This window comes from Candoia aspera, chromosome 3, assembly GCF_035149785.1.
Source record: "Candoia aspera isolate rCanAsp1 chromosome 3, rCanAsp1.hap2, whole genome shotgun sequence".
Taxonomy (NCBI): domain Eukaryota; kingdom Metazoa; phylum Chordata; class Lepidosauria; order Squamata; family Boidae; genus Candoia; species Candoia aspera.
In genome coordinates, this window is record NC_086155.1 from 60120339 (window position 1) to 60182662 (window position 62324).

The window sequence follows — 62324 nt, forward strand, 5'->3', positions numbered from 1 at the left end:
TGCAACAAGACCAACAACAAGTAGATCTCCAGATCAACACATTACAAGCAGCCCTGCTACAGCAGTTACAACAACCAGCTCCGATTAACCCACAACCAGTGCCAACAGCAGCAGCAGCAGCAGCAGCTCCTCCAGTAGTCTTGAGATCCCAGGGCAGTCTACCAGAGAAGTTTGGAGGAGAAGGAGGAGACTTGAGAACCTTTGTCACACAGTGCACAATGTTTTTCGACAGCAGACTGGCAGAGTTTCTGAACCAGAGTCACCTTCATTTTAAGTCTGCTAAAGGGCCCAGCAGCCAAATGGGCTATTCCCATGGTGGAGAACAACGACCCAATTCTCAACGACTACCAGAATTTTCTGGCAGGGTTCCGAGCACACTTTGATGACCCGATCAGAGAGGTCACTGCCAGCTGGGAAATTCGGAAGCTCAAGCAAGGCAGCAAGAGGGTGGGAATTTACATTGCTGATTTCAAGCTGTTAGCAGGAGATCTGGACTGGAATGAGAGTGCCTTGAAAGACCAATTCAAACAGGGGCTGGATGAGGAAATTAAAAATGAATTAGTGTGCCAGGGAACACCAGCTACCCTAGAAGGTTTATATCAGCTATCTGTGGTCATAGACGCCAGGCTAGAAGAGCTCAGACAGATGCAGCCGGGGAGAGGCAGGGGCCTCAGAGCGCTTCCAGGATTTCCAGCTCTCTCTGCAGCATCTCTCTACTCAGGACCAGAGGAGCCAATGCAGATCGGGGTGAGCAGGAGGCTTACTTCTGAGGCTGAGAGACAGAGAAGGAGAGAGAGAGCCCTCTGTTTCTACTGCAGAGTCCTGGGGCATATGGTGAGAGCTTGCCCAGCGAGAAGCCAAGCAAATTCCGTAAGAGCCCCAGGGCAAGCAGCAGAACCAAGAGCCACCTCCACCTTGACTTCCAACCAGGGAAACTCCGTCGGTCTCCCTCCACAAAGCTCAGCAGGGAGACCATCAATCAATTAAGAAGGGCTCATTCCGAGGATTCCAGGCAATCCTTTTACTACTTACCAGTCATAATGCACATAAACCCAGAGCACCAGGTCAAGCTAGAGGCCCTCGTGGATTCCGGAGCTTCCGCCAATTTTATTGATGTACAGACTGTACAAGACCTGAACATCCCAACCATGGAATTTGTCCTAACAGCCAGGAACCACACTGAGACAAGGTGTCATGAGTAAGGATGGCGAGCAGGGGGCTCCCATCCAGACTGTTAAGCACATGCGTAGCACTGAGGAATTAGGTAGCCATTCAAAGAGACACAGATCGGGACCGCCTTAACCTTTGGGTTTATATGTCTGGGTTTTTCCCACGCTTCTTCAGTTTGTTAGGATTCCTGTTATGTAGAAGCAATAAAACATTAGAGACCAGTTCCTTGTCTCAGCGTGTTTCCTGGCAGTTAGGACATCAATCCTAACAAACTCCTACTCCCATCGAAAGAGGGAGGAACAAGAAATTAAGGAGAGACATTTGGAAATGTCTTCAGAAAACCAAGAAATGAGGCTCGCCATCCAACAATTGGCAGCAGCCCAGCAACACCACCAACAAGTAGATCTCCAGATCAACACAGTACAAGCTGCCATGCTACAGCAGTTACAACAACCAGTTCCGATTAACCCACAACCGGCACCAGCAGCAGCAGCAGCAGCTCCGCTAGTAGTCTTGAGATCCCAGGGCAGTCTACCAGAGAAGTTTGGAGGAGAAGCAGGACAGTTGAGAACATTTCTCACACAGTGCAGTATGTTTTTCGACAGCAGACTGGCAGAGTTTCCCACAGATAGAACCAGAGTCACCTTCATCCTAAGCCTGCTAAAGGGACCAGCAGCCAAATGGGCTATTCCCATTGTGGAGAACAATGACCTGATTCTCAACGACTACCAGAACTTTTTGGCAGGGTTCCAAGCACACTTTGACGACCCGATCAGAGAGGCCACGGCCAGCCGGGAAATTCGGAAGCTCAAGCAAGGTAACAAGAGGGTGGGAATCTACATTGTTGATTTCAAGTTGTTAGCAGGAGATCTGGACTGGAATGAGAGTGCATTAAAAGACCAATTCAAACAGGGGCTGGATGAGGAAATTAAGAATGAATTAGTGCGCCAGGGAACACCAGCTATGCTAGAAGCCTTATATCAGCTATCGGTGGTCATAGATGCCAGACTAGAAGAGCTCAGGCAGATGCAGCCGGGGAGAAACAGGACCCTCAGAGTGTTTCCAGGATTTCCAGCTCTCTCCGTAGCATCCACTCACTCAGCACAAGAGGAGCCAATGCAGATTGGGGCAAGCAGGAGACTGATTTCCGAGGCTGAGAGGCAGAGAAGGAGAGAGAGAGCCCTTTGTTTCTACTGCGGAGCCCAGGGGCACATGGTGAGAGCTTGCCCAGCGAGAGGCCAAGCAACTTCAGTAAGACCCCCAAGGCAAGCAGCTGAAACAGGAACCATCTCCACCTCTGCTTCCAACCAGGGAAACTCCATCGGTCTCCCTCCACAGAGCTCAGCAGGGAGACCATCAATCAATTAAGGAGGGCTCATTCCGAGGATTCCAGGCAAGCCTTTTACTACTTACCCGTAATCATGCACATCAGCCCAGAGCACCAGGTCAAGCTAGAGGCCATCATGGATTCCGGAGCTTCAACAAATTTTATTGATGTGCAGACCATACAAGACTTCAACATCCCGACCAGAGAATTGCCATGCCCCATAGAAGTGGAGACCATTGACGGCCAGCCCCTCAAGGCAGGGCCGATTAGAAGACTCACAGAACCTTTGCAACTAACAACGGGAGACCACACTGAGTGGATCCAGCTTTATGTTACTGCATCGCTTAATGTGCCTATAGTCCTGGGCACACCTTGGCTGAAAATCCACAACCCATTGTTGGACTGGACTACGGGAGCAGTCTCCTTCCCAGCTAAGGAATGCCAGCACCACAAGATTCAAGCCGCTCCATGCTCTCCAGCAACCAACGCAGTCACGGAAGCGGGGGGGGGGGTGTCCAGTTGCCAGCCAAGTATGCAGATTTCACAGACGTTTTCAGCGAACAAGAGGCCACAGCACTACCCCCCCCATAGGGACTGTGATTGCACCATTGAGTTGATACCAGGAGCCAGGGTTCCAGCAAGGAAACAATATCCCATGTCCCCCAAGGAACTAGCCACCTTAAAAGATTACTTGGATTCTAATCTCCAAAAGGGTTTCATCCGACCATCTACTTCCCCAGCATCTGCTCCTACATTCTTTGTACCAAAGAAGCCTGACCCTTTGGCACCGGCAGCTCAGGAGGCACCCATGAGAGTGGTGCATGATTTCAGCTCCCTCAATAAGGTCACAGTCAAAGACAATTACCCACTCCCCTTAATATCTGATCTGCTGGATTGCTTACAGAAAGCACGCATTTTTACTAGGTTGGACCTCAGGAATGCGTACAATCTGATCCGGATGAAAGAGGGGCATGAATATCTGACTGCCTTCAATACCAGGTTTGGTAAATTTGAGTACCTTGTTTTGCCCTTTGGCTTGACTAACGCAGGAGCCATATTTTCCCAATTTATGAATCAAATTTTATCTGATTTACTAGATAAGTATCTGGTCATTTATCTAGATGACATATTAATATTCTCTGAGGATGCTACAACTCATGTAACCCATGTACGTAATGTCTTACAAAGACAGAGAGAGAACAAGCTGTTCACCAAGCTAGAGAAGTGTGCCTTCGATTTAACTGAATTACATTTCCTGGGCTATAGAATATCAACAGAAGGCATATCCATGGATCCTTCAAAGGTCCAGGCAATTCTCTCTTGGCAACCCCCCTGAAATGTGAAAGATGTACAAAAATTTCTAGGATTCTCCAATTTTTATCGTCAATTTATAAATAAATTTAGTGACAGGGCTAAACCCCTCACACAGCTTTTGAAGAAAGGATCAAAATTCATTTGGGGGGAGAGGGAGCAAGCAGCCTTCCAAGAATTTAAGCAGAAACTGTTAGGAGCACCTGGGATTGTGAACTTGGGAAGATTCTATGGGGGGGGAGGGATTTCATTTGCACCAGGGTTTTTAGTTTGCATTTGGCGCGCTTTTATCATTCTCAGCTTTCTCTGTGATCCTGCATACTATTCTTTAATAAATCAGATATCTTTGAATTCCTGCTCATGAGTCTGATAGTGTTTTAGAATAGGCAACCATTACAGCAAGGGCCTCCCATCTGCGCAAGCCACAGCGCAGTTGTTTATGGACCATGTTTTTAGGTATAGAGGCATGATAAATCACTTGGTGAGTGACAGAGGCCCTCAGTTCACTTCCAGGTTCTGGAGGGCCCTTTTCCAGTCATTAGGGGTCCAGATCCACCTATCATCATCGCATCATCCTGCTAGTAACAGGCAAGCTGAGAAAATTAACCAATGGTTACAGCAGTATCTCAGGTGTTACACCACTTATCAGCAAGACAATTGGCCAGCCCTGCTCCCCATGGCAGAATTTACTTATAACAACTCTGTGCAATCCTCTACCAAGATGTCTCCTTTCCAAGCACTCTACGGGGTTAACCCTCGGGTGTTGCCCACCTCCTCCCAGCAGGGAACTGTTCCAGCCGCGGCTGATTTTCTTAAAGAGCAACAAGCTGCACAGGAGGTGTTAAAGGAGCAGCTGAACAGGGCAACGGGTGCTTACAAGAGAGCTGCAGATGCTCACAGACAAGAGGGGCCAGCAACTGCAGTAGGAGACAAAGTGTGGCTCTCTACCAAGTTTTTGACCTCTACCAGGCCTTCCAAGAAGTTGGACTCTAAGTTTGTGGGCCCTTTCACTGTGGTACAGCAGATAAATCCAGTGGCTTATCGTTTAAAGCTACCAGCATCCATGAAAGTCCATCCAGTGCTTCACAGAGCCTTGCTAGCCAAAGACCCTCCCCCAAGTACCTTACGATCACAAATGCCCCCCCCACCTCCAGTAATTGTGGAGGGGGAGGAGGAATACGAAGTTGAGGAAATTCTGGGCTCTAGAAGGAGGGGAAGGGGCATCCAATATTTAATACACTGGAAAGGGTACCCTGAGGAAGAGCGCACATGGGAAAATGCCAGAGATGTGCATGCACCAGCACTGGTTCAACGATTCCATCAGCTTTTCCCTCACAAACCCAAGCCTCCCACTCTACCAGAGATTCCTCACTTGACTGAGCAAGCAGAGGAATCCCAAGCAGAGGAGTTCGTAAGTTGGCAACCTCCACCCCTGCCAGAGGCTCTGAGGCCAGAGCGAGAGGAGGAGGGGGAGCCGCAGCCCTCCACCTCCAGCTTGCATTTCCCAAGGGGGAGGGGGAAAGAATCTTCTAATTATCTAGCTATTTTCCAGCAGCAGCCACCTGGGCCAGAAGCGTTATCAGACTGGGAGAGCAGCACTGACTTGTCCTTGGAGGAGTTTTCCTTTGAAGAATTTCCATCGTTGCTCAGTTCCCATGGGAGCTTGGAGGGGGAGATGGACTATCATGAGACTTTGGAGGGAGGAAGGAACTCTAGAGAGGAGGGAGCTGAAATGGAATGTAAATCTGGAGGGGAAGGTGATGTCATGAGCACTGATGGTGAGCAGGAGGGGGCCCCTATCCAGGGGGGAAAATGCATGCGTAGTAATGAGGAGTTGAGCAGCCATTCAAAGAGACACAGAACAGACCCGCCTTGACTTTTGGGGTTTATCTGTCTGGGTTTTCCCATGCTTCTTCAGTTCGTTAGGATTTTCTGTCTAATGTAGCCGTAATAAAACACTAGAGACCTATTGCTCGTCTCAGCGTGGTTCCTGACTGTTAGGACAGATCTTTATTATAGTAGACAGGGATGTATAGAATAGTAGTAGGAAGGAAATAATTAAATAAATGTTATCTTTGGGGGGAAGTTGATTAGGAGGTTTATCTTTTTTCTTTTCTTTTAATATAAGGGGAGGGAGCAACTGTATTTGGTATTTTTATAACGATGCTGGAATCAGAATCGTGTAGGCAATGGTTTTCCCTGTGACACTCTGTGAAAGTGAAAGTTGGAATTTGAAGAAGCAGGATAGAAAGTGTATTGACACTTGAACTTTGTTGTTAGAGAAGACTCCTCAGAATACCATGGAGAGCCACCCCACCTCACCCCCACCCTTCAAAAGACACAAGCAAATGGACCATTGAACAAATCAACAGAGTTCTCTCTCAAAGCACAAATGACCAGACTCAAATGATCATACTCTGGATATATTATGTGAAGATCTAGCTCTCTGGAGAAGTCTACAGTGCTGAGAATGGTGGAAGGAAAGAGAAAAGGATGACCAGCAACAATGTGGATTGACTCAATTACAGCAGCGACAGGCACATTGTTGGAAAACCTGAAGACCAGGTTGGGAACAGACTGTCATGGAGAAAATCTATCTATGTGATTTATTATTATTATTATTATTATTATTATTATTATTATTATTATTATGTAGTATCTTAATATCCATATGCATGATCAAATACTAAAAGTGATAAATCAATAACTGTAGTAGTGCTTGCTTATGTTGTCTAAAATGTCAGCTTTTTCTCATCCTTACAATTAAAGCTACTCTAAAATAAGATTGAAGAAGAAATTGTAGTGTTTTAGGACCACTGGTTTTCACATATGGACACTTAATTCTGTGAGTTTTATCAATCTTATTAAGGTTTTTAATATGCCTAACTGTAAATTTTTTCAGCCTATTTTTCCATTGGAAAATGTATTTCTCAGGGGGAAAAGGCACAAAAAATTGACATGCATTTTAAATCAGATTTCTCCACATTTTTGTACCTTCCTTTCATGAGTGTACTTTTTGCAAGCAATTTTCCCTTATAAAATGTTTTCGTATATTTTCCCTTAATATGTGCATTGTTTTGCTAGCCATAACACAAATTCTGAAGCAGTGGATGTTCCAGAACACAGGCATATGGCGTGAACTGATGAGTCTATAAACATTTGCATCAAGGTCATTCCTGCCCCATCTCCAGCCACCATAGTTTAATTCTTGAGTCATATAGGTGTTAACATACAGCTGGCTGTGCCTAGCACTAACATTTTATTTTTTTGTTTTGGAGAAAGTACAAGGTTTAGAATATCATAACCCAGTTATAATCTTAGAGGGTTAGCTAAACTGTTTGATCTGGATGTCTTGGATGAGGAACTTCCTACAGAACTGTACTTCCTACAGTTCAAACAGTCTGTTTAATGTTTAATTCTTCAAGTCCATCTAAATGTGAACAACTATCATGCACTTTTAAGGGAAAAAAATTATCTAAACCAAGCTCAAAGCCTTTAATCCAATAAACAATGTAATTGGCATAGAAAACAAAATAATTTTAGAAGAAGAACTCTGCTGCAGTATGGAAGAGTAGTAAGTATAATTTAGCATTTATACCATCATAATATGATACAATGTCCTAGTTATTATGGGAAGATTCTGTGCTTTCTAACTGCTGATCTAATTAGACCTCATATCCCTGAAGTCTTTTGTCTACATATTTACTGAGCTCACTAACTACCAGGAACAGATATAATGGGCTGCTAAATCCATTTACAGTTTAAAAAGAAAAAAAAATGCCTCTAAAATAAAACCTGTAGGCAACATTAAAGCTCTATTTTTTCCATTTTCATTAGGTTCAGATTGTATTTTTTTGCTGATTACTAACAGCATATTATATAGTTTTATTTCCTGTAAAAGAAAAAAAATACATATCTTAAAGGGCCAGCAAGATACAGTGGTTAAGATGTTTGGCTAGTACAGATCTTTACTTTGTTTGCTTGCTTTTGTCTGGCAGTTCCTACTGGGAGAACAGAAAAGCCACCAAACTCTGTGAAGTCCTGTGAAGACCAGAGATCAGGAGGCGAGAATTGCTGGAGATGAAGAATGGATTGCTACACTGTCACACCATTTCAAAGAAATTCTAGTTCTACAATGGTTTCCAACGTACTTCAGCTGAGACAGAAATAAATCAGCTCAGCTTTCAGAGATAGCTGATATCATGGGATCACAGAAACCCAGAGCTGCGTTCAGACTGGTACAGCATCCTTATGTGGATGTTCACATAAACTGATTACCCAGTATGGCACAGATCAGTGTACAAAGAAATATGTGGGTTAGAGCAAGGGCTTTCACAGTTTTTCAGGCTGTGGAACTTGTCAGTTAAAAAAAATAAAACAAAATCCCCATTATTATTTATCTAATAATGAGACTTGCACAACTCACAACTGAGAGTTGCACAACTCACAATGTTTGTAAGTTTTGTTGTCTAGCATCAAGGCTTCAGCAGGGGATCCATAGGAAGATTTAAGATGGATTGTTATATATCCTTATTCAATGTTACCAATTTTTACTTCTTTTTCCTTTTTATTTTATTTGCTGGCTGAAGGCCTAATAAATAAAAGTGACTGACTGAGACTCAAACCATATTCTTAATGAACCTATCTGATAAAGTGAACTTGGTCCCATGTATTTGTGTCTGTTTCTGTGTGCACTTGTGTGCCTTCAAGTCAGTGCTGACTCCTGGCGACTGCCTGGACTAGTCCCTGTAGTTTTCGTGGTGAGGTTTTTTGGAAGTGGTTTGCCATTGCCTCCTTCCTAGGGCTGAGGGAAGTGATTGGCCCAGAGTCACCCAGCCAGCTTTGTGCCTAAGGCAGGACTAGAACTCACAGTCTCCTGGTTTCTAGCCTGTGCCTTAACCACTAGACCAAACTGGGTCTCCCAAGTATTTCAAAACACCACAAAATTGGCACTAAAGAAGAGAAATTAAACTTGTACTTGATTACATCCAATTGACAAAAGGGCTGGGTGGAGGAGAGACTGTAGAGGACATTTGGGGACAAATGTAAACAGGAAAAAATAATGAAAATACCAAATGCCTTAGTATTTTATTTATTTGTAGAAGTTGTTTTCTCTGTGATGTTTAACATCTTTGTTTGAAGACAATATGAACCTATATCTTTTTCATGCCATAGATAAGTATGGTCAGCCCACAATCCTTGCAATTTCAAATTAAACTTTCATAGGAAGAAAAACGAGAAGGCAACATAAATTATAAATACTGATGTATAAAGTAAGAGAGTCTTGACTAAATCTAGTCAAGGAAAGCCAGCTATCCATAAATGAAGCTCGGATCACTTTATATATTTAAAGGAAGTAAAACCACTATATTTGTTTCAGAACAAGAGAGTAGAAACCAACCAAAGCCAAAGGAAAACAGGAGTTGAAAATTATGGAAAGGTCCTGGCTTAGATTCAATCTTGGACATTCCAAGACTTGAAAGACTTGTCTGGGTTACAGCCTGTGGTTTGCCAACATTGAGAGGACAGGGCTAAATGGACCATTGATCTGACTTCCCAGCTCAATTTTTAATAGAATCTTAATGGCTTACACCAAAGAAATACACTAGAAATTATTAAACAAAACATATGTATGTTTCATGACCCTTAGATGCATTCTGTTAAGAAACTATTGATAGTTTTCTGGTGCTTATTATCTTGCTGAGCTTGGTATCCCCATTGGTGGCACTTGTATTTCCCCAGCGTGGCTTGACTCACTGACCTGAGTAACCTAAAATGAAGTGCTATGCTGGTGATTTTACTGGAATGCATCTCCTCTTTTTTTCAATATATACTAGATGTCAGAGGTCAATATATGCAAGGCAGTTCAAGTTAGGGGAAAACTGGACCAGACAGATGCTTAATGCTTCCTTGTTTATTTCACTTATTTCCTATTCACTTGTATCTTACCAGGAAAAATGTTTTTCCAATCAAATAATCTCAGTGGTATAATATTTTGCAAAATATATCTGCCTTTCTAAATAAAACCATTTTTAGTTATTTATATAGAAAGATTTATTCACATTTTTGAAGGAAGAAGGATCATCCATGTTTCCTTGAAGTACAAGATAGAGTTACTGACAAATCTTTTGTTCTTTGACAGACAGTGTTGGATGGTGACATTCTTCTGCTTGGAATATTTTCCTCACATGTCTTCCAGCCACTGTAGATTAACTCTCTGCAGATTAGCAGCTTCAGGAGGATGAAAGCAAAATAGAACAATATAGATAGCAAGAGTCACTGGGGCACAGAGTGAGAGAAAGGCAAATAAAATTACTGAAGTCCAGACGAATTCTTTTCAAATGTATTGGAAGCTTACTCCAAGCCCCAAGGTTCATCACATTCTTAGCAGTTGTCTATTTGGAGCATCATCAACACGTCTTGTCCATATAAATGTTGATCTTGCAACATTGTCTAAATCATCTTTAGTGGCAAATCCTTTCTGTCATTTCCTTCTGCAAGAAAAGAATGAATGAATGAATGAATGAATGAATGAATGAATGAATTCCATTTATTTGAAAGAATCCTGAGTCAACATAATCTTTAGGAAAATAGCCTCAAGAATGCAAACACTACATGGTGGTTAGTTTACATAAAGGAACAATTTATTTATTTATTCACATTTCTATTACCGCCCAATAATAGAATAATGCAAGCTTTCAGTTGTCAGCTATGGATGAAGTCTTCCATACATTAAATTAGTTGCACAGCCATTCCTTGAACAAACTACATCCAAATTTTAACATCTGTTATGTCATAAACATCTGCAAACTTAAATTTTCCAACATTCACAGTGTATTATGATTTCTTTATCACCAGCTTTTTCTTTGACATTAACAAGACATAGGACTTGTTTCAATTCCACTTTGACAAACCACTATAATTCCCATTCAAGTCTCTAAAATACGACTCCCAGCATTCTCTCACTTCACTTTTGTCTTAAATCACCTCATCACTCTTATTCTGAATTCCATTTGCTCTGCTGGAGCTCCTTGTTTACTCTTTTCTCACCTTTCAAAGCATAAACTGAAGGCAAAATTTCATACAGGCAAAAATTATTTGCATTCTTATCTGATAACCAGCTGAAATATTGGAACCCTCTGCTAATTTTGTCACGCAAAATCCAATCACTTACAAAACTTTAAGAAACAGTAAGAAATGAAGAGCCACCCAAATAACCATACTGCCTGTTGAAAATGTCTTGGAACTTGAAACAAGAATTTTGTAAACTTCAGTTGGTTCACGATAAATACTGTCTTTAGGGATGCTGTATTTCCAATGGCCAGATTGTCTTGTAGATATCAAAGCTAAAGTTCCCAGACCTGAAGGGCAGTCTTTTAATAAAGTAATAACATAAGAGGAACCTGCTTAATCAGACCAATGGACCATTTAGTGCAGTATTTTACATCGTAATCACAAAGCAGATTCATTCATTGAATAATAATAATAATAATAATTATTATTATATTTTTATCCTTTTTTTAATTTGGTCAACTCAAGGCAGCAAACATACCTCCATCTCCTCTTTTCCCCACAACAACAACCCTGTGAGGTGGGTTGGGCTGGACCAAAGTCACCCAGCCAGCTTTAAAGCCCAAGGGAGAGTTGCAATAAAGCAATAGCTTTCTTCCAATTTTGCTCTTCAGCAGCTGGTATTTAAGACACACTGCCTTTGACTCAGGAGTTAATCAACAGCTAAGGCTAATAGCCATTGGCCTTTCAACTCATAATAAATTCGCCCAATCCCGTTTTGTGTTTCTAAATGGGTGGCTTTCAGCATCTAATGGCAGTAAAGTCACTACATGCTGTATAAAGTTCTATCTTTTATCAATCCTGAATTTTCTCCCACTTAGTTTTAATGTGTCTCTCTGAATGCTAACCACTCTGTGTGTGAGAGAAAAAAGTCCTCTTGATCCATAATTTCCCAAACTGTACATGATTTCAAAACATTTATTTCCATAAAGATCATTCTACATTTGCTTTGCCACTTCTAATTTTAATTTTTCCTTGCTCTCTTTTGCATTCTTTGCAGCTATCTTCTTTCTGTACACATTATATAATATTTTTCTCTCATCCTGATTCTTTTGCAGCAAATCATTCTGTAATAAGCATGTTTTCCCTCTTCCATAGCCTCTGTCACGTCATTTCACCAATTATCCCTTTTCATACTATCCACGCAGGATAACTGCATTTAGTTCTATTGTACTTTGTAACATTGTTTTTCACTCTGTGAAACCAGTTTCCATGTCATCTTTCCTTACATCCATTCATTCGATTGGGAGATTAATTTATTTTCTAATACTTTTTCATACAGGACTTGTATTTCCTGTAGTCATTCTACTTTCACTCCTGTTTATTTCAATTCTTTCCTTCCATGTTCATTTTTCCTTAAGATTCATTCTTGGCCCTAAAAAACATAGATTGTCCCACCTTCAGAACTAATCATCATCTTTCTATCCTTCATTAATTCTCTCAGTCTTTCATCATAAACAATTGAATCAATCAAGCTTCTCAATTTATATTCCTTTGCAATGTATACAGCTGTTTTATTGTAAACCTTATTGGTAAAGTTAGATGGTAGGTAGGTTTAAGCTTTTATAATTGTATAGTATTATTTCATTGTGACTGTAAATATATTATGGTATATATTTATTTCATTCCTTGTATGTAATTTTTGTTAATATGTTTTCTACTACAGATTAAGGTTACTATGGTAACTAATGATGGGTGAAGAGGTTGAATTTAATTGTCCTCTTTTCAGATGTTAATTGTTGCACTGAGGGAGAAGAACTTGCCTGGACTTGTTTTAGTTTCAGTTTCCCTTCTGTGTAGGCTTGCAGAGAATATGCAGCTGAGAAATCTCTCCTCTCAGCAAAAAGCCTTTAAATATGTTTACTTTCTGTAAATAAAATTATTTTTATAAAAATGCCTGGTGTGTGACTTTTCTGATCTCTCCTGGGCCAAAGGCTTTCTAGCACTCTGCCAACAGGTTATGGGCCCAGAAAGCAGCCCAGTAAACCCAGTAAAACCCAGAGAAAATAGAGAGATCAGCTCCACACCTCATGCACAATTTAAAGGCAGGTAGCAAAGACCTGTGAAGATTTTCTTTGGAGCCACCTGGAAATTTTCCAGCAACTGCCGGTCAATAGGACAAAGAAGCCAGCTGAGGTGACTTGCAAAAGAAGGAAGAAGCCATGGCTATCTCCCAGCCCTCAGCGATGCCTCTGGAGCACCTATCAGAGACCAACTATTTGAATTGGGCCCTGAAGATGGAGATGTATCTTCGCAGAGAGAATCTTTGGCTGCCAATTGGTGAGCAAACCCCCCAAAATCCCAGTGCTGAATGGCTTAGACAGGATGAGCGGGCTAGAGCCACCATTATCCTGGGAGTTGAGGACAATCTGCTAGTCCACGTGCGAGGTATGCAGTCTGCAAAGCAACTTTGGGACACTTTGAGAGACTTGTATGTAAAGGCAACAGCAGGGAGTAAAGTTACCCTGACAAAAAAGCTGTACAAAGCCTACCTTGCAGAAGGAGATAGCCTTCCTGAGCACCTGCATCATATTCAGCAGCTGTTTGTTGAGTTGCAGGAGAGAGGAATGGAATGTACACCTCTCACAAAATCCTATATCCTCCTGTCCTCACTGAATGAAACGTGGGACACGCTGATTTGTACCCTGGAGGCTATTCCTGAAGCAGACCTCACCCCATCGTATGTTACACAGTGCTTACTCGCTGAATGGGAGAAGAGAGAGGAAAGATCCCCCCCATCTCTTCTGGAAAGCTGCAGTACCAGAAAACAAGGGAAAAGAAGGGAAAGGAAGCTGAGGCCACAGCACTAGCCAGCTAGCGATGCTTCACTTGTGGTTCAGCTGGACATTTGCAGAAAGACTGTGCCTTGAGACCCAAGAGTAGAAAGACAGGAAAGAAGAACACAAGGGCAACACAGAAGAAGGCTCTTCAGACAACCCAAATTGCACAGGTTGCTGAGAAGGGTAATTCTGATGTATGGGTGTTAGATTCTGGGGCCAATTGTCATTTATGTAATTGTAAAAGCTCTTTTGTGTCACTGTCTAAAACTGAAAGACAAAGTGTATCTTTGGCTGATGGGTCTGTGACCAAAATTATGGGACAAGGTGACTTGTATTTATCCTGCTTGGGAGGAACTGTAAAAGGTGTGTTGTATGTGCCAAATTTACAATCAAACCTTTTATCTGTGGCACAATTGGCTGCAACAGGGTATGTCATAACATTTAAGAAAAATGGTTGTGAGATACGTAAAAATGGACAATTGTGTGCTACTGGTATATTAAATGACTCCTTGTACATTGTGTAAAATGCAAGGAAGCCAAGCTGCAAGGCTGTAGTTGGCAACACTCCATATCATGACCAATGTGTACACCTGATGCACAGGAGATTTGGTCATGCTAATTTCAAGTATATAGCACAAATGCCACAGCTGTGTGCTGACCTAAAGATAAAACCCTGTGATAAATACTTAGACTGTGTAGTTTGCAAAGAATGCAAAACACTAAAAGCTCCTGTGAGTAAGCACAGTGACAGAGTTACAACTAGACCTTTGGAAATTGTACACTCTGACATTATTGGTCCTTTTGCTCCAAGTCTTGGACAAGCAAGGTATGCAATGACCATCATTGATGATTTCTCAAGATACACATTTATCTACATCTTAAAACATAAAGATGAGGCATTTGAGAAATTTAAAAGTTTTGTGACATGGGCAAATGGAAAATTCCCTAGGCCTGTATCTGCACTCCAATGTGATAGAGGAGGAGAGTACCTTTCTCACAAATTCAAAAGGTTCCTAGCAGAAAAGGGAATAGAACAAATTCTTTCTAACCCTTACACCCCTCAGCAAAATGGTGTTGCTGAAAGAAAGGGCAGAACCTTGCAAAATGCGATGGAATGCATGCTTAAAGATTCCCATTTATCTTTTAAGTATTGGGGAGAGGCAATATCTACTGCCTATTATGTACAAAACAGATTGTATAACTCTGTGATTCAGGACACTCCATTCCATTTGTTTTATGGTGTGAAACCAAAGGTAAACCATCCTAGAGTGTTTGGTAGCACTGCTTGGGTTCATATTCCAAAACAACAGAGAAGGAAAGGAGGCCCCACAACAAAGAAGCCATCTTTGTTGGCTATGAACAAAGCCAAAGGAGCTACAGGTTCATAATGGAAGAGAAATTAATAATTAGCAAAAGTGCTTCTTTTGCTGAACAAAACTGGGGTAGATTAAATTCTAGCTCTCCAGTTGATCTGACCACCACAAGAGAACAGCAAGAACTTGCTGATAGTGATCTTTTGCCTGATGAGGACATTAAACCAGAAAAGCAAACTGAAGATCTGTCTGATGAGACAGATGCTTCTCAGGAAAGTGATAGGAGTCAAAATTTAAGCCCTGTATTACCTCGCAGATCTCAGAGGAGTAATAAAGGCGTTCCTCCGTCACGTTTTCAGGCTGAAACAGTAAAGGCTTTTCACATATTCACAGAACCTGAGTCTTTAGAACAAGTGAATGCTTTACCACCTGAGATTGCACAAAATTGGCATTCTGCCATGCAACAGGAGTTAGCATCCTTGAAAGAAAATAAAACAGGGAAACTGGTAAATCTACCTCCCAATGAACGCTGTCTAGGTTGCAGGTGGGTTTTCAAACTGAAAAGGGATGCTGATGGCAAAATCCAAAAATATAAAGCAAGGTTAGTTGCAAAAGGGTTCACTCAAAGATTAGACTTTGACAAGACTTTTGCACCAGTTACTAAAGGTGAATCAATTAGATTACTGTTAAAAATTGCTGCACTGAAAGGAATGTCAGTTCACCACTATGACATTCAAACTGCATTTCTCTATGGTGATTTAGACCACAAATTATACATGCAGCAACTCCCTGGCTATGAAAAAGGGGAGAATCTAATTTGTGAACTGCAGAAGTCAATCTATCGGTTAAAACAAGCTGCTAGATCCTGGAACCAAAAATTAGATGAAAAACTGCAGAATTTTGGTTTTGAAAAAGGAAAAGCAGATCCATGTATATATATGAAGAAAGACAAACAAGGCTGTATGTTGTGTGCATTTATGTTGATGATTTGCTGCTGTTCACACCAACAGAAAAACAAAGGCTTGATTTTGAAGCCGGCATGAAAAGCTGTTTCACATTAAAAAGCCTTGGAACTGTAACAAATTACCTAGGTTTGGAAATGCACAGGAAGAAGGATGGTAGCTTTCTGTTAAACCAAAGGGGAGATAATGTTAAAATAATGTGAATGGAAAGACATACAGAGTTGTCAAAGAAAATTGGTTTGCATCTTACTCTGTAGTATAAAAAGGGGAGTGTTAATATGTTTTCTACTACAGATTAAGGTTACTATGGTAACTAATGATTTTGGCTGGGTGAAGAGGTTGAATTTAATTGTCCTCTTTTCAGATGTTAATTGTTGCACTGAGGGAGAAGAACTTGCCTGGACTTGTTTTAGTTTCAGTTTCCCTTCTGCGTAGGCTTGCAGAGAATACGCAGCTGAGAAATTTCTCCTCTCAGCAAAAAGCCTTTAAATATGTTTATTTTCTGTAAATAAAATTATTTTTATAGAAATGCCTGGTGTGTGACTTTTCTGATCTCTCCTGGGCCAAAGGCTTTCTAGCACTCTGCCAACCATTTTAACTGTTTAGTTTTTATTTAACCTGTTATTGTGGTTGAATCACACCCGGGGCGGGGGTAGATTATCAATAACATTTTTGTTTGTTTCTATGCATGAACACACTTATGCCTAAATCACATTTTTGAAACAGTTCTTTTTTTAAGCAGATGTTCACCAATTCCTGGACCTCCAATGGCTCAAACACTTTTCTGGATTTTTTTTTCTCATTCCCATACATCTATTTATGCCACCTAACAATAACTCTTCTCCCAGATCATATTCAGAATATTGTTCAGTTTTTCCAAAGATCATCTTTGGTTCTTTCATCTTCACCATTCATAAAATGTGAAAAGCAATTATCACCAATCTATTATTTCCTACTTTCATATGAACCCACCTTTTCATATTTTCTGACATACGTACATTTAACTCATTCATAATTAAATTTATTTCACTTTCATTTTTATTCACTTTTCCTTTTCACTGTCCTATATATTCAACCATTTTACTCCACAAGATCAGAGCACCTTCTTCAGATCTACTGCATCCTTCCCATTTCAATTAGTTCTCCAGGCACACAACATATATATCATTCATTAATTTGTGTTTGTTATTACTGATTTTTCTTATATTCCAAATCACAATCTTCCATATGCCATGATCATCACAAGATGTGCCCATAGATACTGACCTCTGCTACCCATCATGGTTTGATCAATTAAGGCTTTCATACAGTGCTTTTTAGTAACATAAGAAAGGAATAAACTAGGCTCCTAGCCTTAGGTATTACTCATGCCACCTGCTGGTCAGTTCTGTACATTTTTGCCAATATATCCCAAGTACAACTGAAGCCCAGCTTTATCGCAAACACAATTATGCTCTTCAATGCAAGCTGGGATCTCTAATGTAGATTATTCTGCAGACCAACATCCTGTTGCCCATGTTCTGTCAACTAAAAGATACTCTAGTGTTTTGGAATATCCACAGCATATTTTATTATGCTTTTATCAACATTATCAACATATTTTCATAACCAAAACTACCCCCCCAAAATTAAGTTAGAACCAGTGGGTAGATTCCAAGGTTCCCTTCTTCTAATAATCTTTCTCTAAGGAAAGATTCTTTTGGTGATAGAAAAATCTCTGCCTCCCACCCCCTCCAACCACAGCGTTAATATCTAGCCCAATATTTTCATCATCATATTGAAGGGCGGGAGGCTGAAGCAAAGTGATCTGCTCTCAGTCACCTAAATAAGTTCATTATTGTTGTGAGATTTGAGCCAAGGCTATCTGGCTCCCAAATTTTCTTCCACCAATTAAAATCAGCTTGATCAAAATTCAGCTGAATATATCAGTTTATACCTGGTAGAAAAATAATCCAAAACTATTGGTAAGTGCATTGTTACTTTAAAAAAATAGATTCATTGATAAATTGCTGGTCATTTGTAAGGCATTTGAATCAGTTATTATTTCCTTGATAAATATCATTAATTTCTAGATTGATTTCAGCTTAAACTAACCTAAAGACCTTTCAGATGAAAGGACTAAAATGCTGGCATGAGACATGGGCAGTAAAAATAGGAAAGATTTGCAATGACTCTTTGAGTTGCCGTGGTGATAACCAAAAGGCTCAAAAAAAGCTTGTCTTGTGTTTAAAAATCCAATTTCTACTTTTTTACTCTTTTCTTTTGCTATCACAAAGAAACAGAGACGTAAGAGAGAATATATGTAAGGGAAAGGAGGATAAAATCAACATTCTATCAAATTTCACTGTGACAGCAAGAAAGGACATAGCTGCCAGAAACAGCAAGTAAAGTTTCCATCACAGATGAATGATTATGGCAAAAGCCCTTTCATGACATTCAAATAGCATAAAGAATATACGGTTTGAAGAGGGAAACTTGTATAATGAACTTTATCATCTAATAGCTGGCATGCAAAGAAGTCATGTGAAACTACTTCAAATAAGTAAAAAGTTTTGGAGTTGCCATTATGATTGCATTATGGAGCCTGTACCTACCTGAATAAAAGTCAGCCCTCAATTCTTTATCATACAATTGTACAACACTGTAGTAGAATCTAAAGGGAGCCTCAGCAGTAGAAGAGAGAGGGCAATTTAGCAATGTATTGGTTTGATGCTCAATAGTCAGGAAATATAGAGAGCCATATAGGCATCCCCAACATATGGTGTCCTTATCTCCGGTGTCAAGGATGCCACAAATGGATGTCGTAGCATCTGCAGGGTTGTTGTTGGTGTGGGTTGTTGTTGGGGTTTGTTGTTTTTGTTTGTTTAACATTCAAAATTTATTTATTTATTCTATTAAACAAATTTATATGGCTGCCCAACTCACACACAGTGACTCTGGGCAACTTACAGAATTAAAATCGGTAAAAACACACACCCCATGGCGGCAACAAACACACTCAAATTAATCACTTGATCGGCTCCGTAGTGATCAAGTGGTCGTTTTTATGCATAAAAGCACACAAACCCAATAATTCTAGTTACTGGGCTCATTGTGTAGGTAGGAACAGCTGACTACAGTTCAAATGTTTGGGGCCATCTGCATGTTCTAATCAGTAAAACCATGCCAGAATATGGAATGCAGTTTCTGCCTTTCCCGGCAAGATTTCTCAAAGCTTATATTGAAATAACTGAAACACACTGGCCCTCTGTCTTTCCATACATACATTAAAATGATAAATAAGAGAAAGGGAGAATGAAATTATCTCTTGCTATTTTTTAAAATGCCTTTTGGTTATCACCACGGCAACTGAAAGAGTCATTGCAAATCTTTCCTATTTTTACTGCCCATGTCTCATGTCAGCATTTTAATCCTTTCATCTGAAAGGTCTTTAGGTTAGTTTAAGCTGAAATCAATCAATTGCATAAATGTGTGTGGGCAAGCATATGTGTGAGAAAACTAAAGTAACAGATTGGTGATGAAGAAACTCCTGAGTTCAGGAACACTTAAGGCCTGTTCAGTAAATTAGCTCCTTAAATGCTGTCAATTTTGTACTGTGTCTTGCATTCAGCCAGCATGGATTATTATACCTGCCATCTGTAGATGTCAGAAGTATCACACACATCAAGATTATTCCAAAGTGAAGGCAAATGTCAGAGCTAACTGCTATTTGGGGAGGGATGTTAAAGCTCAAATCTTTTTAGGCTTTCTAGTCAGACTTCATGCAATCATGCAGCCCACAGTCACAAACTCCACACAACTGTCCCAGAAGTTACAGTACACAGAAGATCACTTGCTTGGACATGTTGGTCCTATAAAGCATAGGGGAAAAATCACAAACAGCTGGAGGTGGAGCCCAGAGTAAGTGGAATTTACAGCACTGTATAGCCCTCTTGCTCTTTCTTTCTGAGCCATGTCACATGAAATTAGGCTGAGAGCTGCATGCAGTCATCAATACGAAGTCTAAAAATGCTTGAGCTTGGCAACTTCATAGAAAACAACTCCTAGAGATTACATTTTCCCATAATGAAGGCTTAAATCCACCAAGGGCTTCTCTTAACAATGTTTATGCAGAATGCTTAGATCTACAAACACAAAGAGGCATATTCTTTATGAAAAACCTTCTCATACAGGTTGATTAAGTGGGGTTCAAAATTCAGTTGGAACGAATACATGCTATTTAAGAATATTTCTATCTCACTTGAATCAGCTACTACAGGAAAAAACAAAGGTGTTTGGATGGGGAGTATGTTTAGAATTTTGATAGTATCTTGTGCATTGGATCTCATGCAGCCATCCAGATGTCACCCAGAGGCATAATTAAAGGATGATGTTGGCCCTTTGCTTAACCATGTGTATTATTATTATTATTATTATTATTATTAAAAAGAATCTAAACAAAATCAAAGTTCATCCTGGATGGGTGCTAATGAAGGTATATATCAGTGTTTTTCAAACTTGGCAACTTTAAGATGTGTGGCCTTCAGTTCCCAGAATTCCCCAGCCGGTCCACATTCACAATTGTATATGGTGTCATCTGCCTCTCCTGTACCATCCTTGTGGATTTCCATGCCTCCAATTCATTCTTGCTATCTTTCCATATGGACTTCCTGCCAAACTGACGGCAAGGATACTATCAAGTTTCCATGAAAGCCTACAAAAGGAAAGGCACTCTCACAAGATTGGCTGATTCTCTTCTCATTCCTTTCATCTCCACTCGTTTTAGGGAATATTTAAGTGCATTTCCCCTCTTATACTTTTTTTAATGCTCATCTATTTTTTCTTCAACAGGTCTGAAGTGATCCATGCTGCTACAACTAAGCAACTGAACCTTTAACTTGGTTTATTAAATTGGGGAAAGAGTACTCATGTATTTAAAGAGTAGATGTGGAAATTCAGATATAGATGAGCCTGGGAATTCAGCTACTTCTGAGAACGATATTATGCTCATGTCAAAAATCCTATTTATAGTCATAAATAGAATTCCAATTTCCCTTCCTTCTCCCTCTCTCTCTCTCTTGGTAGCCTCTGGATATCCCTTCCATATCACATTGGGTTATTTTATTCAGTGTGTCTTCTTGACACAAACAGTGACACATCTCTGTGTCAGACAACTCTGATTATGGGGGGAACAGCCCCACAGCAACCTCTGTATTTCCCGGATTGCTGTATTTGTTGGCATTCTGATTGCAACGAAAATCTGTTTTATCCCAGTAAAACAAATGATTGCTTTCCTAGGAGGTGCATCTCTAAAATTAGTCCTAGACAGAGAGGATTATGTCATTTGTTTTATCCTGACAAGGGCAAAGAGGGAAATTTCTGAGCAGCTGAGGAGTGAGCAAGAGGTCTGGAAGGATTCAGTAAAATATCACAAAGCTGCAAACGCAAAAGGCAAGGAAAATCAAGCACTTCTGCAAAGATACAGACTTTTGCGTGGTGCTGGCAGGTGTTTTGGATAAAGTGCCGTATCTTATTTCAGGTATGGAATAAACACCTTTGGCACATCTGCAGATGTTTGAGGAGGCTTCTGTGTCTCAGTCCTACTTTTCCCATCTATAAAATAGAGCATATATTTAGGTTATTGAGTTTCATCTGCTTGATGTGCAAAAACAGAAGGGGAAAGTATATGTGTTGTTGCAAATCACCAGCCTGCATTCACAATACTGCAACTTCCCTGCCAGTCTAAATGCTGGTCTTCATTTGCATTTTGATCAACATTCAGAGGGAGAGGTGATTTTTCTAACATATTCACAAATGCAGATTCTCCAAACCATCCCTTTTCACTAGATTTAGATTTAAATCTTTTAAAGAGAGATGGAAAACTCCAAGGAAATGGAAAAAGGCATTGTTGTGCCTGCGGTGGGATATCCTTTGCACCTCTGATAAATGACGGGTATTGCACTAATAGTCAGAGGATGTCCAGGATAAAAAACAAAGGACCTTGCTTTGGGATTGAGTTATCTCTAAGAAAAACGTAAAATTATAGAAAGATGTTGAGCTAGGCTTTACATTAAGCTTTATTTTCTCTTATTCCTATTTTTCTGAGCAAGTAACAAGCCTCCAGCTACAGCATCATCTGATATGTGAAAAGAGAGGTCATCACTGATCTGCATGCCTTCCTGGAAGTGCTATGACACTGGCCACAATGTAGCTGATGCTCTTTATTCTACATAAGCTCCATGATGGAAACTACTAGAATCAGAGAAGAATCTACTCTTCTTTCTAAAGTACTATTCAGACCTGAAACCAAGTTCCCAAAGGAAAGATTTATAGCACAATTCTATGTTTACTTGGAAGTAAGTCCAGTGTGTCCAAGATGTTTCCTTCCTAATAATTAATTTAGTACAAAATTAGGACTGCAACCTAATTCTTCCAATTATGGGTGCAAGAAAATAGGTGAAGAGGGGGTGGCTAGAGAGAATGGGCAGATGCAGAAGATAACTGGGCTTCAGCGGGCAGGTAACGGCGTTCCATTTAGTCATGTCGGCCACATGACCACGGAAGTGTCTATGGACAAACGCCGGCTCTTCAGCTTTGAAACGGAGATGAGCACCGCCCCCTAGAGTCGGACACGACTGGACTTAATGTCAAGGAAAACCTTTACCTTTACTTAATAGAATAGCTATACATAAGCTATACCCATTATGCAGACCTGAAATCTTCTTCCCATCCTCCTTCTCTTATGCAGGATGGATTTCTTTTCCTGCTCTTTCAAACATGTAAAGCAGAGATGCTATTTAGGAACTATTTTTTCCACTGTTTTCTCTTTCATAATAAGACAATATCAACTTGTACAGAGTTTTGAGTGGAGGATACAGATTCTTCCCTGTTTTAGAGATTTATGTCAGCAGTTAGAATTAATTTGGTGACAATATTTGAATTTACTTTATTTCTTGCTCATCTTTATAGAAGGATATTTGTCAAAGCATTTAAGCCAATATTAACTACAGACATTTCAGTAACCTTGCACCCCATAATTTTAGAGAAGGAATGAGCTTTGTAACTGCAGTATGAAAGTTGTGCAGTTGTCAGTTTTACAGCGGATATGCTCATCAGCATCTGCAGGAGGGGGGCAAATGTCAACCTATTCAGATAAGCCAGGCCAGGAAACAGACTATCCAAAGATTACATGAATGCTACTTAATTCATGTAGGGTATACTAACAGAAAGCCTGCCAGACTTCCTCTGTGCCTTTGATTGATACCAATCAAACTCAAGGCCGGATTATTTTGAGTTTCTTTCTCACACCTTCCCCTTTCCCAGGACTGAATTCTCTTTCATTTCACCTTTGCCATTCCTGCATAACTTCATCATGGTTATATAAGCATTCCTCTACATCAAGTAATACAATGTGCATCACATGGCACACTGTCACAAGGCAGACTGTGTTCCTTGCATTCTTGTGTGTGATCACATTGCAACTACAAAAGGGCCAAGCTTCTGCCATGATAGCTTGACACACGTTTCATCAGGTTGGCATCCCTGTGCTTAGGAATGGGTGCCGATGGAGGTGTTAAAGAACATTTGTTAATGACATGTCACTTTGAATCTGACAACAGGAGGAGTAAAGCCATACAGCTGTGCGTATCCTAGCACTAAAAAGACAAATTCGTATTTTTAAAGAATTGTTCAAGATCAATTGATTGAACAATATGGTAGAAAGAACAAAGAAACTAAATTCCCAGTTGGAAACACAGCCAGCCAACAATACTGAGCACAAGTTACTGCCACTTTGCAAGGATATTTGTGGAGAAACTTCCTCTTATTATGCCTTAAGGGAAGCAGCAGGAAGGAGGGAAGTAGATTATTACAGGGTTTTTTTCCTTCTTCCCACCTTTATTGGCTTCCTGTGTTTTAATTGCCTTTTTAGGATCAACAGAAGTATAGTTGTTCTGATGTATGTGAAGCACTGCACACATATTCTCATCTAAGTTAGAAAACTGCTACCCAAACAGCAAATGCCTCTTCGGAAAAAATGGATTTCAGGTGAAGCAATCCATTTTGATGCAGCTGGGCTCACATATCTTGCTAATCCAAAGCCTAACAAATCACATTACAGCTTAGTGCAAGAAGTGACCACAGCAATTGTGGTTCATAAGATGTGGCTTTTGGCTTTCGTACTGTGTGAAGCCAACCAACTGTGGTTTGGTCAACAAACTATGTTTTAAAAAGCATGATTAAGCATACCCATGGGAAGTTGCTGGGTGGCCTTGGATGCCACTCCCTCTCAAACCAATCTATTTCACAGTTTTGCTGTTGTGGGGTTAAAATTAAGGGAGATCCCTATGTAAGCTACCTTGAGATTTTGGCAGAAAGACAGCATATAAATCTAATAATAAACAAATAATAAGTGAAGCCAGTCTGCACTGGAACCTTCATGGGGATGAATTTTGTACTCCTGGAATATCACACATGTATTACTTAAGGCATCTAGGTAATACACAACTGGAAGTTTTAGTGCAGCTCTTGAATTACCTCTATATACTTCTAAAGTGAAGAGAAATATATCGAGTTCCTGTTCATGACTCCAAAAAATATGGGAATACCAATGTCTTGGTGGTGCTCAAGAATTACAGTTGCAGGTTGTTGTTGTGTAGGTGCAGATTTCTGCTTTGCCCATCTCTTTGTCCTCCTCTGGATAAGTTGGTCTGGTTCAAAAGGTGCGTTCTTATCCCTCCAAAAGAAACCACGCCCCAAAGTCCCCTTAATTCACAGTGTGCCTTCCTTTCTGTGCAACATAAAAACCATGTGCCTGTGCAGATTGTGTGTGGCTTAATTGCTAGGAACATGGAAAGCAATAATGCTCACTTTGGTATCCCAAAGGACCCCTGTGTTATTTCTGCACAACTGCTCTCTCCAGCACTCTTTCATCCAAAGGAAACCCTTTCTGTTTACAAGGGAGAAGCATGACAGGATGTCTGCATTTCTTACCAGAGGCTCTAATTCCCTTTGGTCAACCAAACTGAATTCACTGATGAAGTAGTAAAAGTGTTTGTAGCAAGTGTTGACATGCGCTTCAGCACCCATGCTGATGATGCTGTCAAAGTGGTGGATATAAACATGGACAAAAACCCTGAAGAGGCGTGTGAGGATCTTTGTGCAGACCTGCTGGAAATTCTTGGGGAAAGGAACACCTGCAGGACAGAAGAAAAAGAACAGAGTCTTGTAGCATCTCAAAATCTATCTATCTATCTATCTATCTATCTATCTATCTATCTATCTATCTATCTATCTATCTATCTATCTATCAGGTTTGTCACCGCCCATCTCCTCCCACCAGAGGGACTCTGGGCGGTTTACAACAATAGTCAATAAAATAATATATATATAATAAAAATACAATATATAAAAATATAATATATAAAAATACAGTTACAAATACAATAATTATAGATAAAAATAGAATCCAAATGGTGGATGATAACTCAGACCGTGTATGCAACTATCCTCCCTCAAGCTCCAAATTGTCTTATGCTACAAAAGCCTAAATCAGAATTTAGTCAAATACAATTGACTATTAAAAGATAAAACTCTGTCAGGAAGGAATATAGCTAGCAAATCAATAAATCTCAAAAAGGGTACTCTTGTTATCAATGTCACTATGAACAAATCAACATTTTAATTAACTAGAAAGGATCATTCTTAATTATATCTATACATGTCTAAATCTTAAAACATGGAATTAAACCAGGAAAGACAGACATATCATGGTTACAGAAATCAAAATCAAACAAATGTGTTCGGGTATAAGCTTGGTGAACTACCAGTTACGGCATTCTGTTTGTACCTCCTTCACAATCAAAGTGCTAAAGTTTTAGCATCATCAGTAGCAAAGTGGATGCCTTGAGAAAGGTCTGCTTCTATTGTAGCAATTGTTTGGGTTATCAGAACAGATCTGTTCCACATGCACCTTGATATCATAAATCTTACTACTGTCATAATTTTGTAACCATAGGAAGTTGATATATAGATGAGTCTGCCTGTCCATTGGACAGTTGCCTCCCAACTCTTCAAAAATATGTGAAGCTGTCCTTATATGCAATCAAACCATTTGCCCATATAGCCTCATGATGGCCAACAGTGGTTATGGTCTCATACAGAAGAATTTTACACTCCTAGAACCTGGAGATCACAGGGACTGGAGCTTGCACTTCAGCTATCATCCTGTCTATTTCTTTTACTGTAACTGTAAAATGTATGAACTGTAGGGATTAAAAATAATTTACTTAGAGTGATTCATCTAGCACCAGAGAACTATTCTGAAGACAGCAGGGATGTTTTGTTTTGTTGTTTTCACAATACAGAGTACATTTTTACACCTGCAGAATATGCTAGAAGATACCTTTAGCATTTTATGGACTTTGATGATATAATTAATCAATGAAATAGGCAAACACATGCTTTCAAAATAGAGCTATCAAGCACAAGATGTCCACCACATGGCAGTACAGTTAGAACTTTCTGTATCTCTTTATTGCCATCTAATGTTCTTCTGGACTTTTGCAGCTCTGATCTGGTAATTCTATTTCAGAATACATTAACGCACAACAAAGCATTTTTGAATGCTTTGCACTGCTTTGTCAGTTGAAAGTCCTTTTAAATGAAGACTATATATACAGTTGAGAGCTGGCTTGGTGTAGTGGTTGAGGCATCAGGCTAGAAATCGGGAGACTGTGAGTTCTAGTCCTGCCTTAGACATGAAGTCAGCTGGGTGACCTTGGGCCAGTCACTCTCTCTCAGCCCAAGGAAGGAGGCAATGGCAAACCACTTCTGAAAAACCTTGCCAAGAAAAATGCAGGGACTTCTCCACGCAGTTGCCAGGAGTCAAGAATGACTTGAAGGCACCAAATATACAGTACATACATGCATACACATACACACACTTACATATACACACATACATACTGTACATACAGACACATTGGGATTATTAGAGGACATCTAACTTAGGAAGGAAGTGGAGTCAGAAGCATCAAGTGGCAGCAGTCCTGTCACTGGAGATTCCAGCAATACTAGAACCAGTAATCCCACTCTGACTTTGACAGACCCAGCAAGTCCCTCACCCACATCACTGATAATCTTTTAGACACAGAAGTCTGGTCACTTAGTCCTAGGCAGAGACATTTAATGAACATCTAGCACCAGAAGGCTGAACTTTAGGAGGCTAGCCAAGTGAGTGCTAACAGGAGAGCAGGCTCTGCAGCTACTATTAGATGGGTGGAGGTTCAGCATGGCTTATTTATCATACTAACGCCCTTTGGACAGTGTTGAGAACAACTTTTTCAAAACCTCAGCTGTTGCCTGTGAATATGTCCTAACTGCCAGGAAACACGCTGAGACAAGGAACTGGTCTCTAATGTTTATTGCTAGTACATAACAGGAATCCTAACAAACTGAAGAAGCGTGGGAAAAACCCAGACATATGAACCCCAAAGATTAAGGCGGTCCCGATCTGTGTCTCTTTGAATGGCTGACCAATTCCTCAGTGCTACGCATGCGCTTAACAGTCTGGACGGGAGCCCCCTGCTCGCCATCCTTACTCATGACAGAATATCCTGCAAGGCTGTGTTTTAGATCTTAGATTTCTTCTGACCTCATCTCTTGCTTCTCCAGTGGATTTGTTACCAGACTGATAGCTTACAGGTCTCAAAGCCTGTTTGACCATGAGTACAATCTATCCACAAAGGTTCTGCAAAAAACCTTTTTCAAAAGCTGTTTTGTTCTGGCTAACTGCAGCAGAGCCTGACCTTCCTTATCTCTGACCTATGGCAGTTTTATAGCTTGCTAACTTGCTTCCTGGCAGCCAGCCGTGCTGGCACAGAATGCTCAGTAACAGAACTCATGAGACTCAGATGTGTAAATTACAAGAAATTCTCAAATGCTATCGCCATGTTATTTGGAGTTTAATTGCTGTCTAAGATTGAAGACCTGAAAATGGTTATATATACGTATATGTATATGTATATGTATATGTATATGTATATGTATGTGTATATGTATATGTTGCATGCATATGGTAAATGATGATTTACTAATTAACTCAGTTTTCTAATTTTTGTGACATATAACCATACATTAACCATACCAATTTGTTTGTACAACATCCTAGGCTAAAATATGGTTGGCTACTTTGTGACTCCGTATGTCAAGTGAATCCAGTCCAGAAGGATTTCAAGACTACAGACACCTTAGGAAGGCAAACCCTAGATTCTCTGGTTTATGAGAAGCGTGTGAGAAAGAGTTTTTCTCTTGAAAGGAGAAGTTAAAAACGCTGTTGTCTAAAAATGAAATGTAGCGCAGCTAGAAAGTTAAAGCACTAAAATGGCTTGGGAGAGTTGTAAAGTACTTGTTCTGAAGCACTGCTTGCACAAACAACTCAGCCATGTTAACCATGGGAAAAGTCAAAACTATGCTGCTGACCGGCAAATTTTAGCATATGCAAAAACAAGCATGTATAGATGCTGCTCTGCACTGCTCTTGGTTATAAAATTGTGGACTGTGCAGCTCTTACAGCTCTCCAGAGACTCCCCCTCTCCACTCCTGGGTTTGTAGCTGAGAAACATCCTTTTTTAAACACACAGGCAAGCCAGATACATATGCCATTTTTAACATGTTCTACTAAGCTTTTGGCATCCCTAATTTACTTTTAGGATAGTGTCTGCTTCTATTTACAGGCTGTCAGATTGCAGCAAAATAATCAAGGAAGCAGAGGCAAAGAGGCCATGGCATCTATACTTGCTTTTTCCATAGTACCTTGGTAAGCAGCCACCCCCATTCACCATGCCCAGTTCAAAAGTTAACTGTGTGCGAGATTAAACTGACATGGTGTGTTTTGGACAGAGTGCTGTAAGATTTGGCAATGCAGTTCAATCTTACTCAAGCATGAACGTCCAGGTTTGTTTTTTTTTAATTGAAAGCAAGCATGGGGATGGATTCATAAGGATAGCAATTTCAGAAGCCACACACTGCACGCTTTCCCTACTTGGTTTCATCTCTTAGCTGTGAGAGGGGTTAGAAAGGTGTACTAGATGTCACATTAGATGTATAGTTAATCATTGTGTTAGGGTTTTAAAAAGAGGGGCAGAGGATTTTCATTGGAACAATAACATGTAAGAAGCACAGTTTTTCGCTGATCTTTTTTTCTTCAGCTGCCTTGATTCCAGAAAACCCAAGCCTCAATTAGCTATACGATGAAGGCAAGCTAACAGGAGCTTTCCTTTTAGAGTTGTGGCAGCTGTAAGAAGGGGGAGAGGAGAATAGATTGTTGTGTTCATCAACACAGTGATTAAATATACGTCTAATGTGACATCTAGTACACCTTTCTAACCACTCTCACCGCTAAAAGATGAAACCAAGTAGGGAAAGCATGCAGTGTGTGGCTTCTGAAATTCTTCCAACCTGTTTACCAGCAATGATCATAAAAGGCATCTTTATTTTCTTCTGTGCCATGACGTAACATGTTTGTGTTATATGTGCACTGGGAAGCAGGGTGTGTGTGGCTGCACATGCTCTTCTCTGTTCTAGGTCATGTGACTGAGAGGAATGGAGAATGCTTAGAATGGAGAAGTCACGAACATTCACGGAACTTTCGTTTTTTGAAAGTTATCCTGATGGACAGACAGGGTTCTGAGCTCCTTTATGTAATTTATTGCAATTAGAGTAATAAAAAAGCATGGGGTATTTGTATGCTGCAAAGCATTAAGTTAATAATATCCAGCTGAGTTCTGGATTTTTTCCCAATTGCAATTGAATAACCATGCATGATTAGTCAAGTTTATTAAAGGAAGGGAATTTGAATGAGCTTTGGCATACAATACTATTATTTTTCCTATTCTGTTTTACGTGGAAATCTGAAAACCAGTTTTGCTCTATATTGTAAAAGCAACAAACTAAGCTCTCATTAGTACATTCGCAAGCAGGAACTGCATATTCTGATTCCCCAAAGGAGATCACAACCTTCCTCCAGTCAGGAAGTGTGGTAGAAATCTGATAAGTAAGATAGGCTTGTTTCATGTAACACTAAGATACCTAAGGTCAGCTTTCCACAACACCAGACCCTCTAATATATTGGAATTGAAACTAGGAAAAGCACATTAAACTTCTGAACTGTTTAAGGCTATTTCCCCAGGAAATATGATTGAACAATTGGTGCACAGCAGCTCCAGTCTCAATCTGGATACCATCTATTTTCTTGATCTTGCCATGTATTTGGCAAGATGGTCTCCTGAGCAGCTTTAGATGAGAGAAAACGTAATGTAGAGGAAAATTTCACCCTACTGATCTCTTTAGACTTTCCTCCAGCCTTTGCTAACAGTTACCATGATGGCTGAATCAATACTGGAAAAGTTTAAGGGCTCCTGGCCTAGCCCTAATCCCAGCCCCAAACTTCTCCTGTGCCACAGAGATCACAACGCATTCTCAACCGAAATGCTTCTAGAACTAGCAGTTGCTCAAGCGCGTAGCAATTTAGCTCAGCGCACACTGCTGAGAAAGCAACAACAAACAAAACATAAATGATGGTGGGGTTATTTCTGGATCTTAGGAAATTGCAGTATCTATTCACTGACATTCAAAGGAAGTTTTACTGAAGCTCAATGCCGTATCACTGATATTAGTCATTTCCCTACTAGCGACATATAGCATATTTTAGTCTCATCCCACCTTTGTTGTTTCAAAATAACGATAATGAGGAGTGGCTTTATATCACTTCAAGAATGACTGGGTGATATTGTGAAGACATTTGCGCCACTGATGGAAAAAGTCAGTTATCTCCCATTTATCTCCCAGTTTCTAGTTGTGAAAGTCCTTGAATGCCAAACTAATAGTGGCAATTCTCCCCCCACCCCCTTTTTTTTCTTACAAAAATGTGTTTCTTCCCCTATCATCTTTAAAAACTGACAGTGGCAATGTGATCTGAGGAACAAAAGTATGAGGAGGGAAAGTATGCCAAATCCTCCCTGGGCTTATCACTCACGTCTGCACAATTTTCTCCTGAAGTTCTTTTTCCACAGCTAATCTCACTTGCAATATTAAAAGTGAACTGCAGTTCATGTGCAGTACTCTTGACCTCAGAGACCACAATCAGGACATTTCTATTGAGATGCTGTTTTCTTTTGTTTTTTGGTAAGAATCGGGAAGTTTTTAGTTCTTACAAATCATCTTTGGAATATGGAAAGGGATTGCCACAATCTCTGTCCAGCTCTGCTAAGTGGCAGGATATTCATAGATAATGATACACATCAGAGAAATGCATGCTGCCTTATTGTATTAGCTGCTACCTGAAACAACACTGAAAAGGTAATTTATGAAATATGTTCTGAGTCTACTTTTATGAGCAGGGGAGCTCAAATGCATCAATGTTCCATTCTTGCTATCAGGAGCCAGAGTCAATCATTTTAAAGCGAGTTGAATGCCATATGATATTTTTGTCTCACTGACAAATGGTTGTTGTAAAGTTTTTTTTTTTTAATTAAAACTAGGAATATCTGCAAAACCTGTGAACAAAGAATCACAGAAACAATTGGATGAATGTACATATAAATGGCACTCAGTTATATCATCCTCAAAGAGAGACTGTTGTCTGACTACAGTTCTATGAGCACAGAGGGCAGAATTGAAGAATGGCACCTTGTAGATTTTCTAAATCCTGACTACCACCTTGCCCCGGTGTCCAAGGGCATTGATGGAGGAGTAGGGGGAAGGGACTAAATGCCTGTTATGACATCATAATGCAAACTGTGCCCCTTACGTATTTACTGATACAAGTATGAAAGGGGAAAGCTTGCACTGTGACATCACAATGCACATTTTGTCATTTTGGTGTCATCATGGTAAGGAATGGATGATTTCAAAGTGCTATTTATTCCACTATGAAAATGTTGCTAATTGATAAATTAATGCATTATAAATGAAAAATAAGCACTTATATCACATAAGAGAATGTTAAATGATTCATATTCCCCTCCTGAAGGCCTAGTACCTCCCCAGAGAACCCCAACCCCTGAAGGCAGCTCGGGAGGTGACATGCGGCTGGGTCCAGGCGATGGTCAATACATCCTTGAGGGAGGGTGTGTTCCAACTGCCTTTAAGGAGGCGCTGGTACAACCCCTCCTCAAGAAACCATCACTGGACCCTACTGTACTGGATAATTTTCATCCAGTATCCCACCTCCCCTTTTTGGGGAAGGTGGCTGAGAAAGTGGTGGCATTACAGCTCCAGAGGGTTCTGGAGGAAATGGATTATCTAGACCCCTTTCAGTCAGGTTTCAGACCCGGATATGGTACGGAAACATCATTGGTCGCACTTATGGATAAACTTTGGTGGGAGCGGGATGGGGGTAGTGCACCCATCCTTGATCTTCTTGACCTCTCAGCAGCTTTCGATGCCATCGACCATGGTATCCTTTTGGGTTGGCTCAGGGAGTTGGGGGTGGGCGGCGTGGTTGTGCGCTGGTTCACCTCCTTCCTCCAGGGCCAGTCCCAATCGGTGGTGATAGGGAGTGAGAGATCTGACCCTCGACCCCTCCTTTGTGGGGTGCCACAGGGTTCAGTTCTCTCTCCTCTCCTATTTAACATCTACATGAAACTGCTGGGTGAGATCATCCGTCACCATGGGATGAGGTATCATCAGTATGCTGACGATACTCAACTGTATATCTCCATCCCGGGTGAAGTAAGTGATGCTGTGACCACCCCCTCTGAGTGTCTGGAGGCTGCAGGGGTCTGGATGGGGAACAACAGGCTTCGGCTGAACCCTGGTAAGACAGAGTGGCTGTGGGTTAAGGGTTCTGCCGTATCTGGGACTTTGTCATCTTTGGTTCTGGTTGGGGTTGCACTGCCCCAGACAGACCCGGTGCATAACTTGGGGGTCCTGGTGGACTCACGGCTCCTGCTCGAAGAGCAGGTGGCAGCCGTGGCCAGAAGAGCCTTTGCACAGCTGTGTGTTGTGCACCAGTTACGCCCTTTCCTGGATCGGGAGGCCCTTCGGACAGTCACTCATGCCCTTGTTATCTCCCATAGAGACTATTGCAATGTGCTTTACATGGGGCTACCCTTGAAGAGTATCTGGAAGCTTCAGCTGGTCCAGAATGCGGCCGCGCAGGCTATTTTTGGAGCCCCTAGAAGGGCGCATATAACACCTTTGCTTCACGAGCTGCACTGGATACCAGTTTGCTTCCCGGTCCAATTCAAGGTGTTGATTATCACCTTTAAAGCCCTACATGGCATGGGACCGGGTTACCTGAGGGACCACCTCTTCCCCGCTTCATCAGCCTGTCCCACCTGGTCACGCAGAGAGGGCATGCTGCGGACCCCTTCTGCCAGAGAATTCCATCTGGCGGAGTCCAAGAGGTGGGCCTTCTCTGCATTGGTGCCCGCCCTTTGGAACATCTTGCCCCTGGAGGTGAGATTAGCCCCATCGCTCCTAGCCTTCCAGAGGGAATTGAAGACCTGGCTCTGCCATCGGGCTTGGGGCAGGGAGGAGAATAATCATACTTGGGGTTGGCTAGTGCCTTGAAGTGCCCCTCCTATGCAAGGAGTGAATGAGACCTTAGCCATCAGGATTTTATAATATTTGGTAGTTTTTAAAATTGTTTTAGTCTATATTTTATATTGGAATTTTATTGTATAGTTATTGTTTTATGCTGTAAATTGCCCAGAGTCCCTCCCTTTGGAGGAGATGGGCAGTGACAAATTTGATAAATAAATAAATAAACAATATTTCCAAGCTAACATTTCTCTGATGCAGTCAGGTGAAATCCATGTCAGTTGGATTTTTTAGTTTCAGCCATTACAGTATTCAGTCTGGGAAGAAAGACTCATTCAGAGCAATTGTATTTTGTCATGGATTTTTAAATCCCACGAGACATAAAGTATTATTATTTGCCTCTTCCCATAAATAAGCCTCAATCTGTATTTTAAATGAATGTATGATGAGGAAGGCACAAAAACAGCTGCAAAGTTTTACACAGTATTAACTTTGAAAGGAGATGGGAGGGGAAAAGACAGAGATGACATAAGTAAGCATTTATGAAGCTGGCCAGCTGTGAAAACAAAAAGGAACATGCTGTGTCAAAATGGTATTCCTTCACAATAGGAGAAAAATTCAATACTTATCCCTCACACCCTCCTTTTGTATTTGTGGAAGTATTAAAAAAGAAAAAAAAGAAAAAGCAGAGCTGGCTTGTCTGCAATTTGTGCCAGCCTAAGAAGAGACGCTGCTGCATTAAGAGTAGTATTAAAGGCACAATGCTGCAACGATTCAGTTCATTAAAGGAGGAACACCTTTTTTTAAAATTTGCCTGGAAGCCTAGAAAAAAAGATGCAGCTGCTTTAATAATGAACATAAAGCTGCTGTACTTGTGTGAGTTAGTTCATTAAAATAAGTCTTAAGGCTTTGCATGTATTAAAGAGGTTCTTTTAGAGGCTAAACCAACAATTCCACAGAATCACTTCTATGAGAGGGATGGCTCTATAAATTATTTAAATAAATAAAATCAGAATTATCTCCAATTTAAAAAATCTGAATAATCTGATTTTTTCTGAGTAGTTGTGGAACAATCGGGTGGCCTTGCTACAGTCTTCTCCATCTAGGGCAACCTTCCCTTTTCTCTGGTATAAGGGGGAGACTGCATGTCTCTCCCCACTTGGTCAGTTGCCTCTTCTACCTGCAAAGGTGGTCTGGTTTTTGTTCCCTGCAATGGGGGTTAGGAGAGGAGGAGGAGGAGGAGGAGGATACAGAGACTGACCCTGCTTCTTCCCCTTCCTCTACTTCGTACCCCTTGAGGCTTGTTCCAGTTAGAGGCAACAAGGTGAGATTTCTCACCCTTCCTGTTTCTCCTGGGGTGAAGGTAGAATCAAAGGTGGAGGGCTGCAGCCCACCTAGATACCTCACAGCTTTCCCTGGGGTTCTCTGGGGAGGTACTAGGCCTTCAGGAGGGGATATTACTTGTCAGCCAGCTTAAAATTTCAAATGCTACTGTTTCATTAGTGAAGGATAGTAGATTAAGGCACCTGGCAGCATTACCAACATCCATCTTCTATGGTACCTGGGCCATCTGGCTTCCTCAAGCAACAGCAGTGAACCCTCTGACAGGCTTGTGGTACTGTGTCCTCCTGGTGGCCAGGGGGTGGTACTCACTGTGGAAGTGAGGGTGCACATTGCTGGAGATCAAAGCCTTACTTAGTAGTTGGAAAGATCCTCCAAGGTATCCCCTGATAGTGAGCTGTTGGCGATTTTAACAAAGAAGGTAAAAATAAACAAAAACAAATTAAGGACAAAAAATGTGAAGATCTGCGATTGAGTTAGCCAGTTTGGGAAATGCTCATAGGTGGACATGCTTTATGGAGCAAGGAAGGACTGGCATGGAGAAAGGAGATGTCCTCTCTCACAAGGAACTGATGCCAGGTTCTCTTCCAGCTTTGCCTCTGCAGTGAGTAAAAGAGAGGTACTCACTTCAGAATACTTACAGAGAACCTGGAGAGCCACCGAAGCCAAAATAAATAATGCTCTGAGCTACAAGGACAAAGAGTCTGATCTAGAAGAATCAATTTCCCAGGTAGCAATCAAAGCTCACTTACCTATTCTAGTAGGAAAGATGTCCTCATTATTAATTAGGGTCTCAATCCAGTCCATCAGCATGCACATGTAATGAGGTGCTGAAAGCTTGGTGGGTCTCTTGAATCGATAATCATCTTGCCATCGGTATTCATACTTCAGACCACCAGACATAATGGGGCAACTCCTCTCAGTGCAGAATTCAGATATGGTCCCATAGATGAGATTTATCCTGTTGAAGAAGTCCACAAGGTGCACTGCAATCCAGTCATTGATGTTCTCGCCTGGGGGCAACTGGACCACAGTCTTTAAGTCTAGTCCTGATTTGAGGGAAGCCTGGGCTTTCTTGTATAGCTCAAACCGCTGGGTGCCTGGCTCAAATTTCTTACGGGGGCGAAACGTTTTGTCTTTGTTAAAAACTTGCTTAAGGCATAGAGCCATTCTGATCTGGGATTAGCCAGGGCGACAATTATTTTCTTTTTCAAAGGCAGAACTTTCAAGCAGAAAAAAATAAAAGTAATTTCTGAGAAATAAATACACAGTATTTTAACAGGCAGTTCTTTTTCAGTCTTTTTCAAAGTCCTTCTTGTTAGCTCAACTGTCTAGCAGAGGAAACAAACATCAACAACATTTAAAGTGAAGTGTAGTATCCACACATATATTTAACTTGAAGCTGAACTTTTTTCTCATCTCTTTCCTAGTTTTCATCAGTCTGGAAAAATGGTAGGCAGCAATGATCTTACCTGAAATGAAATCCCCAAAAAAAAACTAAGAAAGAAGGTTTTAGTATAATAGCTTGTGTCAAGCAATGGACATGTACCTAAGCATGTTAAAAAAGACCACTTTATCTGACTAGAGGCCCATGTTATCAAGCACTTTGTTCCCATGGTGGCCAAGCAGATGCCTGGGGAAGCACATTTTGATGAGTAACCACCAGAAAACCTCTGTACTTAAGCTGGATTGGGAAGTTGAAAAAAAAAGTCACAGAAGAAAGCAGTGGCAAAACGATTCCGTATTGTCCCCTAGAAAACAACCTGGATGTGTTCATGAAATCATCAGGAGTCCAGCTCAATGCAGAGACTTGACCTTCATATTCTTCTGTTCATGTTCCCCAGAACAGGTATCAAGAAGCCTACAGCTTTTGTTACTGGGATTTAATAGGTAAAATGTGCTGTGTGAAGAATATGGCTTTGAAGGGATGCTTTGTTTCTGTGAAAATTTGAACACTCTTTCAAAACACCTCCACAAAACCACTTCTTGCAAGGTAATTTGCCAGACTGAGGCTGATGAAGATAGAGAGTAAAGTGAGATGCTCCCTTGCTTTGAAACAGTGTGATACACATCCATGAGTTGAAGCATCTCTCTGAGGTGCTTCAGAAGCTGCTAAGTGAAGAATTAATTTTATCTCCTGAGTCTACCACTATTGAGCTTCGTCAGAATATCCTGAATTTTAATACACTGAAAGAGAGAAAACTCCCTATCCATACTACACATAATTCTATATACCTCTATCGTGACTCTTCCTTATTTTATGACCAAAAAGACTAACACACGATCAATTTTCCTCACAGAGAAATTGCTTCTGCCACTTTTCATTTTGGTTGTCTTCCCCCCCTCACACACACACATACTTTTTCCAGCTCTGCAATTTCTGTTACTAAGAAGTAGATATTTGTTCTTTTTTCTTAATTACATATTTAATTCCTCTTTCCTCACAAGAGTTCTTAGTGGTATAAATGCTTCTGTTCTCCCATCATCCTCACATCAGTTGCATGAGGCAATTCAAATCGCTTTAGAGTACAACTTCAGGCCAATAATTCTGCTTCAGTTTCTCCTGAGTTAGATAGACGTCCCAGACCACAAGTGAACTTTAAGGATGTGAGGGATTTGAGGCAGAATTTCTATGTATCAGATGAGCATAATATCCTCAACACCATATAGGCTCCAGCCAAACAGAGGCTCAGTTGGGGGTATATGACATGTGTAGATGGGCCTGTCTTTGCTTTAATTTGTGGGAACATTTAGTGGTAATCTGGGGGTGGGGTCTTTGCTTTTTACATTACGTTAAGCCTATCTCACATTTTACCCTACAGCTTTTGTTAGTTTCCTGTCTCAAGATAGCATGAAACAGAACTACTAATTTTCAGCAAGCATTATTGGCAGTTATTCCAGGGGTTACTACCAAAGGGGTTTGGGGCTCACATTTTTGACCCCATGTTGCTGAACTTCAGGCACTTTTTATATTTTATGCAGTAAGTGGACAGAAGTGCAGCACTTTGTAGGAATATGTTACAGTAACTAGGAATCCAAGTAAAACAGGCAAAGCACATATTGGGGACTTTTTTTGTGTGGCAGAGCAAGTTATACACATGCCAACTCATCATCTCATTCAGTTAAGGACATATAAGTGTAATAAACATATTACATCTGAAATCCAGGTATAGTGCTGTTTTAGTAAAGGTTTCTAAAATTGTGTCAAAATAGAGAAAGAAAAGGAAGTATAGGAGATGTGAGACGACCAGATAACGTGCAACAAAGGTATCCAAGATGCTCCCTTGTTAACATATATTCCTTGTAATAATCAACAGATTCCTCTTAGTTCTGCCAAATTGCATCAAACTGTGCAAAATGACACCATTTTGCTTTGTAGACCTACTTCGACACCAGTTGCTGAAGCAGTCTGCTTTTTTTTAATGTAATTTTTATTAAAGAATGTTTTAACAAGATTAAAGCAATACAAATATTAGAAAAGAAACAAAGAAAATAAAGAAAAATAGTGAATAAGTAAGAAAGAAAATAGAAATAAACCCCTTTTGGATTTTTTGTGTGAAACAGAAAAAAATGAAATCATATTATCTGGACTTGATCATTAGAAATAACAATGGACAACAGAATTAATAAAAGCTATGTTGTAAGCTTAGAGCAAGAGTTTAATGTAAATGTATACTTCTATCTGTTGCAAAGAAAGTTGGAAGTCATTCTTTTTCTATATTTTCTTTTCCTTTTCTTTACTTTTGACTTTGTTCTTTTTTCTATTTTGCCTTCTTAGTTCACTTTTTTCATATCTTGTTAGCTTTTATCTTTTTATCTTAAGATTTTAATGAAGTTTAATATAAAAAAAGAAATAGAAAAAGATTATAAAGAAGTGGCTTCCAATCGTTTTGATAGCAGTTATACATGCACTTATATTTTACCCTCTCTCTGTAAGGTTGCATCATAATCTTCTTCTTCCATAAGCTACCCTTTCTAATAACAAGTTCATTTTTTTTTCTTTTTTCAGCAAAAAGCCCATAAAGGGTTCCAGTCACTCTGAAGCAGTCTGCTTTGAGACAGCTCCTCAAAGCAGAAAAGGAAGGCACTCTACCTCACTGTTTCCAAAACCTCAAGACAGGACACTTCGCTGGGTCCCATTGCTTTATTTCAGTGGAAATTATTTCTGGGCATGCATGGCACCAAGAGGCACTTCGATAAAGCCTCAATTAAAACAAAGCACCCCTTCTGCTCTTTTTAGTCAGTTTCCACATCCCCCAGAATTGCTCATGAAAACCAAAGGGCCTCCCCATTCCGCTCCAACCCCCCATAACAAAGCAGAATTGCTTATTTTGTCTCATTTATACTCTAAGATGAGGACAGAATTAGAACAGAAAACACTTGCATCTGTCCACCATTGCACAGAAGCTGTTTTAAACCAGAAGGTCAGATCAAAGTAATACCTCAAGGCATTTCTAAAAATAAGTCTACATTTCTGGTGGGAATTGGAGAGGTTTCCTCAACAGCTGTAGTGTCTTTAACCCAAGCAGAAAACATTTTTGTTGCTTTGTCACTGGTTTGGCCATTCCCTTGACATCTCCTGGGAATGCAGATGTTTGGCAGTTCACATACTTCTGTGACTCAGTTCACATTTACAGGCCTCTTGGGCTTCCAGCTGTAATTCAACAATGTCCCAATGGAGAAAAGCAGTACATTTTTAACCCTGGGAAGTCTTGAGGCAGAAATGCCAAGCACTGCTCTTTCCCAAATGCCATTTGTTGCATGAACAGGGACTTGAAGGAGGAAGATTTAGATGCATTTTCATAGGAAACACCAGATCCAAATTGTGAGAGTGCTGCATAATATTTGTCTACTTCGCTTTTCAGCTTTTTGGCTAAGATCAAGTATGGGATCTACCTCCAGCAGTTCTGCATATCACTTCATAGGGAAGGTGCCATATCTTATTAGTAAATATATGCTTTTCCCCCTTATATATGAAATGTCTAGTCTCAGCAGGTGGCAGCGTCTATGCAACCTTGGCTAATCCAGAAAGCTAAGCAAGGTTGACTCTGGTTAGTACATGAATGGGGGGATGACATCTAGGAAGTCCAGGGATGTAGCCTAGTCTGAGACGAAGATAATGACCAACCACTTTCATGTTGGATACATCATCCCTGTCTAACAAGTTGTTTCCTTCATGGTGCAGAATAGAGGAAGGGTCAACTGGTCTCATACTTTCCATCTCTATTCTGCAGCTATTATGTACCTAAAAGGTTGAGAGCTGAATAACTCCCTTTGGGACTGTCCATGCTAATTATCCATAATATTGTTTCTAGTGGCTCTGGAAAATTCTGTCCCTGTAGATATATAGAGACTGTAGATCAGCCTTTCTCAATCTTTTGACCCTGGAGGAACCCCTGAAATATTTTTCAGGCCTCAGGGAACCCCTGCACATTCAGGCTCAAATATAGGCCAGAAGTTACAAAATTATTATATTCATTTCACGGGTAGGCCTGTATATATGCATTAACAGTGTTCTTCAACTAAAAATAAAGAATGAAACTTACCTCTTTAATGTGAAGTTATACCCAAATTTGAAATAATTTTTTAAAGAAATTGTGATCTCCCAGAGAACCCCTAGCGACCTCTTGTGGAACCCTAGGCCTCCACAGAAACCTGGTTGAGAAACACTGCTGTAGATTGTTGTTATTAAGTCCTCTGCTTTTTTTACCTCTTGTCTCTTCTTCATCTCTCTCTCTCTCTCTCTCTCTCTCTCTCTCTGATTTTGCCTGCATTTTGTCCATTAACTGTTTTTTTATCTTAGCTGAAGTTTGATAAATAAACAACAAGCTACATTTTTGATAGCTGCACTGAGAGGCATGTGTGCTTGTCCTGATCTGGAATGGATATAGGAATTGTCTGGGAGTGTGGTGCGGGCAGACCTAACTGGAAATTACCCATTTTCCAACATTCCATATTATGTCAAGAAAATAGCTTGGGTATGTCCATGAAAGTCACTAAGAGCCACACTCTACTTGAAAGAGACTTTACTTTCTATATATGAAACCAATTTGCCTCCTAGTTTTTAGTTATTGTTATGCCACTGTTCCACCCAGAAAGCCAGATAGCTGCAATGGGAGTTTTATTGCTACATATATTTATTTGGTTTTGAAAGTGCTATATCCTTTGTAATCACACTGGGAAAGGTCTGGCCCCAAGTGATTAGCAAGAACTGCTGCTAGTACAAATTATTGATACAAAGTGAAATGAAGTCACACTGAAGCAGCCTCCTCTGACCTGTCACAGGGCAGATGATATTATTATTAGCATTAGCATTAGCATTAGCATTTGGCAGAATTGAGAACTATGGCTGAGAATAATTTGGCCAGTGTGCTATTTTGTCATAATAAATTAAAAAGAATACACACATACACACAGAGGTATATTCATACCTGTGAAGTGGTTTTATTAATGTTATTGTAATTTCTTTGATTGTTGTAAGCTGCCAAGAGTCACTGAGAGTCAGGTGGCATAGAACTTTAATAAATTATTATTTTTCTTAAACTGAGCTCCAGTATAGGTTCAGGAGTTGGTTGATAGACAGACAGACAGACAGACATCAGCCAATTCCTGAACCTATATTGGAGCTCAGTTTACCACTTCATAGGAGCAGCAATGCAATGTAATGGCCCTAACAAAATTTGGTTGTAGACAAGAGGAAGCAAGGGGGGTCATGAGGAAGTGGTACTTTCCAGACATTGCTGAATCTGACATTTCTGCATGTTAGAGCAAAGTTCTATTATTCGGTTATTTCCTGCAAAGGGTCATTGCTCCATTATTATACTCTTTATTTAAATAGACTTTTGGGGTGGGGTGGGGTGGGGTGGGGATTACTTCTGAATATTTAGGCTACAAGCTGTGTAGAAAGTTGGTAGGAAACACTTCCACTGCCGCCAGGACTACATCTGGCAGTTTATTTTTAGAACATCCCAATTATTCATCCCTGAAAGGATCTTCAAGTCAGATGAAAATAACAGAAGGTTTTTAAACACCCATTAAATAAACAATTAAATGAAACAAATTAATTAAAATGAATCAAAGATAAAGAGGAAAACAAACACTGGCAGAAATTTTCAGAATGATATCAAAATCACGGGTTCACTCCATGGTGTCCCTGGAAACATCACCATTGGCAATCCTGCTGGTGACATGGTGCTTACTTAGGACAGTCAGCCAGCGAATTCACTATGATGGGGTTGATTCAACCACTCTTCAGGCACAGAGCGCATTCAAAACAATACACATTCCTCCCATTGTGACTAGCAGGCATGGAAAGATACGATTTCAGCAATGGCTGGTGGGGAGGGGTTGGTTGGTTGCAAAGTCACAGTTCAAATTTGGGTCTCCTCCCCTTTCTGCAATGGTGTCAGCTGTTTATTTATTTAAAAAAACTATTCACAAACAAGCAGCACAGCCAACATCACTCTGAGTTTATTAAGAGTCTTAAATTCAAACCATACAAGTAAACTTGGCTAATTTATTACCTTTGAAGTTTACATGCTTCACCATATGCTGTTCTCTTGCAGCAATAAATAAGGAAAACTACAGTCATAGTGGGGTGGGGGGTGAGGAGGGTCTTTATTTTATAGCTTTGCCAGATAATTCCTTCAAACAATGGACTGACATGAATAATCTCCAGGAATCAGCATTCCAGGCTAACTTCCCCTATGACTGTACCCTATATTCAGCAGGTATTGTAGGTGTCGAGTGGAATACACTTGATCAAGTCATTCAAACTCCTTCTGGTAAGTTTAAATGACCTTGTTTTAAGCTACTCCCTCTCCCTTGAAAAACACAAAAATAAAAACAAAACCCTGTTGAAATTCATCTTCAAGTTGGTGGCAGGACCAAGAGGATCTCCAAAAGACCTGGCCAATGTCATTACTTGAATTGGAGACCCAGAAAATAATCAGGGCTGTAGGGCAGACTTGAGAAGTTGCAAAAAAAAAAAGCATGCTGGAGAAAAGCAACAACAAACCATTTTCATATTGCTACCAGGAAAACTACATGGACATGAAATCTTCAGCAGTTAAGACTGACCTGATGAAGATTTTAAATTAGAAGTTGGTGAAGAGTAAAGGTCAGACCACACTAGAAGTACCCTATGCCATCAAAGCTAGGCACTGAAATCTTGGTTTATTTTGTGGTTTGAAAAGCAGTTCAATATTTCTGACATCTCTTTCTTGATCCTTTGATCAATGTATTGGAAACCAGAATTTATTTAGCGCTTTTCTCCACTTCTTCTGGGATGTGCTTTCCTTCCCTCCTCAAGACAGGAGGGACTGATATCATTTCAAAAACTGTTGCCCCCATAGCATTCTTTTTGTTGTACCTCCAAAACAAGGCCAGCAAATTTGCTAGCTTCACATGAAGATGGGGATGCAATTGTCAAAGGCTTGCAGGAGAGGAGAAGAACCAAGCAGCTGAGGTGATTGGTAGGAATAGCAACCTTGTACAATATCATCCCAAGTCAATATTCCTACCTGAGCCTAAAAAAACCCCTTTGTTGCCAGGGGAGCTCTGTTGTCTCCAGCAGTCAAAGCAGAAACAACCATGGATGCACAGAGTGGTGGGGTGGTCTTGCAACAGGCCGACTGGAGCCTGGTCAGGCTCCTCCTCCAGGCAAATCAGAATGTTTTCATAGGAAGTTATTCTGTGTTTTCCTATGGGAAATATCACTTTCCTGCTGAATCTCTTTGACCTGCCTTTGGCAGCAAGCTAACATCAAGCTCCATTAAAAGGGTTTGTCCTCAACCAACAACAGACCACCTCAGCACGGACGCAAAGAGGATGTGTACATGATGACAATTTCTTTTTGCCTATCTGACTGTAACCATGCACCTGATTGCTGGGTATACATGTTCATACAATTCTGAAAGAGATTCTGGGGAAAAAAAGCTCTAGAAAGTGGGGGTTGTCGTCCTCTATATGCAGACTTAGGTTCTTGTGTACCGAGGCTGAAGTTCATGAAATAATATTAATCTATTTTTAAAATCGCTTTTAATTTTGTCCTTTTTAAACTCTGTAACCCACCAAAAGTTGCTGCTCAATTGCATTTTGATATGATAGAAGGTGAGTGATTAATTGTTCTTTTCTTTCTGTTTTTGGGGAAGGCAGAGCAGCTACAAGCAAGATGCTTGAAGAAATGCAAAATTCCACAGAGCTGTGAGAAGAATGAGTAAGGCTGTTCCCTCCCTCAAAAGTGAAAAGCAAATGTAAGTGGGATCTGCAATGGCAAACACTACATGGATTTGCAATGTCCTGGGTTGTGGTGTGGCAGTGACCTAGTAGCTGTCTGAGCCCAGACTCCTAGCTAGAAAGGCACTCATCTCCCCCGCTGCACAGCAGACTGAGAACACAAAAGCTAAGATTCATTTCCTTTCCATAGTATTCAATCCCACAGTAGTTGCTTAATATGATAAATGTCTGCTTCCTTAGCTATGCTATCAATTCATATTTTCAAGTCCTCACCATAAACTTACAGAATTTACAATAAGTGAAAAAGTGTGGTAGTTATTTATATTTTATTTTATTTACACAATTTACAGGTGCTCCAATCATCTGATTCTGAGTGACACACAACTCCCCAAATCTGTAATTTGGGATTAAGCATAATCCTCTGAGTAATTACTCACAAATAATTCCCACGATTGCCAAGATAGCCCTCATAAGTACAGTTACAATCATAGGGTCTTTCCTCATTTGCACCTAACCATTGCATAAACATGCTCTGGCAATATCTTTTTTTTCTGCTATGTCCCCATGATGTTGCCTTCATCCCAGTGCCAACCTAAGAGTGAGAGAGGTCATTAAGTCATTAGCTGTACCTGTTAGGTCATTTCCTCACTACTGACTTACAGGGTGTTCGTAGCACCACCAGCCATCACTGAAGTAATAGAAATCATTTCCTCATTAATGTTATTCTGTCATTACAACATGTTTGGATGACTCTAGACCAGTGTTTCTCAACCTTGGCAGCTTGAAGATGTGTGGACTTCAACTCCCCAGAATTCCCCAGTCAACTTTGCTAGATGTTGCTAGTGAAGAAATTAGTAGTATTTGATTCTGACCCTTTCCTCCGGTAGCTTCAAAATGTGTAAAATCAGTTAGGTTTTCTCATTTTCTCCTTGGAAGGAAATCAGGTGACTACAGTAACTTGTAAACAAACATTAGAGCAGGCCTGGGATTGGCAGTGAATTTCATGCCACTGTGTCGCTATGCTCAGTCACAGATGGGTGAAAAGCAGGTCAACTCAGCAATAGGGAAAGGTCCGTACAATGGCAACAATGCTTTCCTTCTCCTAACAGCCACCTTGCAGATAACTGGCATCTTTCAAGCAATTCTGCCCCCCCCCAAAGAAGATGGAAGATGCAGGGTCTCTGGAAACCACCTGCTTCCCTCCTTCCTCTGAGCAAATGACTGGTTTTGCACTAACTGATACAGTATATATGGCATTTACAACAAATCTGTCCCAACTCTAGATGCATACAAGGCAACTACCCAGGTCCAAACTTCAGAATGCTTCCCTTGCTTGCATGAATATTTTGACCAGGAGCCAACCACTGCCTGGATATTTGGAGGCATACAGAGGTATCTTAGCTGCTTTTGGCTGGGAGTTTTCCCCTGCCTTCTAAGGCCCTGAGAAAGTGACTGTTTGAGACCCACTGGAGAGAGAGGTCCTAGCATGACCAGTCAAAAAGTACTGTAGCTATTCTCTTTTTCTAGCAAAATTGTGTGGATGTTTGTAGAAACTGTAGGAAAACACTGTAGGCTTACAAGTAGAGGATGGTACTCTGTAGATTTCCCTCTCCAACTGAATTATCAGTTTATGGTCAGGCACAAAAGGTATGTTAAACAAATATTTTGTATACACTGGGATGGAGTCTGAGGAAAATGAAGGCTGCCAGTTTCACAAAACTGATTTCTGTTCTCACTCAACCTTTCTGTACTCCAGCGCACACAGGCCAACCTGACAACAAGCTAATGGCAACAGATGTGAAACAGGAAGTAGCAGCTGGACTTCTGTCCGGCTTAATTGTTTTTCTGCTGTGCAGCATGAATGACCCTTCCTGTTCTGGTCCCATTCCTCTGCCCCAGTTTAGGTTGTTGGTGGGGATGCCAAAGTTACTCTGAAACCTACATGGCCCTAGGTATAAAATTAAGGGATGCACCTCCCCCACCCACCCCAAACCTCCCCCAAGAGCCAACCTCAGACACCCTACAAAATCTCCCATTGAAATTGAAATAATTTTAATGCGGCAGATGGGAAGCTAATGTATTAACTGATATTTAATTTATTTAGGTTGAGGGGGTAGCTTTTGTTTCAGCCACCTATATTATTGTTCTGGACCTATCCATTTTCAGAAATGCAGGCCCTGATCTGCCCAAAAGTTATGTACATCCTTGGATTGGGACAGGTAGTGCAGGATATAATTAGATATCTGTATAAATATATAGAAGTCCCACCATCATGTCACACTCTTGATGGGTTAGAGTAGTGTGACCAACACAGAAAAAAGATTAAAACAGGGGGGGGGCAGCTTTGCTCATATTCACATCTTCCTTTTTCAAAGTTAGGAAAGATAGGATCTGCCAATATGTCCTCTGCTTTATATATTCCATTGGAACAGAGCTCAGTTGCCACTAATAATCCCTCCTCACTGAATTTAGTATTCACTGTTAAGTCTATACTGAAATAAATAGACTCAAGTGAGAAAGAAGGCATTGATCCACCACCTCTCCAGTTCTGGTGTGGAATCCCATGATTATTGTTCCCAAAGTACATCAAGCATCATGCACATACAGATACTGATTTATTTCCAAACTTTAGAAACTGATGTTGTAAAAGTCAAACAGATGGACAGCAGTGGTTTCTCCATCTCTGCTAAGCCCTCACCAAATTCCATGGGATAAACAACTGGGCAAAAGTCACTCTTCCCACTCCACCCCCCTATTCCTACAACAATTTGCTATACAACCTACTTATATTTAATTGCATGTTTGTGTGACGAGATATATGGTAATTCAGTGTACACGTGGTATATACTTCTGTCAGCACCTCCTTAAATACATATTTTCCTGGGATCGAGCAGTTGCTGCCATGAGAGTTCAGAAAAACAAAGAGCTTCATTAAGAAGCTGCTGCCAGGTGTGACTTTTATGTCCACATACTCTCTGAATCAGAGTTTCCTTTTTAAAACCAAGTTTCTGCACAGCCCTAATACACACACTTTTTTAAGTATGCAGGATATTAATAATCATATTAGCAGAGCAGAGGGCCCCACATGTACATGAACCATTTTGAATTAACTTGATGCTTATTATTCCGTTCTTCCTTCATCTTTTTTGCAGATCATGGTAAACAGGATTGGAAGCCCCAGCAGATGTGGGCTTCTTATAACCTACAGGGATTTCTGACAACTTTTGTCCCAATAGTACTAAAGCAGGTCTATGAAAAGTTCCTTTAAATATACAGGTAGTCCTCAATGAGCAACCACAATTGGGACTGGCAACTCTGTTGTTAAGTGAAGTGGTCGCTAAGTGAAACCACAACTGTGCATATCATCTTACTTCAGCTTTCCTTTACTTTACAGACCTGCAAAGGTTGTAAGTGTGGGCATTGGTAACAAAGTTACTTTTTCATCACCATCGTAACTGCAAATGGTCGCTAAATGAAGCAGTTGCTAAATGAGGACTACCTGTATCCTTAGAAATTAGAGAATTTTTTCTGGATCAGAAACTTGAAATAAAGTAATAGCTTTAATGTGACAGAGTGATTAAGGCCGACAACATAAATGAGTTTCCATGGATCATGGAGGCATGCCTAGTGATTCCCAGCTCATGGCCCCTGTTGACCTTAACTGGTACTTTAATGTGTGTGTATACTGAGAATGAAAGAAATGCCTCTACTTCCATAGCAAACTGCTATTCACTAAAACCCTGCCATGTTAATTTCTTTATGTAAATATGGGAAACCACCTTCTTGCCAATTGCTTTCCTATCATCGTCACACTGCTGTGTACATCTACTTCTCCTACAAATTTGCTAAGATACACACTGAAGTAAGTTCACAATGTATGTGCAGATCCCATGCTAAAAACAAAGGGCTGACTTGATAGTATTTCCCAGGTTTCTAGATTCCACATGCATTGATTTAGGGTAGAATTGATAAAAACATCCTTTTTTTCATATTACAACAGTTCTCATGTGACAGAATCATTAAAACTGGGCGCTTAAACCAGTTTCCATAAATAGAGGCCTATCAAATGGTAGTGTATCACTTGACTGTCAGTGCCTGTAGAGGTGTCCCTGCTCTGAAACCAATAAAGCAAGAATCTCATGGCTAGGGGTACCGTATTATTACCTCCTTTGTGAACTTCTGTTCTTTGTGGGTTTCTCGCTTTTGTTTTCATTTCATGTTATAGAGGTTCCTGTCACATCTTATTTAAAAATTTCTAAGATTACAGGGGAGGAATTTGTAGTGGCTGTTCATAGCAGTGACTAGGAAATAACATCACCAGCTAGATTAAAAAAAAAAACCTATCATGATTTCAAATTGTTCCCTGCAAATGGATGTTTGTTATAGATGCTAAGAATTATTTCTTCCCAGATACAAGTCTTTCTTGTGGCTTGCAAAATGACAATATGGAGAGTTTTTCCACTACAGAGGACAGCTCTCCTTGGATCAGCAAAAAACTATACTGGCAAAACAATACCCACTGCTGTTTCCTATCTTCCCTCTGTTGCCTCTGTTTCGTGTCACTACAATAACCTCATTTACTTCACTCCAAATTAACGGGTCACAAGGTATAACAAGTAATAAATATTATCCATTTTGAGGCCACTCTTGTGCTGTATTAGAATAAGGGGGAAATGCTATTTAGCACCTACCCAGCTTTCACAGTCACGGGCTGGGGACAAGGTGAAAGCAATGTCCTGGGACACAACCGAAAAAAGATCTTGCCTTGGGACGTCTATGCAATGGTTAGTATAAGTATATGCAACTTATTCTTGTGTGAGTTTGCACACAAATAGTCTCTTTCTCTTAATCTCTCTCTGTATAATGTGTTCTATGTGGGGCAACCTTTGGAAATAACTGAGAAGATTCAACTGGTCCAGGTTGTGGCAGCTTGACCACTGGCAGGTCCCTCGCACCATTGCAAGAGAACATTTTTCATGAAGTCACTTAGGTCACCAGTTACCAATAGGTTTCCAAGCCAAATGAAAAGTCTTGGTATTACCTACAAAGCCGTATATAGTATACATATAGTCCTCGCTTAACAACCATTTGTTTAGTGATGGTTCGGACTTACAACAGTGCTGAAGAAACCGACTTAAGACCATTCCTCACACTTACAACCGTCGCAGCATCCCCACAGTTACGTGATCACAATTTGGGTGCTTGGCAACTGGTTCACATTTATGACCATTGCAATGTCACATGGTCATGTGATCGCCATTTTCAACCTTCCCAGACAGCTTCTGGCAAGCAAAATCAATGGGGAACTGCATGATTTGCCTAACGACTGCATGGTTCATTTAACGGCCACTACAAAAAAAAGTCATAAAATCGGGTTGGATTTGCTTAATGACTGCTTCACTTAGCAACCAAAATTCCAGTCCCAATTGTGGTCATTAAGCAAGGACTACCTGTAGTACCAGGATATATCAGGGCTGAAACTACCCATCCAGTATGAATATCTTCTGAGGGCCTGCTGAAAGTCTCTTCCCTGTTTCAAGTCTGCAAGGCTTGGGCAAGACGACAAGCTTTTTCTGTAACTGATCCCAGGTTGTGGATTGCTCCAAGATACAGTACACCTCTCCTGGCATTTTGCAGATCTACCAAAACGACTGTATTCCTCTGTGCTTTTAATCCTATTTGATTGATTTAGGCAATCATCTGCTGTGATTGTGGTGGGATGCGTTTATTGTCATGTGGCTTTTAAAAAAATCTTTTTCTTTGTATTCCACCCAAAGTTCTTACAGAGAGGTGGGGTACAAAATATGTAAACAAACAAACAAACACATATATACTATGAAATAACTTTTTGTATTCTGAATAGCAATGCTGAAAAGACAATGGCAAGTGAGTCATTGAGCAGATACCGAATTATAAATATGTAACATCTTGACATTCTGTGAAAAAGAATAAAAGTATGTACCTGCAAGTATCCAAAATATCTGCACATATACCAACAATGCTATGCTTGTGAGAATGATTGGGGAGGGGCAAGAGGGAGGTGATTATTTTCATGTTAAAAGATGAAGGCACTCCCATCCAAAGTTTTGGGAGCAAAGTACATATGTAGAAACATCTGTACCTTTGGAGAACTCTGCTTCTCCTTCCAGGAACTCTGGCTGAACAATGATCGCCATGAAAAGAAAAAAATTGAATTAAAAAGGGAGATATAAGATGGGCAAATCACTAAAGATTGAAAAGGTCAATACATTATAAAAGCTCTGTTTGAAAGCATATTTAAGGCTGATAGATATGAATTTGAGCTATACCTAAATAAAGTCTTGGTTTTAGACCTTGAAAAAAATGCATAATTACTTGGTTGTAAATGTATGAATATGTATTAAGAAACAGCAAAACAGAAATTAAACAGTATTTTTTCAGACACACATATTGTACATATTATTCTCTGCTGCTAACATCAAATCTTGGCTGGAAGGTTTAACATTACAGACCACAATTCAAGAAATATATAATCAGGATAATAAATGAAGTAGAAGACAATACCCCAAAATCTGATCTCAAATAATGTTGACTATCATATTAAAATATTAAATTATATAAACTGGTGACTAACAAATTTATTTATTTGTTTGTTTATCTAATTTATCCCCGCCCATCTCCTCCCGTTGGGGGACTCTGGGTGGTTTACAACGATCTATTAAAACCATATCATGAAGATTTAGAGGAACATCAAGGCTGGGATAGAATTTGGTTTACTTACAACAATGTATGGCATACAGCTAACAGAATTCCCCAGCTTCCAATACTAAATATCTTTCAGATCAATAATTAAATCCTATAGAGAGATATGAAGGCTGTTATATATCTCTCAATTACCATTCTGCTATTAAATATGAATCGTCAATTACTGTTAAATGTTGAAACTGACTATTATGGTAAATATAGGCAGCTATCATGAAGATTTAGAGGAACATCAAGGCTGGGATAGAATTTGGTTTACTTACAACAATGTATGGCATACAGCTAGTTTGGTGTTGTGGTTAAGGCATCAGGCTAGAAATCAGGAGACTGTGAGTCTAGTCCTGCCTTAAGCATGAAGCCAGGTGACCCTGGGCAAGTCACTCTCTCTCAGCCCTAAGAAGGAGGCAATGGCAAACCATTTCCAAAAGACCTTGCCAAGAAAACTGCAGGGACTAGTCCAGGCAGTCACCAGGAGTCAACACTGACTTGAAGGCGCACACACAAACAAAAAAAAATGGCAGAGGGCTACAAAAATCCAGACAACCTCTAACTTTTTGCTGCTAATTAGTGGTTACCTGGAGTTTTGCAGCCTACACCTGGAAGCTTATCATGAGGCTGAAAAAAATCTTTTGTCTGTTGATTGTATCCATTTAAAATTCTTTTTCTGAAAGTGCTTGCTGAGCTGCTTCCCCTTTGGCCATACTGCAGTCTGAATGCAGAATTTGCTTTCACGCATTTGCTTTCCAGAGACCACTTATTCAGCTCTCTAAATACAGTGGAAAATTCCACACTTGTTCCAAGAAAATGGCTGTCAGAGAAGAGGTCATTAGCCTCTGCGTGTGACAGAGAGAGGGAGAGAGAAAGGTTGGAGAAAAAAGGAAGCCAACTACATTTGCCTGACAGGAAGTGAGTCTTGAAAAACAAAAAAGCCAAGAGAGAATTAAACAGTATAGGCAAAAAATCCAGAAAGTTGTTTTTGCTAGTACAAACTATTTTGAAAGTCTGGCCAATCAGGAGCCCAAAGCAATGTTTCCATATTACACAAGTCAACACAAGCCCAAGGCAATACTGAAACCCAATATTAATTCTGTATTGTCTGACTCTCCAGACTTAGTCATACTTGGAGAAGAGCTAGTTATTTCAATAGATTATTTATAAATACATTTGAACACCTTCAAAATCTCTTTGGAAGATTTTCCCTGGCTTCTCCCCCTGGAGTGTTGCTGGAAAAGAACAGAAGCATTGCTGTTGATGAAACAGAAACTCCACACTATTGATTCCAGGCTACAAAAATTATATGTTTTCTTAAGTTTACCTTCAAACAAATGTGAATAGTATGGGCTGAGGATTTTGATTTGGTCTTTTTTTTTTCCCCAAAGAATAGGACTTCTGGTAAAGACCAAAAGGTTGTAGGAAAGTTTGAGAGACGTTTTAAATTGAGTTAATAGCGCTGTATAGTTCTTTTATTTTACATTTGTAACTACTATCAGTGCATTCTGTGCTTATTTATTATTGAAATGCTGCATGCAGTAGGCTGAGAGTTCCTAATCTAATCCTCTCCAAAAGATTGGACTATAGCTTTCATCACTGGTATGAGTAGAGGACAAGTTATATGATGTAACAATACCACGCCAATGATTAAAGTAGATGTGTAGTAATGTTCGCATGAATACCTCTAGTTAGAAAGGAATGATGGTTGGTCGAGAATTTCCATCATGTTCAGGCACTATTTGCAGTTATGCTAGCACACACACAGTGCCATTTGGCACACTTGCTGCATAAATAATCAATGAAAGCATGCTCAGTTAGCATATCAACACTGCACCATGAGACCAGCTGATAAAGCCCTGCAGCCTCCTTACATATTGGTTGAACATGTTCACTTTACAATGACTTTGGTTCCTCAATGCCTGACGTAAGTGTTTGTGACCACTACAGATTGAGCAGTATGCTTTGAAATGGGAAAAAAGACAGTACAGAACCGCTGAGCTGCTGATCGGAAGGTTGGCGGTTCGAAACCGCGCGGCGGGGTGAGCTCCCGTTGCTAGTCCCAGCTCCTGCTCACCTAGCAGTTCGAAAACATGCAAATGTGAGTAGATCAATAGGTACTGCTTCGGCGGGAAGGTAACGGCGTTCCGTGTCGTCATGCTGGCCACATGACCCGGAAGTGTCTATGACAACGCCGGCTCTAAGGCTTAGAAACGGAGATGAGCACCGCCCCCTAGAGTCGGACACGACTGGACTTTACGTCGAGGGAAACCTTTACCTTTACCTTTTATGGCACTGGACCTATGTCACTATGCTACTGCATAGCTCTCTATCCCTCAAGATCCATGCACTCAGCATGAATATATCTGCTTAGGAGAAGTCTCTGCTCTTTCAGTTGAGTCTGGAAATTTGCATACTTCAGCAGCACAGCCCTGCTGCTTCTACCCATGGAGATTTTTTCATGGGGAGAATGTAAGAAGGTGCTACATATGAATTGACCATTCTCTGGAACAGTTACCATCCAGATGCACCTGGAGATGAAAGCCTCAAGCCAAATTCTTATTTGGAGTAAAAATGATCTAATTTAATTGTAGTTTAATTTTTGATTAAATGTACACAAGACATGCAGAAGATTGTACTACATATTTCATAACTATGTGTAACAGGTTGGTAGACACCTATAATAGATAATAAAAACATACAGTCTGCCATTACCTCATTAGAATGGTTGCAAAGAAGGAATCAAGAATAGTAACAAACTTTCTGTGCTCAAGAAGTATTGTGGAAATGACTAACAACATCTAATGTGTTCATCATAGATGTGTCCCATGTAATGTGAAATGACCCTGAAGGAACAGTTCTTTGGAAATTATTGCTTTTTCCCGCAGTTATGGTGCCATGACTCAGAAGCATAAATTTCTTGGTCAAAAGCTGTTCTTGAATAAATGCATGTTTGTTTTTAATGGGTTTTGTGTAGGACTTAACTTTAAACAAGGTAATGCAAAAGAAAGCATAGAGGAAAAGAAAAAAAAACTGACCTCTAGGAGAAAAAAGATCCATGTTTGTGCCCAATGTCTATGAATCCATTTTCCATGCAATATAACTCTAAAATATGTGGTTTCAGAAAGTCAGACTATACAGTCGGTTTTACTGTAGATAAACAGGTTGATGTGCAGACTTTTATGAACATAATCAAGTGCATGCTGATTGGGAAGTCAGTGGAACTCTAAGCACATATAACTTTGTAGCTCACATAATCTTCTCAATCACCTTCCTTGAGCTAAGCACCCCACTCATTAAGCATTAAAGTGTGTGCCCTTTAGAAAATTATCACTTGAAATCACTGTCAGCTTAAAATATACTCAATCTTAATTCTAACAGCTTTCTGAATGGAGGGACTGTTGCTGAGTACCTCTATTACCCAAAATCAGATTTCCTTCAAGACTTGTGCCAAAGTTTACATTAATCTTTTACTGTTTTGGATATTGATCTGTCACATCCTAGTTGACATTTCACTTCTAGTTAAGCCTAAAGTACAATATCAAGAAATCCTAGTTGGATGGAGCTGATGAGGTCCTCAAAAAGAGAGAGATGAGAAGTTTAAAGACCAAAAGGCAGTGTGGTATAGTGGTATATGGACATGGTGGAAACAAGGTTATCAAAGATAAAAAGCTATGGAACAGTATAATGACTAATGTTAGTATAAACTGGTGTTTCCAAATTTATATTTCTATATCTTTTTCTTATTTCATGGCTTTAATGTTGTTGACTTGCTATTTCTTACAAATTTTCTACACTTTGCAGAGCACTGCTTGCCCCAAAAGGGATTTGCATAACGGGGGTGTATCCGTGGGGTCAGACTCACTCAAAACCTATGTTAAAGTTTTATACCACTTTGTTCCATAAAACCTGAGTTTTGTTACTATTAAGGACTTTTTCCCTTTAATCCTGTGTGTGTGTGTGAGAGAGAGAGAGAGAGATTGTGGTTGTGATTCCATGGGCATCATGTATCCCACGCTGCCTGTGATGAGTGGCCTGTTTTTGGATTATATACTGTAGGCCTTTGGAAACGGATGGGCTTGGGTGGGAAGAAATGCTGGCTTCTCCAGAAGCATCCCAATGAGAAACTAACAGTATCGATTGAAGTATCTCTCTTCAGCTGGACTGATTTTGCAACCTGCAAGGGTTACCCAGTTATAGGGGAAACAGAAGCATATAATGCGCTCACCTCTGCAAAGAATACAAATCCCTTTGCAATATAGTCTCTGCATTTCTGTTCAGAAGAAAGTCCCATTATAGCAACAGAGTTTACTTCCAAATAAGCAGAGTTCCAACCTAGCGGTACTCACAGCACTAGTTCTTAGTGTTAGCAGTCAGGAGATTGAGCTTCTATTTCAACTTTCCTGCCTTAACAGATTTTCTCCAGAAAGGAAAATATTGAAAGTAGTGGGGAGAGACGGGAGAATCAAGGATGACACTGACTATCTCAGACCCCTGATAAGGATAATTGCACAATAAAAGCCTGAGTAGAAACACTCTAAATCTTCAGGCTGACAGACTCTGTAACCATATCAGCAAATTAGAAGATTTCCCCACGTGCCTCTCCAGGGAATTATAAACTGCACAATCCCTTTACACACCCAGAAACACACATATTTTTCTAGCCAGACTATTCTCTGTCTCAAACATACTGATGCCCATTTTCAGTTTGCTCAGTTCTGTGATGATTCAGTCTGTTTAGAAAGTCTATTGGATACACTGCTTGTAGCTCCCATGTGTTTTTGCCAAGTGGCAACCGAGAAACACCTAACTGATCCGAAAAACACCCAGTCAATATTTTGTGCTCCAAAAAAACAGCTCGACTCAAAGTTGCTAATCTGACCATAGGAGGCTCTAATAGGGCATGGCCACTGCAAAGATTTGGAACTTCTCCACATCCATAGCAGGTTGCTTATGCATTACAGAGTTTCTCAACCTTGGCAGCTTGAAGAAGAATTCTGGGAGTTGAAGTCCACACATCTTCAAGTTGCCAAGGTTGAGAGACACTGCATTACTAAGAGCTGAAAAGTTCAGAAATCTGGCCTCATGTAGATTTTAAGCTGGACCGCAAAGCTGCAAACATGCCATGGCTAAGCTGCAAATAGCATCAAGTCAAGAGAAAGATTCATCATAGGAGTTAGCTTGTTCTGCTTTGATCAAAGTTCTTTGTAAAACCAACATTATGCAGAAAACACTCACCACAGCTCTACAGATGATCCAGAGAAAATGTGCTCCTGCTGTATGTAATGCCAGAAATGTCCGAAAGAGATTCCTTTAATTCTTCTAAAACTGTTAGTGTGTTGAAAGCTTGACCATAAAGTATTTTCACTTACAAAATCCTTGCTGAGCTTTTCATTAAATACACTCTGCTTTCTGTTTTTGGCCTCCCCCTCGGTGATGTCATATCCTGATTCTGTCTAGAGTGCTACAGCTGTCCTTGCTGCAACACATCAGTTCTTTCACCCTCCCCCAGCTATGCCTCTTACACTCTTGTGCAGAACCCCCAGCACTAGGAAAGATCCTTGGGAAGTGTTCTCCCTCTCTCTCTCTCTCTCTCTCTCTCTCTCTCTCTCTCACACACACACACACACACACCACACTCGCAACACCCAGTCTCAGCTTTAGTTTTGTTTTGTTTTTCTTGGCTCTGGATTAAAAGGAAGTTTAAGGCCATATTATTATGAAGATCAGCAAGGAAACTAAAATTCTGCTGCACCACGTCACTTCCCATTCTTCATAAGTTACAGATAAGAAGGTAGCTTTTCAGCTGCAAAGTGCTAGGAGTAAGTTTTCTCTACTAAGCAAAAAAACCAGATAAGAAAGATCATGCCCCCAACATTTTCTGCCATGTTGGGAGAGAAGAGGTTTGCCTAAAGAGTACAAGAACAGGTAGGAAAAGCATGTGGGAAAGAGGCAGAAAGTACAACAACTGGCTAATTACTGCCACGTCTTGAATTTGCAGGCTGACGATCTTTGGGCAAGATGGAGGCTCCTTGCTCAGTTGACTGACCTTCTGTCATTACATACATATGGGCAGGGCAGATCAGCAGACAAAGATACTAGTGGATCATGGCTTGTTAAATGGCAAATGTCCCCCTGCTGAAGTGTTGGCTTTGGAAAGTAGCCAGTAATGCCAACCTTAACACCATTCCTGAGTTCTTTTAAAAATGGAAAGTTCTGAGTGAATTTAGGCTATTTTAATGCACACTGCAGTCATAGACCTATCTACTAAAAAATAAGTACCAATGAGTTTAATACAGGTTTAGTAGGAATTGCTGTTAAGCCTGCCTCCTAAACTTAGTGCTTTTCCTGGTTCTACATACTGTACATGCATTTGTTGTTACTACAGAAACATCAGAAATTATCACAGACTGAAGTCAGATTTTGGGTATGTGTACATCAGGATTCCCCAGCCGGTCCTTATCAGATAAATTGGGCAGCTCCTATCATCCCCAAGTGGCATGCCATGCTGCCTGCGGATGATGAGAGCTGTCTACTAAATCTGAAGGATACCAGTGTGGGGTCTAAAGTCTGAGTAATTTGGTAGCCATTTATCCAGATCCTAAGATAGGATCCCTACCTGCTCTACAAGGAAATACTACAGTATATACTGAATATTGGATCGTTTTCAGGTAAAACCTGTTCTGCCACTGAGCTACATTGTGGGAAACAAAAAAGGATTACTCTAAAAAATTGTATCCTGGTTCACAAATGCTCAACATGTGATTACCACTGCACTGTATAGAGACATGCCAAGATGGAATTGGCCCTCGTCTATCACCCTTTGTATCTTCTTCTTGTAATATTACAAGGTGTTAGATGAGGACATGCAGTGAATTTTTCTTCCCTCACCCAGCAAACACTGAAGTGGGGAGCACTGATGGAGAGATGTATAGGGTAAATAGGTAGCATCGCATATTGTATGGTAAAGTATAAAAAGAGGGGTTTTTTAAAAAAAAATGCTAATGTTCTCCTTAGGGCCATACTGCCTGTTACTCCCCCCCTTTCATTGTATTTTATTACAAGATTACAAAAAATATACAAAAATGCAAAAGGTAAGCAAACAAGGAAATATGAGAAACAGCTAGAATAATAATATTCCCAAAAAAACTAAATAGAATAACAGATTTTTTTAAAATAAAAAATAAAAATAATACTATGCATCTAAATACATCATGTATATGTATATTAGACATTGTATAGAAATCACTGGTTTAAAAATACATTATACTACTGTATTATCAAATAAAGAAAAACATGGTACTACTACTCTATTGTTGTAAAATACCATGAAATATCTACCAAAGACAAACATATTACTTCATCTTCTGATTAATGGAAATAATTGCCTTTTCCAAAACAGATAAATTACACATTACCAAAAGTAATATCTTTTCCAATTACTTAGAATAATTCTTCTGGCAATTCCACATTCCTAGTGCAACCATAACTCCTCAAAGACTGTCAGATTCCAGGGTTTTGGGATATAATTCAGCATAACATTGACATTTTTTGCATTTAAGGATGTCCCCATAAATCTACCTATATACATTAAAATGTTATTCCAAAAAGATGCAAGTAATTTACAAGACCAAATCATAACTTCCTTTTTTTTTTTTTTACATCTCCAGCAAAGGAAAGGCCCAGGCTACCTATTACAAGAGTTCTCAAACTATGGGTTAGGATCTATCGATAGGGTCACGTTTTTCTTCAAAAAGCTTGATCAGCCTTGCACAGGGAGAGTGGAGCACTGTCAACCATTGCTCTGGACTTTGCTCCTCACTTTCCCTGTGTAAGGCCCAGTGGACAGTTGCAGTACCACAAAGTTTGACAACCTCTGTAACACAGAGCTTAAACTTCAATTATCAAAAGGAAGTGGTATATTTATTTCTTGCCCATCCATAGCCCCAATAACATCATTAGTCTTATTCCAGAGGTGGGTGGGTAATCATGCAGCATAATTTATCTTTTAGGGGTCTAGAATATTGCAATGTTTGAAAACCTCTGCAGCTGAAGTCTGGGCCTGGCATTCTAATACATTTTTTTTCCAGGAAAGAAAGAAACAGCAGAGAGAGAGAGAGAGAAGGCACAGATCAACTCTTTTTTCCATCCTGATACTACCCTCCTGAGTTTCAAAGTTGAAGGAAGTAAGGGCGTAGTCTCTCATAAAACAGTTACTTCAGTGCTTTGTAGCACTGGTTTCCTCTGCTTCAAATAAATTCCAAGGGAAAGCAGATCAGGAAGGAGGATGTAAAAGGAGGGAGCAGAGTGATGGAGAGAAATTTAATAGGGAGAAAAACAGCATCAAGAATCTCACAACAGCAAAAAAACAAAATAGCACCCTTTGCCAGCAAACTGACCCCACCCACAGAAATGTGAAAGCACCTGGAGGATGAAATACAAAAACTGCCTCTTCTGCAGGAGAATAAAACATTTGGACAACTGGATGGAAGAATTTGGTTCAGCCTTAGTCATACATGCAGATGTTAATTTTAGCCAAGGGATCATGGAGGCAACCCAAAAGAGAAGACATGGCCCCTCTTCCCTCCCTGTGATTGACAAAACTACAGTGGAGTGGAAAAGAGAAGGCAAACAAACCCATTGCAAATGTCTTTTATTTAATCTACACAAGGCGAAAAGGGATAAAAAGCCAAGTGCAACATTAAAAAAGAAAAACCACCAAAAGAGAAGAGACTAAAACCCACAAACCTGTGAGATAAAGTTCCCCTTGTGTCACAACAGATAAAGGCTGACTGCCTCCAACTGCTGACCTGCAGGCCAAGCAATTTAGGAGAATGGAGGAAAGTCTCATTTTAGTGTCTTAGGCAATGACTGGCTTCTTGCTTTGCTAATTTATTGTTTCTCCACTGACTTGTTCCTTCCCTCCAACAGCCTCCTGTTGAGTGAGACATCCTTTATTGATATAAGTTAGTGCAGTTCACAAAGAATACTTACACTACTGAGCATTAATTCTGAATCCCATTAGAGTTCACCAATTAATATTCTCCAGCAGCTTTCCAAAACTTGATTTCTGCCCCCACTTAAGCTGTCATGAGTTGTCATCCAGCCAATCACATATTTCCCCCAGTGTGGGAACTTGTAGTGCTACTGATGAGGCATGTTTGTCAGAGGCAGAACAGAACAGAAACAGAAGTCTGTTTCTTGGGACTGAGCTGCTGCTTCTCTGAAACCAAAACAATTCTGCTTCTACCATGTGCTTGGGCATGCCCGCTGAAGGACCTCAACAGTACAGCTCCAGTCATTCTGTCTGCAAGATAGTTGTTGGATTAGCAACAACCTGCATCAAAAGTACCTGACACCATTTCTGTTTATGTGGAGAATCAACCATATGGCACTTTTTAAGCTATATTTCTGTAAATCACTTATTATTAACATAACTTCTGTATTAACGGATTATACATTATTTCTAGGGACAACTTAAATGCAATGAAAACATTTTAAAGTATGAATGGAAGATGGGTGGGAAAATTTGCAGGACAATGAGCAAAAGAGGTTATAAAGTTGTAAAGAAAGGCACTATGGAAAAATGAGGTCAGGTGCAAACGGATGGGAAGGCTCAGTGCTGCTAGGACAGTGATAAGAGGAACACAGTGACTTCTAGAAGAACGGCTGGTTGTCTATAAGGAAAAGAAAAGTTCCAAAAGACTTTGATGTAAGTACCAGTGGAACAAATCCCTGAGAGTCTTCTGGCCAATATCAGAAAGACATTAGAGGCTATGTGTGTACACCAAAGCTCTTAAGAAGTCCACCAACTTTTGAAGGAAGGTTTCCTCTGTCACCATGAGTGATCATATGTAATTATCAGCAGGGAGTATTACTGAACTCTTTAATGAAACTGAGTTGTATCAAGCTTCAGTGTAGGACTCATGCTCTGATTGTTCAATATCCCACCCCCCAATGATCCTGCAGTGCAAGACTCATAACTTCGGCCTGTACAAGGTAGGTTAGCGAAACAGAACTGTGTCTTAACTTTGTCCCTAAGATTTCTGCACACAGCATTTACTATGCCAGCTTCAAGGAGCAAGTTTAGGGGGTCACTCAGACTTAGTTACTTATGTTGATCTCACATTTAGCAAGGATAGAGCAAGTTGTTGTGTGAAGTATTACTCATAATTCTGCTAACAAGATAGTATTTGTAAATACACAGGACAAGGGGAAATGATAAAATGTAAATAAGATCTGACAGAAAAGTCCAAAAATGTTTACCTGGTTTTAATACTTGACTCTAAAGCAGCACAAGTTGGGCAGTTTCCATTCTTTGGGACACCCAGATGTAAAATACATTATAGAATTTATTTTCAATTATCCATGACTTCATAAATTCTAGGATTATTATGATGCATTTTGTGAAGGGCTGATCTTGTAAGTGAATTAAGAAAGTAGGAGCTAATGAAGAATGACATTTTCTTCTGGCAGCTACAGGAAGCCATGAATGTATTCGGTTAGTTCTGAGGCAACTAGAATTCAACTTTTTCTTATCTACAAAACCCCAAAGCCAAAATCCTCTTTGTTCTGCTGGGAGCACCTTTTTCTTTCCTCAGATAAGCCTAGTGTACACGGCCCATCACGCTTACTCTTTCTTTTGGATGCAGGAACATAAAAAGTAAAGAGGGGGAAACAACGAGGCAGAAGTAAATGTTTCATGTGGTCTGGGAGAGAAGAAACCCAATCCCTCTTAATGGACTGAGTTATTCCGTGTCACAATGCTGCAATACAGCCAAATGCAATGTTACTGCAACAGCTGTTTCCCTGATAGTGGTCATTACACATTAGGCTTCCAGGCTTTTAAAGGGTTCCTTTAAAATAGTCCTTCCGCAGCCATCTCTACAGTTCTGTAGTCTCTAGACTCAAGCATACCTCACACACCACCGTGACATTTTGCAAGAGAATGGCAAAGTGTGGTGTCACTCTATTTGTACAACACAGTGAACCATAAACTAGCCAACCCCATTTCAGCCCATGTAGTTAGTTTGAAATTCAATGTGTCTTGTGAACCACTAAATTAATCATGGGCGTGTTGTGTGAACATACCCAGTGAGTAGCTTCTGATGAAAAACAGCAACTGAGTTAAGAATTACGTGTTCCTTCCCCTGTGCCACTTCAGCACTGCTAGTTATTCCTTCCTACTGATGCCTAGAAAAAGAAATGCAGTTATCAAGCCAATATGCCACTCCACTGCCATATAATGTGCCAAGACTGGACTGACTGTTCCATCTATGTAAGGAACGAGATTTATTTGGGGAAAAATAGGTTCTCTTAGTGACAGTACAACTAGTCTACACAATACCACAAAAAATGCAAAGACAGTGCAATTTTATAAAATCAAACTGGGAGAAGGTAAGCAGTCAGGGCAATCATCTTGCAGTAGCCACTGAATATGGAGATAGCCACATCTTATCGTGAAAGACCTTAGCTTTGTTTGCAAATTGTCCTCCCATTGTGTTGGAGCAATTATTTATTGCATCTTTACTGCCTGACAGGGACGCGGTGGCGCTGCGGG

General features: G+C 40.3%; 1 protein-coding gene across 1 annotated transcript; it reads right to left on the reverse strand.

Moving 5' to 3' along the window:
* Positions 1–8877: 8877 nt before the first annotated feature.
* MOB3C (MOB kinase activator 3C) lies at positions 8878–56260 on the reverse strand. The gene is made up of 4 exons (XM_063297896.1): positions 56003–56260; positions 35551–36270; positions 24905–25107; positions 8878–10302 (listed from the first exon to the last, which is right to left on the reverse strand). The coding sequence occupies exons 2-4, from the start codon at positions 35966–35968 to the stop codon at positions 10273–10275; spliced, it is 651 nt and encodes a 216-aa protein (XP_063153966.1). The 5' UTR covers positions 35969–36270; positions 56003–56260; the 3' UTR covers positions 8878–10272.
* Positions 56261–62324: the final 6064 nt, after the last annotated feature.

Coding starts and splice junctions, on each gene's coding strand:
- MOB3C (XM_063297896.1), bottom strand. CDS start 35,968: ATGGCTCTATGCCTTAAGCAAGTTTTTAACAAAGACAAAACGTTTCGC. Junction 25,108..35,550: donor CATCTTTCCTACTAGAATAG/GTAAGTGAGCTT, acceptor TCTGTCCTGCAG/GTGTTCCTTTCCCCAAGAAT. Junction 10,303..24,904: donor AAAGGGAATTAGAGCCTCTG/GTAAGAAATGCA, acceptor CTTTTCTTGCAG/AAGGAAATGACAGAAAGGAT.